Genomic DNA, 70,717 nt, shown 5'->3' on the forward strand with positions numbered 1-70,717 from the left:
GAACTAAAGAGGTACTTAGAAGAAAATGTATAGTCTTACACACTTAAAGAACTTAAAAGTCTCAAAGAAAAGAATTAAGCATCCAACTTGAGAAGTTCAAGAAATAACAGCATAATAAACCTATAGCAAGTAGGAGGAAAGGGGCACCTGGGTGGCTCTGTCAGCTGAGTGACCAATTCTTGATTTCAGCTCATATCATGATCTTATGGGTTTGTGGGATCAAGCCACGCATCAGCTGTGCTGACAGTGCAGAGCCTGCTTGGATTCTCTCTCTCCCTCTTTCTCTCTCTCAGAATAAACATTTAAAAAAAAGTAAGAGGCAATAAAAAGCAAACATTAATGAAATAAAAAAATACAACAGAGAAGATCAAGTAAACCAAAAGCTGGTGTTTCAGAAGGCTGATAAAGCTCTGGGGAAAATATTCAAAAAAGGAAAAAAGGGGAGGAGCTATTAAATACTTTTAGGAATGGAAAAAGGGACATGACTATAGTTGCTACAGAGATTAAATAGAGGGTACTTTGAACAAATTTAGTTTATGCCAAGAAACTTTTAAACCTAAATGAAATGGATAGAGGTTGGAGGCGGAGGTGAGAGAACCTTCCCAAACTTGACTTCAGAAAAAATGGAAAATCTCATCAATCCATAGCTTTAAAAAGACTGAATCAGAGATGTAACACCTCCCCGACAAAGTACCAGATGGCTCTACAGATGAGGTCTTCCAAACACTCAAAGAACGATTAATTCAATCTTACAAAAACCACTCCAGAATATAAAAAAAAGAGCAATACCCAATCCATTTATAAACCCAGATGTAAAAATGCCCCTCCCAAGAATTAGCAAACAGGATCCAGTAATGTATAAAAAAGATAACATATTATACTAACTTGCATTTAACCTGGAAAATGCACCACTGGTTTAGTATTATAATACTAGAAGTTATCCCATTAAGAGATTAAAGGAGAAAAAATATTATCTGAATCTGATGCAGAAAAACCACTCTCCATACTTCAACAGCTATTCCTTGAAAATCAGATAGAAGAAAACTTCTTCAATTTGAAAAAGGTTATCTACAAATAAACAAAACACCAAACCAAAGATCAAACTTAATGGCTAATAATAGAAAACTATCCTTCTGGGGCGCCTGGGTGGCTTAGTCGGTTAAGCGTCCGACTTTCGCTTAGGTCATGATCTCGCGGTTCGTGGGTTCGAGCCCCGCGTCGGGCTCTGTGCTGACTATCAGCTCAGAGCCTGGAGCCTGTTTCAGAGTCTGTGTCTCCCTCTCTCTCTGTCTCCCTCTCTCTCTGACCCTTCCCTGCTCACACTGTCTGTCTCTCTCTCTCTCTCCTAGAAATAAATTAAAAATATTAAAAAAAAAAAAAAGAAAGAAAACTATCCTTCTGAGATTAGGAACAAGAGAAAAAGGCTTCTATTTAATATTGTACTTTGGGTCACCAGTGCAGTAAAGAAAAGAAAAGAAATAAAAATTAGGATGGAAGAAACAAAACTGTCATGACTTGCAGATTATATGACTATCTATACAGAAAATAAGAAAATTAACAGATGAATTATGAGAATATAAATTAAGAACCCTTGCCAGAATCAAAAGTATTCAGAAACTGTATTTCAAAATGTCAGAGACAATCAGGAAATTTAGTTTGTAAAACATTAGCAATAGAAATTTAAAAATACAAAGAAACTAAGAACACAACAAAAGATGTGTAAGATCCCTATGAAGACACTGTAAAACTTGAACAAAAGACATTTTTAAAAACCCTCCTATATAATTGGATGAGAAGATTCAATTTCATAACATGTCTATCACCCTCAAATGATCTGAAGATTGAATACAGTAATATAAAATCCCAATAGAAACTCTGACAACCTGATTCTAAAATTTATATAAATGAGGAAGCATGGTGGAAAAACAATTACACAGTTCCTCTAAAATTTAAATGTAGAATAACCGTATGACCCAGCATTTCAACTCCTAAGTACTCAAAAGAATTGAAAATAGGGGCTCAGATATTTGTTTGCCAATTTCATAGCAATATTATTCACAATACACAAGATGGCCACAACCTCAGTAACCCATCACAGATTATAGATAAGCAAAATATAGTATTTACATACAATGTCATATCTTTCAGCAATAAAATGGAATGAGGTTCTGATAGACACTATGACATAGATGAATCTTGAAAACATTGTGGTAAGTAAAATAAACCAGACTCAAAAAGACAAACATTGTATGATTTCAATTGTACAGAATATCTAGAAAAAGGCAAATTCATCAAGATAAAAAGATTAGAAGTTACCAGTGACTGAGGAAAGGAGTAAGAGAGAGCTTTTGTGTAATGGGTATAGAGTTTCCGTTTTGGAGAAACAGAGTTTTGGAACTAAGTAGTGGTAACATTGTAGAATACTGCCAATGTAATTAATGCCACCGAATTATACACTAAACTATGGTTAAAATGGCCAATTATAAGTTTTACATATTTTACTACAAAATAAAAATAGAGAGATTTATACAAAAGTACAAAAGGCTCTTAAAAAAAAACAAAATATTCCTGAAGAAAAGCAAAATAGTGGGGATTTAAACTTAAAGTTAACATTCAAACTTCTACTAAAGCAGTTGCAATTTACATAATGTGGCTGTCAAAACAGACCAACTGAACCTAATAAAGAACCTAGAAACAGATCACACATACATGAAACCTTGATGTGTGACAGACTGAGTTTGCATGTTCACAAGGAAAGTAGGGACTATTAAATACATGACACAAGGACAATTGGTTATCCATATCAAAAAAATAATGAAATAGGATCCCTATTCTAAACCAATTAAACAAAAAATTCACATAACAAAAGATTTAAACATGGAAGGCAAAACGGAAAACTATTTCAAAGATAATACAGGACATTTTATCATCTCCACATTGAGAAAGACTAAAGATGTAGAAAGCACAAAGCATTAAGGAAAAGACTGAAATTACATTAAAATGAAGAACTACTGTTGAACAAGACAATCATCAAGAAAGCACAAAGACAAGCTATAAACTGAGAAGACATAATCAATTCACACAACTATATACTTGAAGAATTTGTATAATCAGTTAGAAAAAACCAAATAACTCAATAGATAATCAATAGATAAATGAGCAAAAGACATGAACCAGCATTTTTACAGATAGTTCATAATAGCTCATAATAGTTCAAATGAAAAGGCACTTAACTTTATTAGTAATCATGGAAAAGCAAACAAAACCACAATGAAATATCATGTCACACTGACTGGATTGGGAAAATATTTAAGGCCAAATGGTACTGAATATTGTTAAGGATGTGCAGCAAGGAGGAGGCTGGTGGGAGTGTAAACTGATACAAATATGTTGGGAGCAGTGACCTTTCCAAGTAAATTTGGAGATGTGTATACTAAGTGACCCAGCAGTTCACTCCTTGGTGTGTGCCCTAGAGAGAGTACATGCACTTATCCAGGTATAATAGGAGATGCGTTATAAGAATGCTCCATGTAGCAGTGCTTAATGATAGCAGAAAAAAGAAAAAAAAAGAAGAAAGAAAAAGAAAAACATTCAAACATTCAACAACATCAGAATAGATAAATAAATTGTAGTAAATTCACACACCAGAATATTAGAGGACACACATCCATCGAATGAATCCAGGGATGATTTTCAAAATATTTAATAACCAGATAGCACTGAAACTGACTAATCAGAAAGGACATCAAGTAAAAACAGGTACAGCCACGCAAGGGCATACTAGCTGAATAAAAGCAATGTGTGAATCTAAATAACATACATTTACTAAAAGAATTAAGTCACAAAAGAAAACATATGCTATGATTCCAAAACCAAATAATATATTGCTTAGAGATAGATGCACATGTGGTAAAACTATAATGAAAAGAATGATTAACAGGAAATCGAGATCCTGGTACCCTGTGGGGGTGAGAGGAGCACTGTAATCAGTTAAAGACAAAAACTGCTAATGTACTGGTTCTAGTTGATTTCTTAAGCTGGAGGTTAAACATGTTTACCTTTAAATGATACTTATTTTACATATTCTTTTTGTAAATACATTTCAAATGTTAAAATTAAGAAAATAAAATTTTCAGAAATGACTATTTAGTTACTCACAAAATCATCAAAGCTGGAGAACCAGCCTCTGATCCACACGTTAGGACAAGATCTGTAAGCATGTCATAGGTCAGGTCCGGTGAGCTAATTGCCACTGTCACTGGGGAGGGACACCACAGCTGTAGCACCACCTTTCATGCCAGGGACCTTGATCTTCCTACAGATTCTATTGCTGGCTGAGAATCCTCTTCAGGTCCTCATTTTTATATCTTAGTATGTATTACTTAGTATTACTATGAGTCCAAATCTAGCACAGATTCATCTAACTGAGTCCAAGCCAACTGGCCACAATCTAGCTGCAAGGCAGGCTGGAAAAGTGAGTACAGTACACAGCACTCAGGTTCTTTTTACTGGTCACCTACCATAAGCTATGCCCTATTCTAGATACTGGGGATACAACAGGGAACAAAATTTCAACCTTTATAGAATTTACATTCTATGTAGCTAGGTAGAAGGTAGTCAGACAACTACAATAAATACCCCAACAAGACTCATTTGGTGGGCGATATTACAATAAAAGAAGGAGGTTCAAATGTGGGGCATCTAAAAAGAATAAATGTCTTCCATGTGACATGGATCACCTATGTAACCATCTATGAATATGTAAAGCAGAGAATACACACTTAAGGCTTTTGATACACATCACTAAATTTTTCCTTAGAAAGGTTACACAGATTTGTACTCCCATTATCAGACTAATTCATTTCCCCATGCTCTTCCCCAAAATTCTTTTTAATGTGTGCAAAAAAGGAGAAGAAAAATTTCATTATTATTTTCAGTTGGGTTTTTCTTATGATTCATATTATATTCCTCTTTTTGTAAATTTCTTGTACATATTCACTGCTCATTTTTCAATGGAGATACTTTTACAGATATTAGTCTTTATTTTTGCCTATATGTTGCAAATATTTCCCCCATTCTGTCATCTGCCTTCTCACTTTATGGTATTTAAAAAGCACAGTTTTTAATTTTTAAAAAAGCTTTATCTACCTATCTTTTCCTTCATTTTACCCGATTCATTTTTCTTTTCCTAACTCAAGATTTTAAAAGTGTCACTATTTTTCTCTTGGTATGATAGAGCTTAATTTTTCTACATTTAACTGTTCAATCCTAAGGCTCCACTATCGTTTTCCTCTAGCTATCCCAGACCATTTATTGAATAACTGTTTTTCCAGAATTAAAATGCTATCTTTTGAATATAATATAGGCTGGTATGCTTGGCTGTTTATGTAACTTCTTTTCCATTCCATCATGCTGTCTCCTGTTGCATCAGGAGCACTGACTTATTATAGTATTGTGATATCTTTTAATATCTGGTACTGTAAGTCTCCCACCTTGTTTCTTTTAAAATATATTCTAAATTGATCCTTCATCCCTTTAAGTCCATATCCAAAACAGAAATACGTAGTTATGCATATACTTGTGCAGATATTTTCTATAAGGAAAAGTTTAGGGCAAAATGAATTAACGTCAATTGTGTTATGAAAATAAAACTGTTTGTATGAGTAAGCCCTAAGAGGAAAGCATACCAGCTGCAACCATGTTGAAACACTGTGGTTTTCCTCCAAAATTTGGGGAAACTGCTCATAATTTTTCAATGTTCCTAGTAGCAGCACTAAAGACTGCATGAAGTTCAATAACACAGAAAGGATATGGAAGAAGGGGCAAAAGAATATTCTGGCATTGGGGCACCTGGGTGGCTCCGTTGGTTGAGTATCTGACTTCAGCTCAGGTCATGATCTCACAGTTTGGTTCGTGGGTTCAAAGCCTCACATCAGGCTCTACTGTCAGTGCACAGCCCACTTCTGTCCCCTCTCTCTCTGACCCTTCCCAATTCGTGCTCTCTCTCTCTCTCTCTCTCTTTCAAAACTAGATAAACATAAAAAAAGAATATTCTGGCACCAATTAAAATTTCCCACTTAATTTTTCAGCATTGCCACTCTCACCTCTAGATAGAGACAGAGTTGTTTTCAGATGCAATGTTCTATAGAATACGTTGGATAATAATGAATTAATTTAGACAGTTATCTGTGGGCCACTCAAGCTTTAGGGTATATGTTCATGAATTTTAACACATTGTTTTTTGGCAATAAGGAAGAAAACTGGGGCACCTGTGTGGCTCAGTTGGTTAAGCATCTGACTTCGGCTCAGGTCATGATCTCGTGGTTCCTAACTTCGAGCCTCGCGTTGGGCTCTGTGCTGTCAGTGTGGAGCATGCTTGGGATTTTTCTCTTTCCCTTTCTCTCTGCCCCTTCCCCACTTGTGCTCGGTCTCTTTCTCTCAAAATAAATAAATAAACTTTAAAAAAAAGGAAAAATAAGGAAGAAAACTGTGATTAGAACAAACAATCTGAAATTATTTGATCATTATTCTTAACTACTGACTACTGGATTACCTCCAGATTCCAAGGGCGTTCAGCTATCTTCTCTTCGGAAGGATCTGAATAAAACAATTGTTGGAAGGACTCTACTTTTTCTCATGATATGCTAGGTCTTCTTTTCTGCCTCCCACTCTCTTTCCTTCCACTCATGCCTTAGACATTCGTTAGCTGCTGATAATTCCTGGAATTTAAAAAGTACAGGCATACCTTGTTTTATTGCACTTTGCTTTACTGCGCTTCACAGATACTGTGTTTTTTACAAACTGAAGGTTCGATCAAGACTTCACTGGAGGAGGTAACTGCACATGTGGTGGAAATAGCAAGAGAACTAGAATTAGAAGAGGAGCCTAAAGATGTGACTGAATTGCTGCAGTCTCATGATCAAACTTGAAAAGATGGAGGAGTTGTTTCTTACGCATGAACAAAGAAAGTGGTTTCTTGAGATGGAATCTACTCCTGGTGAAGATGCTGTGAAGATTGTGGAAATGACAACAAAGGATTTAGAATGTGACATTTTCTATTCTTGATAAGGCAGCAGGAGGGTCTGAATATTGACTCAAGTTGTGAAAGAAGTTCTACTGTGGTTAAAATGCTATCAAACAGCATCGCATGCTACAAAGAAATCATCAATGAAAGCAAGAGTCAAAATCGATGATGCAAACTTCATCACCTTCTTTTATGAAATTGCCACAGCCACTCAACCTTCAGCAACCACCACCCTGATCAGTCAGTAACCATCAACATCAAGGCAAGACCCTCCATCAGCAAAAAGATTATGACCCGCTGAAAGCTCAGATGATTAGCACTTTTTAGCAATAAAGTATTTTTAAATTAGGGTACGTACATTTTTAGACATAATGCCATCGCACACGTAAGGGACTACAATATAGCACAGACCTAACTTTCATATACACTGGGAAACCAAAAACTCCATTTGATTTGCTTTATTGCGGTGTTCTGGAACCAAATCTACAATATCCATGGTATGCCTGTAGCAAACTCTATCTAAATCTTTGTGGCACTTTTTAGAGTGGTTCTTACAGCACTGTACTCATTGAATCAATAAGCAGTAGAAAACAAAGTGATTCTATTCACTGATTGCCACCTAAACACCTGGAATCTAATCAATTACATGAGTTTTCAAGATTAAAATGAGATAAAAAATATTCAGACACTCCATTTATAGTTCCAAAAAGAAATGTATACTGTCACCAGATACGATACTGCAGATTACTATTTTAAATTGGATTTTTTTCACTTAATTTTTACAGTATTAGGAATCAACATAGTAGATGAAGGTTGACACCTCTACGTCTTCAAAAGGCAGAGCTCAAAAGCAATCAAAATATTTCCTCTGCACAGAACCATCATTATATCTAGGCTCCTTTTTCGTAAAGAACAAATGGTGGAAAGATTAGACATTAAAAAAACATAGTCATTGTAATTTATGTTAGTTTATCACAGAAAAAACAGCCTTTGGAAATTCAATATACCTAGGCTGGAATCTCCTATCCCTGAGGTCAAATGGCCATCATTCATTCCCATCGACTCACCATCCTTCTTTTAACGGGGATACTACTTACCTTACAAGGTACGATAAAGATTATGTAAGATTAGGGATATGGAAGTTCCTAGCACATGCCAGGTATAGTAGGCACTCAAAGGTCAGTTCTAATTTTCCCGTCCTGATACTGCACCCAATTAAAAATAAACACACAAATAAAACAACAAAAACCAACTTGGATCTGAGAATCATTAAACATAGACAGTATGTACTTTATTTCAGTGAGTGATTCAGTCATGTTACATCTGTCACATAATAGTATCGAGACAGAAAATGTAGGTTCTCCTTCCAAAAGAACTTCCAGATGACTGGCTTTTAAAACAAACAAACAAAAAAACCTGTAAACTAATGGGGTTCGCATATATTCCTGAACTGTTTTCCGACGTTAGAATCTTTGGTTCTATAATCCTATGATTAGAGACAAACAAACACACACATTCAAACCTCTATTGGAATAAGCACATTTAAGCAACTCTTACCATATTGTTGCTAAGACGAGTCTATTTTGAGACTCGAAAAAAACTTCGTATTACCCACTGACAAAGGAACGCCACTAAAAATCGCTTAGAAATATTCAAATGCTTCAGTGATTTCAATATTCCTAATCGTTCCCTAGCAGTAAGGCGCTATGTACAGAACAAAACAGCTCGGCGTCCACGTTGTGCCTTTAAGTCTGCGCAAGCGTTTAAAGATAATTAACTGCGGAGGCTTAGTGTCGGTCAGCCCGGGGGTTACTGGACGGCTGCGGGGGTGGGGTGGGGTTGAGGGAGCGGACAGCGGGAAGAGCCCCGGAACGCGGGTTTGAAGGCTTTCAAAGTGGAAGCAACGGCGGGGCGGCGTCAAGCCCTGGCTGGGCTGGGAGANGCGCTGTCGCCCGGTCCAGCCGCTGGGCGCGCCGCAGCCCCTGCCCACGGAGCGGCCTCTCCTCCCGCCGGGCTCCTCCACGCACGAACGGAACGCGTCGAGGGCCGAGATTGGTGGGAAGGCGGAACGAGTGCGTCTGCGCCGTCCCGCAGCTCGCCCGGGAATCCTGGCCCAGGGTGGCGTCGCCCGTTAGGGATGCTCTGGTCTGAGCTGTGAGGGAGGTGCCTTGGCTTCGGAACCCTGCCACCTGCTGACTTCTTCCCACTCGGGATCGCGTGGTTTGGTACAACCCAACTCGGTCTCTTCTTCGCTGGGTAAATAGGCTTCTGGTCCGTAGGATTGATGCTGCTGTGACATTAATCAATATATTAATGCTTCGTGTGGGTTTCCTTTTCTATTCAACCTCCAGCAAAGATGGTTATCCACGTGTGTGTGTGTGTGTGTGTGTGTGTGTGTGTGTGTGTAATATATTGTTTTAATTAAGGATTTTCTAAAACGTATTCCAGCGAACCGCCGCCTGGGGACCAACGTAAGTCTGCGCCTGTTTTTATACAACCCACAAACCAATAATTTTTTTTACATGTTTAAATGGTTGGAGAAAAAGGGGGTGCCTAGGTGGCCCACTGGGTTATGCGTGGGACCCTTGATTTGGGCCCAGGTCATGATTTCCCGGTTGGTGAGTTTGAGCCTGGCCTTGGGCTCTTCATTGACAGCACGGAGCCTGCTTGCGAATCTTGCTACCTTTTTCTCTCTCTCTGTCCCCTCCTGGCTCTCATGCGCTCTCTCTCAAAATAAATTAAATAAATAAATGGTTGAAAAAAATCAAAAGAAGAATGCAATTTTGTGACTTGTGAAAATGATAATTCAAATTTCATCATCTGTACATAAAGTTTTATTGGTACACAGACACCCTAATTCATTGAAGTGTTGACTATGGATGGCTGCTTTTATACTACAATTGCAGGGTTGAGTAGCCTGAGTTGAGCAGTTGCAACAAAGAGCATATAGCCCATGCTACTGAAAATATTTACTGTCTGGCCTCCTACAGACAAAGCTGGCTAACCCTTGCTATTAAATGATGCTACTGAAGTAAAACTACAGTCAGGAGGGAAGATAGTAATTCTACCAGTGTCTGTAAATGCAGCTGAAGAACTTGTGAATGCCCATTACTCAGAACAAGTTCCATTCATTCATTTATTCAGTACACATTTATTAAGTACCTGCTTAATGTAGCTAGTTCATTCTCAGGTTCTATTAGATGGGAAACTCTGAAGGAATCAAGTATTACTGACTCCCCAGAACCTAATACCACGTAGGTACTAAATAAATATTTGTTGATTAAATGAGCAAAAAGACAACATGAATTTTAAGATGAATAGGATATAGTTCTACCTCAGGGGCTTCAAAATCCAGTCAGAGGGAAAGATACATAAAGAAATACATGCATTGTGGGATGAGAAGTGGTATAGTAGAAATGTGGATAAAATATAGCAGAAAAATGGGAAGGAAATTTGTGATCTGTTGATGAAGAGAGTGTACAAAGAGAGACACTTGAGTTTTCTTACAAGTTGAGTGAATAGTTGAATACAACTAGGGGCGCCTGGGTGGCTCAGTCAATGAAGCATCCGACTTCAGCTCAGGTCATGATCTCATGGTTCATGGGTTCGAGCTCCCCATCAGGCTCTGTGCTGACAGCTAGCTCAGAGCCTGGAGCCTGCTTCAGATTCTGTGTCTCCCTCTCTCTCTGCCCTTCCCCACTGCCCCTCCACAGCTCGTTCTCTGTCTCAAAAATAAATAAACGTTAAAAATTTTTAAAAAAATAGTTGAGTACGACTAGAATACTTCTAGAGAGCAGCCAAGGATAAAGTTGGGACAGGCAATCACACAGGCTTGTTCCTTACACTAAGGAATCTCGACTTTAAAGGCAAAAGGGTCTTCAGCAGGGATCCTTTAATTAAAAACTTTATTATTAGAACATTTACTTTGGCTTGTGGGGCAAGCAGGGGAATCAGAACCGAAAACAGAAAGATGGAGAGCACATAGAACAGGTCTGGTGTAAAGGAGGTCCTCAGTAAGTGGTGGTAGCAGTAGTAGTATGTTGTTATTACTATATTACCCACTCGTGATCTTAGTCCCAGGAACTCATGTTATTACATGACCACTCGTGGTCTTTGTCCCAGGAACCCTCTTTCTACCCGCAGTGGAATTCCAAAGCCCTCTCGAGGATTTTTGTGAGTTCTTATGAGGATTCTAATCTCATAGACACTTCTGGCTTCAAACTCCTACTGCTACTGAAATAATTCCACTCACAGATAGGTGGATCTTCTACCTCTGGAGCATGCTACATCTCTTCTCTTCTCCAGACATGAAAATCAAAATAATAGCATATTTTCTTTAAAAACCTACTCTTAAAAAAATAAGAACATGTATAAACATATCTCCTTCAAAAAAATCTAAATAGGATAAAAGCCCACTCTTAAAAGTCATTTTAAGAGCCATACAAAGTCACTTGTATTTCTACTAAATTTTACTGAAATAAAAGACACAAGTAAAAAGATGATGGAGAAGGGGTTTATACCATAGCAAGGAATAATTTTAAATAGAACACTGTATACATTTGTTCCTAAAACTCCAGTAGCCACGCCATCATTATAGCCTTTATGAAAGATAAAGTCAGGGGCGCCTGGGTGGCTCAGTCAGTTAAGCTTCTGACTTAGGCTCAGGTCATGATCTCACAGTTCGTGGGTTTGAGCCCTCAGAGCCTAGAGCCTGCCGCGGATTCTGTGTCTCCCTCTCTCTCTGTCCCTCCCCTGCTCATTCTCTGTCACTCTGTCTCTCAAAAATAAATAAATGTTTTTAAAAATCTTTTTTAAATAGATAAAGTCAGACACTAGTTAAAGAGGTGAAGATAGATTTTCACCCCAGTAGTAGACAACTGCAATAAGAAGGTCCAGTGCAACCTGAAATCAACTTTGTGGAAACAGAAGGCAGGAGACTTTCAGAAGGCTGGGGAGTGCCAAGGGAAGGCACTGAAGAGTGCTAAGTGCTAAGCCATGTGACTAAGCCATCTGGGTTTGTTAATTGGAACCTATCCAGAGAAGAAACAAACTTCTATCTTGGTGCAAGTTAAAGCAAGACACCCACCAAAGATAAGCCTTTATTTTCCCACTCAGGAACTGGGATTGAGAGGGATAGTTATCTCCCTGAATGTTTGCATTTCAAAAAGAAAGGTTTTGGGGTGGTAGATTCACATCTCAAAGGCAGAGAAAATATTTATAATTGCAAACTTTCCAAGGTAACTGTTCTAAGAAGGGGCTCTGGGATCTATCTCCCTATCACCAGATTTGGATGTGGCACAAACAGAATCCTCCTGACAGCCTTGAGCACCCCCCACAAGCACTCTAAGGGGTCCTGGGGTCATTCTAGCTGGTATGGCTTGAGCTATTAGAAACTATGCTTAGTGTTCAAGTCTCTAACTGTGTGTATGTGGAGGGTGTGGGGGATGAAATCCTTTCTGCAGAGAGTATGCAGTTTTTATAGGACAAGGTTGAGGACTAGCTGAGAATAGTGCTCAGGAGAATTTGACTAAAGTTTGGTCAAGAAGAGGGTCTTGGAGGAAAGAGTATCCAGTAGAATAAAGACAGTCTCTTCATCAAGTGGTGTTGGGAAAACTGGACAGCAACATGCAGAAGAATGAAGCTGGACCACTTTCTTACACCATACACAAAAATAAACTCAAAATGGATGAGAGACCTAAATGTAAGACAGGGAAGCCATCAAAATCCTAGAGGAGAAAGCAGGTGAAAGCCTCTTTGATCTTGCCCATAGCAACTTCTTACTTGATCTGTCTCCAGAGGCAAGAGACACAAAAGCAAACATTAGCTATTGAGACCTCATCAAGATAAAAAGCTTCTGCACAGAGAAGGAAACAATCAGCAAAATTAAAAGGTAACTGACAGAATAGGAGAAGACATTTGCAAATGACATATCAGATAAAGGGTTAGTATCCAAAAATCTGTAAAGAACTTACCAAACCTAACACCCAAAAAACAATCCAGCGAAGAAATGAGCAAAAGACATGAATAGACACTTTTCCAAAGAAGACATCCAGATGGCTAAAAGACACATGAAAAAGTGCTCAATATCACTCATCATCAGAGAAATGCAAATCAAAACCACAGTGAGATACCACCTCACACCAGTCAGAATGGCTAAAATTAACAGTTCGGGCAACAACAGATGTTGGTAAGGATGCAGAGAAAGAGGAACCCTGTTGCACTGCTGGTGGAAATGCAAACTGGTGCAGCCACCCTGGAAAGCAGTATGGAGGTTCCTCAAAAAATTAAAAATAGAACTACCCTACAACCCAGCAATTGCACTACTAGGTATTTGTCCAAGTGATGCAGATGTGCTGTTTCAAAGGGGCATGTGCAGCCCAATGTTTATATAAGTGCTATCGACAATAGCCAAAGTATGAAAGAGCCCAAATGTCCATCAATGGATGAATGGATAAAGATGTGGTATATATATACAATGAAGTATTACTCGGCAATCAGAAAGAATGAAATCTTGCCATTTGAAACAATGAGGATGGAACCAGAGGGTATTATGCTAAGTGAAATTAGTCAGAGAAAGACAAATATCATATGACTTCACTTACATATGGAAATTAAGGCATAAAATAGATGAACATAAGGGAAGGGAAGCAAAAATAATATAGAAACAGGGAGGGGGACAAAACATAAAAGGCTTAAATATAGAGAACAAACTGAGGGTTGCTGGAGGGGTTGTGGGTGGGAGATGAGCTAAATGGGCCAGGGGCATTAAGGAAGACACTTGTTGAGATGAGCAGTGGGTGTTATACAATAAGGAATGTATCACTGGAATCTACTCCTGAAATCATTACTATATGCTAACTAATTTGGATATATATTTAAAAATATAAATAAATAAATAAATTTTTAAAAATAATGAACTTTGTTTCTTCCCAAATTTTGATAATTCATTCGAGATAATGTTGCTTTTTTTGGGGGGGGGGTTATTTTGAGAATCTATGAAATAAAATAATTTAAATAAATATTTCAAATTTAAAAAAAAAGAGAGTCTTGGGTGCCTAGGTGGCTTAGTCAATTAAGTGACTGACTCCTGATTTCGGTTCAGGTCATGATCTCACAGTTTGTGGGTTTGAGCCCACCATCTCTCTCCCTCTGCTCCTCCCCCACCTTCAAAAAATAAGAAAATAAAAAAAGAAGAGAGTCTTATTATCTTTACGCTGACCTTCTCTTAGTCCCCAGCCTCAGAACCTTTCACTGACTCCTCTCTACATTCTTTCTCTCCAAGATTGTCCCCAAGGAATGCTAAATTTTTCCATATTATTTAGAGGAATTCAGTTTACCAAACTCCTTCTCAAACTCCCAAACTCCGGTCTAAGGGCATCTTTTCTTGTCTAACTAACCCCATCAATACTAGACAACAAAAAGGCATGAACAAAACCCAACTTCCCTTCAGAGCAGTTGCAGTTTTTAACAGCTTTTATTTAATAATGAGGAAACACAAATCATATTTTAAAGCAAAAAAACCAGTAATGACAAAATGAGCATCTCTGCATTCACCACTTTCTTTAAAAAAAAAAAAAAAAGAACTCCTTTGCTCTCTCTTCATCTCCACCCCTCGCCCCCACCACCCTAGCCTAATCACTAGGCTGAATTTTACAGTACTTATTCCCTAGCTTTTCTTTATAGTTTTACCACATAGATCATTTTTTGAAATTTGTATAAATGGAATCATGCTGTATATATTCTTCTGTGATTTGCTTTTATTCACTCAACATATGCCTGAGGTTACTTCATAACACTGCGTAGGGGTGTAAATCTGTTTTTCCATTGCTATCACATTTTATGGTATGAACATTTCAGAATATATTTATTCTTTTAACTGTTGAAGGTCACTTAGGTTCTTCCTAGTTTTTACTATAACAACAAGGCTACTAGTAAATATTTTAGGGTTTGTGCACCACAAAATATCTGTCAGAACTACTCAACTCTTTCTTTGTAACACAAAAAGAGCCATAGATGATACATAAACAAAAAAGTTTGGCTATGTTCCAATAAAACTTTATTTATGGACACTGAAATTTGAACTTCATATAATTTTTATGTGTCACAAAACATTCCTCTGATTTTTTTAAACCACTTTTAAAAACATAACAACAGGGGTGCCTGGATAGCTTAGTCAGTTAAGTGTCTGACTCTTGATTTGGGCTCAGATCATGATCTCACAGTTCATGGGTTTGAGCCCTGCATCAGGCTCTGTGCTGACATCACCTGAGCAGGCCTGGAATTCTCTGTCTCTCCCTCTCTCTCTACCCCACCTGACTTGTGCTCTCTCTCTCTCTCTCCCTCTCTCAAAATAAATAAATTAACTTTTAAAAAATGTAAAAAAGAAAAAGAAAAACCTTTTTAAAAATGTAACAACAGTTCTTTGCTCTTGAGCTGTACAAAAACAGGTGGTGGGCCATATTTTTCCCAAAACTATAATTTGCTGATCCTTAATCTAAAAAATATACCTAGAATTGAACTTGTTGGATTATAAGGTATGAACATCTTCAGCTTTACTGGTTAATACTAATTTGCTTTCCGTAGTAATTGTAACATTCTATGTGCCCATCAGCAGTGGATAATAAGTCCAATTGCTTTTTATCCTTGATATTATCTACCTTTCTAATTTTGTCAATCTGATGACTGTAAAATAGTACATCTTCCTTAATTCAAACTATATTACAAAGCTATAGTAATCAAAACAATATGATATTAGCATAAAATAGATATATAAATCAATGGAACAGAATAGAGAGCTTGGAAATAAACCCATGCATATATGGCCAATTAATTTATGACAAAGGAGCCATAGATATACAATGGGGAAAGTATATCTCCTCAATAAACAATGCTGGGAAAACTGAACAGCACATATGAAAGAATCAAAGTAGATTCTTAACTTACACCATATACAAAAATCAACTCAAAATGGATTAAACTGAAACACACAACCCCAAACTCTGTAACATCTAGGGAAAGAAAATAGAGGAAAAAACTCTCTGACATTGGTCTTGGCAGTGATTTTTTGGAGGTGACACCAGAAGCACAGGCAACGAAAGCAAAAATAAACAAGTAGGACTGTATCAAACTAAAAAGGTTGTGCACAACAAAGAAAACAATCAGCAAGATGAAAAGGCAACCTATAGAGTAGGAGAAAATATTTGCAAATTATATACCCAATAAAGGTTAATATGCAAAATGTGTGAGGAGTTCATACAACTTAAGAGCAAAAACAACAAACAAATAACCTATTATAAAGTGGCAAAGGATCTTAATAGACATTTTTCCAAAAAATACATACAAGTAGCCATCAGGTATATGAAAAAGTGCTCAATATCACAAATCAGGGAAATACAGACCAAAATGGCAACGAGACATCACCTCACACTTAGTAGGATGGCTGTGTTCAAAACATCAAAAGATAAGTGCTGGCAAGTATGTGGAGAAAAGGAAACCCTTGTGCACTGTTGTTAGGAATGCAAATTGGTAGAGCTATAATAGAAAACAGTATATGGATGTGCTTCAGAAAATTAAAAATAGAACTACCTTATGATCCAACAGTCTCACTTCTAGGTATATATATTTCAAAAGGAAATGAAATCACTATCTTGAAGAGCTGTATCTGCTCTCCTATGCTCATTGCAGCAGTATCAGACAATAGCTGAGATATGTGAACAGTGTGTCTGTCAATGGGTGAATGGATAAAGAAAACGTGATATATAAATATATACAATGGAATATTATTCACCTTTTTTTTAAAAAAGAAGGAAATCCTGCCACTGTGACAGTAAGGGTGAACCTGGAGTACATTATGCTAATTTAAATAAGCCAGACACAGAAAGACAAGGATTGCATGATCTCACTGAGATGTGGAACCTAAAAATATCTCATTTATAGAGACCAAGAGTAGAATGGTGGTCACCAGTGGCTAAGGGGTGTGGGAAAAGAGGAGATATTGGTCAAAGGTTCAAACTCAGTTATAAGATCAATAGACCCTGGAGACCTAATGTATAGCATCGTGAGTAGAGATTATAATAATGTAATACATACTTGAAATCTGCTAAGACAGTAGATCTTAAGCATCCTCACCACACACATACAAAATGGTAACTATGTGAGGTGAATGATATTTTAATTAACTTGATTGTGGTAGTCATTTCACAACGTATGCATATATCAAAACATAATGTTGTACACTTTAAATATGTAAAATTTTGGTCAATAATTCCTCATAAAGCTGGAGGAAAAAAAAGAAACCAGAAACGAAAGAATATCTGCTATGTGATTTCATCTCCATGAAATTTAAGATATACAAAATTAATCTATGGCAGTAGAAAGCTGGAAAGTGGGTGTTGGGGGTAGGGAGAGGGGATTTGTAAAAAGGAGTATAAGGAAACATTCTGGGGTGATGGAAATGTTCTATATCTTGGCTGGGTCATGGTTACATGGGTTTATACATTTATCAAAATTCATTGAACAGCACTCTTCTAATATGTGCAATGTAAAGTATATATCAATAAAAATATTTTTTAAAGGTCCTCACTCTATCATTTTCTTATTACTAGTAATATTGATTTTGTATTTTTGAAATGGCCCACTTGTCTTCCTGGAGCTTAAAGTCCAGCGGGGGCTATAGAGCAGCTAACAGACAACCATCATACTATGTAGAAACTGTGATGATAGCCAAAGTTAAGCGCACCTTGGAGCTGCATAGGAAAGCCCCTAACTCAGGTTTGGAAGAGTCAGGGAAGACTCCTGAGAGAAGATAAAGTCTAAGCTAGGAACTGAAGGATGAGCAGAATTTGTTCAGGCAAATGGAGGGGAAGAGGGAGGGAAGTTTTCCTGGCAGATGGAAGAAGAAGGGAGGAAAAGAGATGACCTGCTCACTTTAATCCTAATGTCAGCGAGAGTTTGATGTGTTTTAACTCAGGAAGTAAAATAATTATTTTTTGGACATTCATTCTGATAGCAAGATTGGAGACAAAGAGACCAGTTGGCAGGTCAGGCACTGCTGGCTAGAGAGGCTGGTGTCCTGAATGACAGAGACATTGTCAAGGAGACAGAGAGAAGTGGACAGGTTTGAGAAATACTTTAAAAGTAGAACCTGGGGTGCCTGGGTGGATGTCGGCAGAGCCTACAACTGTTGATCTCAGAATGAGATCTGTGAGTTCAAGCCCCATGTTGGGTGTAGAGATTACTTTAAAAATTTTATATATTAAAAAAAAGGAACTCAAGGGATTTGGTGGCTGATTGGTTTATGGGAGGTGAAGAGAGGGACGAGTAAAGGATGCTGCCTAATTTACGAGCTTGTTCAGTGCATGAAAAGGTAATGAGTTTGGATAGTAAACAAGAGAAGAGGAGCAGATTTGGGAGGGATTATGGTGAGTTCATGTGGGGGCATACTGAGTTGGATTTGAAGAAGAGAGAAATAAGGGCTAGAAATATGGATTTTGGAGTCACCAGCATAGAATTGTTCACTGAAGTATTAGGACTTTATGAGGTAGCCACGTGAAGGAGATACGTGTTGCGGACGAAATGACACAAAGGACAAGACACACACAAAAGACACACACAGACACAACTCCGGCCGGAGGAACAATTCCACGCAAGCCCCTCTTGCGGTTTATTTTATACCCCGGTAACTGGATGCAAACCGAAATTTACAAAATACCTTCTTTTACAAAACAAGGGCAAGTAGCCAAACACATTCCAAGGACAGGGGGGAGCAAAGGGAGGAAGTGACCACAACATGTTTACTAAGAGGCCTGCTCACAATTCCAGCCTTCTCCTTATTTCTAAGGAGGGCATGTTCCCTCGTTTGCAAGCGGACCATTAAACTTGGATACTGTGTGCAGGCCTCCTGGCAGACAATCCTGTTTGCAGGAATGCCTTGCCCAGGCAGGGAGCCCCGTGTGCAGGCACATCCCTGCGTCCCTAACCACGCTTTCTTGTGGTCACTGTCGGGCTCCCACAATACGGTTGGCAAGTTGGTGCTGGTTGTTGGCAGGAGACCTTGTATCTTCACACGTGGACCTTTCATAAAGGTTCTTGAGGGCACCTGGCTTCCCCCAAGAACTAGTGACCCAAGAAAGAGCCAGATGAAAATAGCAATATCTTTAATGACCTGGTTTTGGAAGCTAGAATCTGTCCTTTCTATAATATCCTATTGGTTTTATGGGTCAGTTCTCTTCAGTGTGGGAGGGGAGTACACAAGTTATGAATACCAGGAAGCAAAAATCACTGGGGTCTATCCACAATCTGGATGGCTGCTCTCATCTGTTTTCCTCCAATGACACTAACTTTGTGAAGAGAACAGGCCAGTTGGGTTTTAGATTGTCCCACATTCTGGATTTGTCTGATTGTCCTCATGGTGTAATTTGGCTTAGTTCCNCACACACAGACACAACTCCGGCCGGAGGAACAATTCCACGCAAGCCCCTCTTGCGGTTTATTTTATACCCCGGTAACTGGATGCAAACCGAAATTTACAAAATACCTTCTTTTACAAAACAAGGGCAAGTAGCCAAACACATTCCAAGGACAGGGGGGAGCAAAGGGAGGAAGTGACCACAACATGTTTACTAAGAGGCCTGCTCACAATTCCAGCCTTCTCCTTATTTCTAAGGAGGGCATGTTCCCTCGTTTGCAAGCGGACCATTAAACTTGGATACTGTGTGCAGGCCTCCTGGCAGACAATCCTGTTTGCAGGAATGCCTTGCCCAGGCAGGGAGCCCCGTGTGCAGGCACATCCCTGCGTCCCTAACCACGCTTTCTTGTGGTCACTGTCGGGCTCCCACAATACGGTTGGCAAGTTGGTGCTGGTTGTTGGCAGGAGACCTTGTATCTTCACACGTGGACCTTTCATAAAGGTTCTTGAGGGCACCTGGCTTCCCCCAAGAACTAGTGACCCAAGAAAGAGCCAGATGAAAATAGCAATATCTTTAATGACCTGGTTTTGGAAGCTAGAATCTGTCCTTTCTATAATATCCTATTGGTTTTATGGGTCAGTTCTCTTCAGTGTGGGAGGGGAGTACACAAGTTATGAATACCAGGAAGCAAAAATCACTGGGGTCTATCCACAATCTGGATGGCTGCTCTCATCTGTTTTCCTCCAATGACACTAACTTTGTGAAGAGAACAGGCCAGTTGGGTTTTAGATTGTCCCACATTCTGGATTTGTCTGATTGTCCTCATGGTGTAATTTGGCTTAGTTCCCTCTTGTCTATTATTTCCATAAGCCAGAAGTTAGATCTGGGTTTGATTAAATTTGGCTTAACATTTTTGGCAAGCACGCTTCATAGGTGACACTGCATATGTCATATTGCATTGTAACAGTAACAAAACTTCAAATTGGCCCACTACTAGTGATGCTAAGCGTGATACTTGTTAAAGTGGTAACCTCTGAATGATCTGTTGTAAAAGGTAAGTTCTCTCCTTTGTATTATTGGCTAATAACCTGTAGGGTAAATAACACTTTGGGACTGCACAAAGAGCCGTTACCTAAAACTCTTACCTGATGTTTTTAACATTTTATATTACTATTCCCTCCACTTTACTACCCATAAATAACCATTTGATTCCTATTTATCTATCTAGCGGTTAAGCAAATACAATCATTATTTGTACATTTCATATTTGTGAATTTGCCTACTTGATAAAATTTATTTGTAACTCCCAAATCATGTTGGGCACTTTCATAGTCATTCAAAGGCATATATGGAGCAGTAAATAATTTTCGTTGCCCATCACACACGTCTGTGGCTGAGACTGAACAAGATGACACTTTGCTTTCTTTTTTCATCTCTCATACTATAAACAGATATCTTTTTCAAGGAATATTTAGTGCTACATTTTCTGCACTTTTATGATTTTTTTTTTGGGTGATTTTCCTATTTAAAATGGCCTCCAAGAATACTGCTAAAGTACTTTCTAGTGTTCCAAGGCCCAACATGTGCTGTGGGGAGAAAATATATGTGTTAGATAAGCTTCTTTCAGGCATGAATAGTAGTGCTATTGGTCTTGAGTTCAATGTCAATGTATCAGTGATATATATTAAAGGTGTCTTGAAACGGAAGCATCCATCAAACAAGGCTATGTATCTATCCATTGATGAAAATATTGTGACCAGAAGCTCACAGGAACCTAGCTCTATATTCCCTCTCGTAGAAATGATTAAGTATTTGCTAATTCAGTATTGGTGGTTATTTTATGCAACACAACTACCTCAAATAATGAGAATCAGACTGTATGTTTACCTATTTTTGTTTCCTTTCCCTTCTTACATAAAAGTTCAATTTTTCTTTGCAATTTTTTGTCTTCAGAATATATTTTACTGAAAATATACAGGAAACTGTGCTTCATAACGGTTTTCTCCCTGATGTTATATTTCCAATTTAATGCACAGTTAAGTGTATTGATTTGGGTGTGCTTTCAATTTTAAGTTTACTCGTTTCCTTTGTATCTTTTTAATATGTAAGACATATAAATGGGTCTACAGTTGAAAGTCTTACTAAAAAGAAAATTTCATTCTATCCTTACACCCTCCTGTCCTTTACAGTTAACCATTTTTTTTCAGTGTCTAGTGTAACATTCAAGATTTTTAAAATACAAAACCAAGTAAACACATATACATGTATATAATCTTATTTCCTCTCCTTTATCATACTTTTTTAAAAAATTGTTTTAATGTTTTTTATTTCTGAGAGAGAGAGAGAGAGAGAGAGAGCAGGGGAGGGTCAGAGAGAGAGGGAGATACAGAATCTGAAACAAGCTCCAGGCTCTGAGCTAGCTGTCAGCACAGAGCTGGGCGCGGGGCTGGAACCCACTACCCATGAGATCATGATCGAAGTTGGATGCTTAACCGACTGAGCCACCCAGGCGCCCCCCGCCCATCATATTTTTAAAAAAGTAAATCCCGTACGTTAGAAGTCACTGTATATCAGTACTCAAATTGTCCTCGTGTTTTATAAGATTGCATGTTCACTTATAAGCACTCTATGATTTTGTTCAACTCACTGGAACAAGCGTTTTTAAAATGTGGCAGATTCGGGAAAAAAAAAATGTGGCAGATTCCGGGCGCCTGGTTGGCTTAGTCGGTTAAGCGTCCGACTTCCGCTTAGGTCATGATCTCGCGGTTCGNTTTAAAAAAAATAAAATAAAATGTGGCAGATTCGCTTGCTGGAATCAGACTAAGTTCACATCCTGGCACCACCACTTAGTGAAGGTTTCACCTTGAGGGAAGCATCTCCCGTCTTTGCGTCTCAGTTTTCGCATCTGTAAAATGAGGGTGTTGAAAAAAATAGCACACAGCTCATTCGGTTATGATCAATATGACAGGTAATATATTTCAAGCGTTTATGACATTGCATTGAACAAAGTAAGTTCTCAACTTAAGTAGAAAGCGGGGTGGATGGGAATGGTGGTGATTTTCATAGCAGCTTCGAGCGAATGCTGGGGAAAACCTTGTGGCGACACAGAACGTTTCCAGAGCCTGTGTGAAGTAGAGACTACACAGGGGCTCCCGGGTCCTGGATGAGCTGGATGGGAGTCCATCCCGGAAGATGACAGACGCGCTTGGGGTAGGGAAGCACATTCCCAACCAGACACCAGGAAAGGATGCTTTCGCCTTTCAGTCTCGGGGCTACAAAGGAGTGTGATGTTGTCTCCTCTTTAAGGCTACAGGGTCACGGGGTGCAGCGCGCCAGGCACGCGGAGTCGCTGAGCTCTCGGCTTGGGGCATGGGGCCCAAGCTGAGCTCGCGGCTCCCAGGCCTGAGCTGGGGCAGAGGGCGGGGCTGTCCCGGNTCCGCCTTCAAGCTGCGTGGCTTGCTGCTCCGGAGGTGAGTCTTCCTGGGGGAGTTTACGGGAAGGGATAGGAGAGCCAGGTCGTCGGCTTGACCTTAAATTACAGAGACCCTTGCAAAGGTCTAGAGTGAAATCGATCTGGCAAGGTCTAAAGGCTTCAAGGACTTAGATTTCCCCGACGTTCGCGTGGAGTCGGAACGTTTCTCCCAGGTAGGACATGGTCTCCTCCTGCAAGTGCCACACTGAGCTGGAGAAGCCGCTATCTGTGTCGCAGCCCCGGTTGTTTGGCATGGGACTTGAGCAATCTCAGCTATCCGTCCCCCTGACTCCTCCCCCTCGACCCCCGCTCCCCACCTAGTCTCTGCCACCGCAAAATGGGAATAATAGAACGTCTTACACGTAGGTACAGAGTCATCAGTTGAGCGACCTGGGAAAGCCCACGTTTGTGTCCGTAGTTATCAACCTGCAGTTTTGTGAAAATTGTGAGCCCTCCCCTTTCTCGACTTTGCATTAGGCATTACTCTTGAGTGACAATTCCTAGAGAGTTAAAAAGGGGCTAAGTTTGAATCATGTTAGTAGGTCTCCTCCTAGGTCTTCCTCCTCTTCCCCCGCCTTGAACAGTTCCTTTAGAACTTCTCCGATAGTTAGGTTTCCTGGCCAGAATCATGTTTTCTAGTCCTTACAGAATGCACTTTTCTAAGATTTTTTTCTCACTAAATCTGTTTTGTTTTTTAGAATACACTATTTTTTTACATACATATTTAAATACCTGCTGGATAGAATGTACTTTTTGTACTAGGCTTTGATTGCTCTTGCTATATGTGGAAAGTTTTGGGTTTTGGAATAATGAGTTTTATGAAACTTAAAAAAATGTTTTAATGTGTATTCATTTTTGAGAGGTAGAGAAAGAAAGAGCAGGGGAGGGGCAGAGAGAGAGGGGGCAGAGGATCCAAAGGCTCCGTGCTGACATCAGAGAGCCCAGTGTGGGGCTCGAATTTACAAACGTGAGATTGCGACCTGAGAGCGAAGTCCAACACTTAACCTACTGAGCCATCCATGCACCCCTTATGAGACTTTTTCTTAAATTAATTAATTTTTTTAAAGTGGGCTCTATGCCCAACATGGAGCTTCAACTTCAAGACTGAAGGATAAGAGTCACATGCTCTACAAACTGAGGCACGCAGGCACTTTGCCTTTTATGAGACTTTACCTTTGATTTTGGATTAGTGGTGAACAAGGGCATGGGAGGAGAGAAAATAATGACCTGGGAGAAAATAATGAATTCTGTTCACTTCATCCCTGACATTTTGAAAATATGAGCAATTGATCAAATTAACTGTTCTCTTTTCCCTTAGAATTTGACCTAATATTAAGCTGTCATTCATTAATTAATTGAATCAGAAATACACTGCAATGCTATCGATACAGGATCTGGGCCAGATCTATATAGCTTTACACGCTTTAGTCTATTACAAGATCACTGTGCTGGAGCAAGGAGTACAAGAGAGAATAAGACACTGTGGAACTTGGGGGATAGATAGTGTATTAGTTATTTATTGCTGTGTAACAAATTACCCCAAAACTTAGAGGTTTAAAACAGTGCATACTTACTATCTCATGTTTTCTGTGCATCAGGAATTCAGGTAGGCTTAGCTGGGTCCTCAGCCTCAGGGTCTCTCAATCTCTCATCTAAAATATCATTTGGGCGAGATTTGCTTCCAAGCTCATACAGTAGCAAGATTCAGTTCCTCAGAACTGTTAGACTTGGGGCCTCAGTCCTTGCTGGCGGTTGGCTGAAGGCCACCCTCAGTTCCTTGCCATGTGGTCCTCTAATATGGCAGCTTACTTCATCAAAGCCAGCAAGAGAGTTTTGCTAGAAAGACAGAAGTCACAGTCTTTTGTAATCAACGAAGTGACATATTGTTGCTTTAAAAATTTTTCTTTTGGGGCGCCTGGGTGGCTCAGTTGGTTAAGCATCCGACTTTGGCTCAGGTCATGATCTCACTGTTCTTTGGTTGGAGCCCCATGTCGGACCCTGTGCTGACAGCTTCTTGGAGCCTAGAGCCTGCTTCAGATTCTATGTGTCCCTCTCTCTGCCTCTCTTTCTTGTTCTCTCTCAAAAATAAATAAACATTAAAAAAAAACTTAAAAATTTTTTTTTCTTTTAAAATTGCCATACAGTAAAATGTTCCATTAGTTTTACTATAGTCTGTTGTTAGAGCAAGTTACTAGTTCCAACCCACACTCAAGGGGAAGGGTTACACATGGATGTGAATACCAGGAGGCCTGGATTATTAGGGGTTTTCTTATAAGTCTTTCTATCATGGATATTAAATAATTCAGTTGTTTAATTTCAACTGTGAAAAGGATCCCAGGAAAGTGGTAATATATAACAAGGTGACTACTCTAAAGAAGTCCTTCATTAAGGAGGGGGTTTGAGCTGACTGTTCAAGATGAATAGGACTTGACTAGATGAAGAAAAGAGTGGGGAGAAATGACCATATAAAGTCTCTGAGGCAGGAGAGCACTGGGGGAGCCTAACAAGATTTGGCAGGAGCCAGGTCCTGTATAGGTCTACAGGCTTTGAGCGATCCTAAGAGCTGTCCCAATTCACACAGAATGTGTGCGCTTTTAGGGACTTAGTCATTCAATATATATGGATCACCCTCAGATTTGTTTGGCATGGTTCCAGTTTTCAAGGGCCATCATCTATGATAAATTGGAGATGTAATACCCACACATGACACAATCAATAAGCAACCCAAGATAAGAACAATTAGTGGGATGACTCTAATGATAACATTGATGAAAAGTGTGAAGTTGTGTGCTACAAACAGAATGGCATGCAGTTAGCTAATTGTTTAGACAGCGTTCATTCTGAGGCCTATTGCTATTTAAATCAGGGATTCATGCAGATTTTTTTTCTTTTTAAAGTTCAGAATTATTGAGTTCTTTTGGAGTGGCAGGGGGTGGGGGAGAAATTCATGTGATTTCAATATGAGCATTGCTTCTATGACTTTGTATGTCATAGTTTTTTTCTGGTCTAATTTTTTAATTTAAAAATTGAAAACTGATGAAATTACTAGAATTTAATCAAATGCATTAGCAAATTAATGAATATATACTTACGTGTCTGCTGTGTTCAGGACATTGAAGCAAATGAAGTCCTGCCTTAAATTTAAGGAGATTAAAAAACTATAAGGTGATAAATAGTACAAGACTAATGTGACGTATCAGATCTGAGATGTGTAGGAATTTTAACAATTTAGGAGGAAGGGGAGATTGCAGCAGAGAAGGTTGACCTAGGAAGTCTTCTTCTTCTTTTTTTTTTTTTTAACATTTTATTATTTATTTTTGAGAGAGAGAGAGAGCAGGGAAGGAGCAGAGAGAGGGAGAGAGAAAATTCCAAGCAGGCTCCGCGCTGTCAGCACAGAGCCTAATGTGGGCTCGATCTCACGAATCGAATTGTGAGATAATGACCTGAGACACAAGAGCTGGATGCTTAACCACTGAGCCACCCAGGCACCTCAAGCCTAGGAAGCCTTCTTAAAAGATGGATGTGATTTGGGGCTTATATCGTTAGGGTACAGAAGTAAGAATTTATTTAGAAAGGGCAGGAGAGATTAACACTGCTTGCAGAGAGGAGTGAGTAGATTAATTTCAGTGCTAGATTGATGAGTGCCAGTTTTTGGCATCAAACTTTTTTTTTTATTTTTTTTATTTTTTATTTATTTCTAGGAGAGAGAGAGAGAGAGCGTGAGCAGAGGAGGGTCAGAGAGAGAGGGAGTCACAGACTGAAACAGGCTCCAGGCTCTGAGCTGGCAGTCAGCACAGAGCCCGATGCGGGGCTCGAACCCACGAACCGCGAGATCATGACCTAAGCGAAAGTCGGACGCTTAACCGACTAAGCCACCCAGGCGCCCCTTGGCATCAAACTTTTAACCTCAATTACCTGCCTCATCTCTTCTTTCCTTCTCAGTGAAGCTGTTAAATACCTCACAGAAGCCCTTACGCCTATCAGTGAAGTAGAGCTTGAAGATGCGCTGGAAAAGATCATTGATGCTGTTGAAAAGCAACCCTGTAAGTAACAGTTTCCAATAGCTCTTAAATCGTTACTAGAGTTCTACGTTCTCAATTAGATTTGTGGATTTAAGTGGAAGTTGAAGATTCCATATTAAGATTTTCCAGCATTATGAGACACATGCGAGGAAGCACTTCTTCCAAGGGGTAACTTCTAGTTCTGTTGGAACTCAGGACATTCCCCACAGGCTCTTACAGTTCTTCCCCCTCCTGGAGCTGTCACTGCCAGCTTTCCTGCACTTGACTTCTTTTTTTTTATTGTTTATTATTTTATTTACTTATAATTTTTTTAATGTTTATTTTTGAGAGAGAGAGACAGAGTGTGAGCGATGGAGAGGCAGAGAGAGAAAGAGACACAGAATCCGAAGCAGGCTCCAGGCTCTGAGCTGTCAGCACAGAGCCCAACATGAGGCTCAAACTCATGAACCATGAGATCATGGCCTGAGCCAGAGTCAGATGCTTAGCCGAATGAGCCTCCCAGGCACCTCAATGTTTATTTATTTTTGAGGAGGAGAGAGACAAGAGTGTGAGTGGGGGAGGGGTAGAGAGAGAGAAACAGAATCCGAAGCAGGCTCCAGGCTCTGAGCTGTCAGCACAGAGCCCAACGGTCGGGCTCAAACTCACGAAGTGCGAGATCATGACCTGAGCCGAAGTCGGACACTCAACCGACTAAGCCACCCAGGCGCCCCTATGGACTTGACTTCTGATTAAGATCTAGTTTTTACGGTCACATTTGTCTCTCTGTGTACCTTCTACTTTGTCTTACATAGGTTTGGTACTCCTAAAAGTTTGGGGGAAATAAAGTTGATGCTGAAGTTGGACACTTAACCAACTGAGCCACCTAGGCACCCATCCCCCCCGTTAAGATATGAACATATGAACAACAATCTATGCATAAGGACATCTAATCTACTGAAATAATGCTTGTAAAGTCCTGAGCATAGTGTCACACTTTTACTAAGGGCTTAATAAGTGGTAGCTATTATAATTGTTACTATCACGCCTATGGAAACATAGCAATTGTGATAGAAAGTTATACTAATGTAACCTTCTTAGTATATGTGCTGCAGAAGTGAGCACCTAAGGTAACCTCTTAATCCTAGGAGTTTACAGAAGTGTTTGCATAACTGAATTTATGTTATTAAACAGTATTTAGAAAAGTAAGGCATTTGACTTCTATTATAATATTACAAGTGTCTTTGAGTGTAGAAGATTAAGGTTTTTGAGATACAGCTTTTGTTATTGTTCTGACCTAACCCATTTTTTGTCATAAAAACGATGTAATGAGAGTCTCAGGGTTAGTGTTTGCAGATTATTTTAAGGGAAAAAGCCACCNGGAATTGTGATAGAAAGTTATACTAATGTAACCTTCTTAGTATATGTGCTGCAGAAGTGAGCACCTAAGGTAACCTCTTAATCCTAGGAGTTTACAGAAGTGTTTGCATAACTGAATTTATGTTATTAAACAGTATTTAGAAAAGTAAGGCATTTGACTTCTATTATAATATTACAAGTGTCTTTGAGTGTAGAAGATTAAGGTTTTTGAGATACAGCTTTTGTTATTGTTCTGACCTAACCCATTTTTTGTCATAAAAACGATGTAATGAGAGTCTCAGGGTTAGTGTTTGCAGATTATTTTAAGGGAAAAAGCCACCTGTGGAAATAAGTAACTTTTATGCCTGTTTCTAAAATTTGACTTTGAAATTCTCTTTTCAGTGTCATCAAACATGATTGAACGACCTATAGTGGAAGCAGCAGTCCAGGAATGCAGTCAGTCTGTAGATGAAACTATGTATGTGGATAAAATGAACTCTTCCCCCCTGCTGGAGATGTCATTAAGTGCTTATTTTAAATTATTTTCTTGGGAAATAATTAGTGGTCAGCATTTCTACAGTGGTTATTTCTTTAGTATTTCTTTTTAACTCATAGTTTGTATTATAAACCTCATTAAATGACTCATCTTTACTATTTTTTCCCTGAGACTTGAGATTACAGTATTGTTTATGCCACTACCAACTTTTGCCACTACCCATCTGATCTGACTTTATATTCTGTATGGTATTTGTGGATTGAATTGAATATTTAGACATATACTTTGCTTTTGCTCTTAGGATTGAATATTTAGACATATACTTTGCTTTTGCTCTTAGGAAAGCATTCAGCGACGTATGTTGGGTCACATGGTGAATGGCAAAGAGGGTGGAACCTTAGTCCACTAAGTCATGCCATTACAGCTTACAAATTTATATGGCAATAATTTTTCTGAGTTTTATTTCCATCTTTCCTCTTTTGATGTCTATTTATTTTTGAGAGAGAGAAAGAGAGAGCAGGGTAGGGGAGAAGGGAGGAGGGGACAGAGTTTCTAAAGTGGGCTCTGCATAGACAGCAGAGAACCCTTTACAGGGCTCGAACTCACAAACTTCAAGATTACAACCTCAGCCTAAGTCCGACACTTAACTGACTGAGCCACCGAGGAGCCCTTCCTTTGTTCCTTTGAATATAATATGGCTTTCTAAATTCGACAGGGTTTAACTGGGAGGAAAACAACTGGGGAAATGGACAGAGTATTAACTTTTTAACAGTTTTTTCCTCTTTGAGGCAATGGAGATCATTGACAGGAGTCGTTACCTTATTAGTATTGCTAAGGCAACAAAGAAATTGAAGAATTTTAATTTTAACTTTGCAAATTCATTATTTAAGATATTAGAGTACAGTGACGTGCCCCTAAAGCCATCAAGAGAAATTCAAAATGATTGTATGGAAGTGTAAGGATTATAATCAAAATAAGCATTGAGTTAACTTTTTTTCTGTCTAGATGCCACAGTTAGCCAATGTAGAGGCAGGCTAAAAGGTAAATAGTCTTTGCAACATTAGTTGTTAGAAAGTTACAATATTATCACATAAGAGAGGCTTTCATTTTTATAGATGAAGAGGTGGAGTGACACTAGATCTATCCACTAGAAAATGGCAGACTATTCTTGGAACCTAGGTTTTCTTCATAAGTCCACCAGTTCTCGGCTATTCCACGCTAAGTGCCACCATCAGTGCAGCAAGAACGTTTTTGACCATATTCAGTCTGGGAGATAAATAACATTTTAGGGAAGATTTTTTTTAGGTTGGAATATTTATACAATAGTGCTGTGAGTTTTTTAAAAACCTCTTTCAAATGTGGTTATGTTGTTAACACTATCTGAAAATAAGTTATTTTGTTGAATTTCCTTCTCTAACACTGTGTCAAGGATATGGCCAGTATTTGGGGGGTTCTTTTTCTATTTTATGCCTGGTTCCTGGGACTTTTGTATAATATTTTGGATTAGAAAATTGTTGGAAATGAATCGTATTCTTTAATAATATTATAACTCATAAAAGTAGTACCCATAGGGAGAGACTTCTTTTAAGGCATAACTAGTATACATACATGTTCCTTGTCAACAGATGACATTCTTAATTAGAAGTTAACTTGATTAGGGGCACCTGGTTGGCTCAGTCAGTTGAGCATTCTGACTCTTGATTTTGGCTCAGGTCATGGTCCCAGGGTCGTGGGATTGAGCCCTGCATGGGGCTCTGCACTGAGCTTGGAGCCTGCTTAAGATTCTCTCTCTCTCTTCCTCTGTATCCTTCCTCCACTCGTGTGTGCTCTCTCTCTCAAAATTAAAAAAAAGTTAGCCTGATTTTTTTTTTTCTGGAGATATTGGCAACACTTTCTTGTATCTGAGAAGATAATTTTACCCCCATATTATGACACTATAAGAAATTGTGGGGCGCCTGGGTGACTCAGTTGGTTGAGCTTCCAACCCTTGGTGTCGGCTTGGGTCATGATCTCATGGTTCGTGGGATCAAGTCCCCTGTTGGGCTCTGTGCTGACAGTGGAGTCCGCTTGGGATTCTCTCTCTACCTCTCTGCTCCTCCTCTACTCTCTCGCTCTCTCTCAAAATAAATAAACTTAAAAAAATGTGTGTATGACCTGTGGAAAGTACATTTGTATGCCATAAGATTATAATGCAAGTTTTTATGCTCACCTAGAATTGTTATGTCTTAGTAAATCAGATCTGTGTTTTTGTGGGATGTTTTTCAGGGAACATATTTTCAATATCATAGGAGCATTTGATATTCCACGCTTTGTGTACAGTTCAGAAAGAAAAAAATTTCTTCCGTAAGTATATCATCTATTGATTTTAAGCTAATTTCATTAAAAAAAATTTTTTTAAATATTTTATTTATTTTGAGAGAGAGATAGAGACAGCGTGAGCAGGGGAGGGTCAGAGAGAGAGGGAGTCACAGAATCCGAAGATAGGCTCCAGGCTTTGAGCTGGCTGTCAGCACAGAGCTCGACACAGGGCTCGAAACCACGAACCATGAGATCATGACCTGAGCCGAAGTTGGCTGCTTAACCGACTGAGCCACTCAGGCGCTCTGATTTTAAGCTAATTTCACATAGACATTTCTTGCAAAAGGTGTACAGCCCATGATCCATTTTTAGCCTATCTTTGTGTATGTACTGTGATAGTTATAAATAGGCATTCCTTTTTTTTCTAGTCTATTAATGACCAACCACCCTGCACCAAATGTATTTGGAACAGCAAGAGATAAAGCAGAGTTGTTTCGTGAACGATATACCATTTTGCACCAGGTAAGCTGAGGGTAGAAAACGAGACTCCTTAAGTTTAGGTAAGATTCAGAGTTAATTAAAGGATGAAATTTTGTGACCCAAAGTTTGTCATTTGATAGACTGTTATTGGCCTGTGTTTGAGACCGGATGGAGGATATAGTCAGCAATTAACAATTGTGATGATAAAAATAGAGCTAACATTCATTACCTGCTTTTAACATGCTGAGCACTGTTCAGCACGTTACAGACATTACTCACCTCATTTAATCATCACAACATCAGTGTGAGACCTAGATAAATTTAGGAAGTTGACCAAAGATCATATAAAGTTAAGTACAGACAGAATTTGAATCCAGTTTATCTGACTCTGGAGCCTGGCTTTTGCCTTCTACACTGTACTAGCTTCTCGCAGTTTACAGTCTATGAAGTTAAAGATGTTTGCACAAACAAGATATAAAGTAGAATTTTATGTGCTGTAAAAGAGATATAAACAGAATGTATTCATTGGGAAAATCAGGGCCTTGGGCTGATTTTTAAAAAAATCAAATCAGGGCTTTGATTTTTAAAAAAATTTTTTTAATGTTTATTTTTGAGAGAGAGAGAGAGAGAGAGACAGACAGACAGCGTGAGTGGGGAAGAGGCAGAGTGGAAGACACAGAATCCGAAGCAGGCTCCAGGCTCTGAGCACAGACAGGGCGACCGCACTGGAGCAGCGGAAGCCATCATTCACGATGACAGAGTGGATGTGAAGGGGAAGGCAGAGAGTAAAGACTCAAAGATGATTAAGGTTTTGAGTCTGAGAGAGTAGGACAGTAGACTAATATGGTAAGAGATAAGAAAAAGAGAATGTTTGGGGAAGATGACTCAGATTAAAACAGCCGGTACTGTTTTACACATTTTTGAATTAAGGTTGCCAGCAGGAAATCAGGTGAAAAGTACATATATTGCTCAAGAAAGAGATGTAGGCAGACAGATTTAGGGGACAACTGCCCAGAGGAGGAACTGCAGGGATGGGTGAGACCCTATGAGAAGGAGAGAAGCCAGTGGGGAGAGAAGGGAAGAGAGGAGAATTGGGGGGCCAGGGTAGTGGTATACAGCAGAAGCTTAAGAAGGTTTTAAGGACAGGATGGTCAGCGTGAGTAAGCTCTGCAAAAGGATGAAGAGAGCGAGCCCTGAGGATGCCTGTCCTCTCCTGCTTCCATCTACATAATGTTGCCAGATCAGTCTTCCTTGATGTGTAGCTCTGGTATCGTCATGATTTTGCACAGAAGTCTTTCAAGGAGGTTGCTGCCTTTTGAATTAAATACAAATTTTACTTAGTGTTTGAGATCTTCCACCGCACCTTTTTGGCCCAAATCTCTACTTTTCCTCTAATCATACCGTGCTGGAGCCAAAAATGAAATACATAATTCTTCTTTCTTCTCCTTCTTCTGTAACTTTGCTTATACTGTTCACTCTCTGGACTGCTCTTCTGTCTTTTCTCTGCTATTGAAACCCTCCTAACCTTCTCAAATTCCTCCTCTTTTCTGAAACTCTTCTTTTTTTTTTTTAAATTTTTTTTTTTTTNCGCCCCTGAAACTCTTCTTGATGAGTCGGATGCAGTCTCTTCCTACTTTAAAGCACTGACCATGTCGGTCTGTCTTCTACCTTATTTACTGGAGTTGGACCTGCCTTGTGTTCAGGGTGCTTATTCCCATTATCAGACACTCCTTGTGTATTTTGTCTGCCATGTTTGCTTGGCACAATGCTTTTCATAGAGAAGATGCTCAAGGAAATACCACATTTCTTTTTTCTTTCTTTCTAAAAATTAGATTTTAAAGCCAATCATATTATTTTGAGTGTGTCACTTAACCCTTCTGAGCCTCATTTTTTCTTACCTGTGAAATAAAAGGGTTGCATTTTAGTCCATTCACATTTTTATTACAAGTTAGCTTCTGAAAGCAAATATGATGTTACTATTATCCTACTTCAATATCTTTGTTTTCCATCGTCTATCAGATATACTTCCAGGCTTAGCATATAAAGTCAGTATTGTCAGGGCTCTTCAATTGGAAGTTACAGAAACTGTAACCGACTAAAACAGAAAGAGACATTTATTGGCTTGTGGTGAGGTCTAGAGGTCCACCAGTTTCAAGCATGGCTGGATCCAGGATTTCCCACGTCTTGAGGCATCCAGCTGTCTCCATCTCTTAGCAGTTTTATAAAAATTGATTTTACTTTCAAACACATTCTCCCTATGAGATGACAGAGGCCCCTTGTAGCCTCAGCAGCACTTGGAAAGAGAGTTCCTTTTTTCTGGTAGTTGTAGCAAAAGACTCTTAGTGGCTCTTAGCTTGAGCCTGGACCATTCACTGGCCAAGAGATGGGGTACTTTTTCACTGGGCCTATTTACAGAAGGGGGAAGAGACACCAGCCTCGCCTAAACCACATGGACCACAGTGGGGCAGGGGACATGGTTCCCTAAATAGAGGCTCTGGCTAATCACCTGGCTTATCTGACATTCTGCTTTGTGTACCTCAGAAGCCAACTATCCTCAACTTTGCATCACTTCTCAAATACTCCTTTACTCTTGTCTTTCTTGTGACACATCCTTCCCTCTGCCTGAAATGTCTCATCTCAGCCTCATTCGATTTCTTACCAGCAAAGTCTTATTTATCACTTAGGATTGGATTAAATGCCCCCTTTTGCCTGGGGTCTCTTGTTGTATGGTGGCCCTTTTCTTTCTCACAAACCCCTGTGCTTTCAGGATAACATGTGGTTTATTGTGTTCATATCCTCATCCCAGAGTGTAGTGCTGGCAGCTATACAATAGAGCTTTTTCTTTAAAAAACCTTCTTTGAAATAATTTTCTTATTTTCAAAATTACATTTCTAGGTATTTGTATATTAAAATATGTGGGCTTTCAAATTTGCCGAGAATAGGCAATAGTAACATTAGTTTAAGGACAGGGTTTTGACAGAGTACTATTTTAATGAATTTTCGTTTAAAATGTCTGATTCAGTAATTCATGACTCTTTCTGTTTTATAGAGGACCCACAGACATGAATTATTTACTCCTCCAGTGATAGGTTCTCATCCTGATGAAACCGGAAGCAAATTCCAGGTTAGTTATCTAAGGGGTGTAAGTGTACAAGTTAAATATTTGTTGCTTAATTCTTACTTATTGAAATTTAAATGAGAATGGCTCATTGGTAACTTAAGTTTAGTCGGCTCATTGACCTGTGCATTCTCACTGTTGAGAAAGACCAGCCTCCATGTCCTGGGTCCTGCAAATCTCTACTAGAAGGTACCACTTCCTTCTTTTGGACAGGCCCTGGGACACCTAGCTGGCTTGGTTGGTTAAGTGCTTGACTCTTGATCTCAGCTCAGGTCTTGATCTCAGGGTCATGAGTTCAAGGCCTGCATTGGGCTCTGCACTGGGCGTGAAGCCTCCTTAAAAAAAAAAAGCAGCGGGGAGGGCAGGTCCTGAGACTGTGGTAGCCCCCAGACAGTCTCTGGCCACCAGCGCAGGTCCCTAGTTCCTCTGGTCCATTTGCTGGATATGACACTGGCTTTCTAACCAACTCTCAACATTACCCTTCCTGCTCTCACTCAAACTCCAAAATCCTGGTCCCTGTCCAGCCCATCTCTGTAGTGACCACCCCACACTTAACGCATCTAAAATGTGCTCTGTCTGTTGGAGTAAAAAATTTACTTAAGGCACTAAGGAAATACCGTTTATAGGATAAATGAGATAGCACAAACAGGCCACAGGGCTGCTGGGGCCTGAGGAAGAGGAGGGAGGGAGAATGTTTTCTGTCACACGTGCTCCTTCCACTCTTGTACTCCTGTGCCCTTTGTTCACTTGTTCCAGCAACACACCTAGTCACTGTCGCCCGTCTGTGGCTTTATTCTCTCTCAGCACACAGAGCCCTGCCGGGGGACAGTCCTTTGCTACTGCCAGGCCCTGCCATTTCTCTGAGGTTCCTTATAGATTGTGAAGAGGCCCAGCCTCTATAAGGTTCATTACATTCTCTGCCATGACAGATCAGAAGTCATGATGATGAGTAGGCTGATAGACACTAAAACAGTAATACTGCATAATGCGCAAATAATGTTTGATGGTAGCACCATAGGGAGAAAACACTTATAGTGTTTGACAGTTTCTGCTTTTGACTTTTATTATTTTTTAATGTTTTCTTTCTTTCTGAGAGAGAGAAATAAAACGTCTGACTTTGGCTCAGGTCATGATCTCACAGCTTGTGAGTTCGAGCCCTGCGTCAGGCTCTGTGCTGACAGCTCAGAGCCCGGAGCCTGCTTCAGATTCTGTGTCTCCCTCTCTCTCTCTGCCCCTCCCTCGCTCACACTCAGTCTCTCTCTCAAAAATAAATAAAGATTAAAAAAATTTTAAAAAACAAACAAACAGGGGCGCTTGGGTGGCTCAGTCAGTTGAATGTCCGACTTCAGCTCCAGTCATGATCTTGCCGTTCCAAGTTTGAGCCCCACATCAGGCTCTGTGCTGACAGCTCAGAGCCGGGAGCCTATTTCAGATTCTATGTCTTCTTCGCCCCTCCCCCACTCATGCTCTGTCTCTCTCTCTCTCTCTCTCTCTCTCAAAAATAAGTAAACATTAAAAAACAATGAAAAAACAAATGTTAGTAGTAATCACTACTACTATTATGGGTTGATTATATATGACTGTTTCTTCCTTTTCTATAGTTTTAAATTTTTTGAATAGTAAACAGGCATTATTTGTAACAAAGAACATATTTTACAGATGAAAGAAGCTTCACTTGGTAATTCCTATAAAAATGAAAAATTATACACTGTTTCATTCAGCAATTCTCTTTCTGGAATTTGTAGAAGTATGTCCAACAGGCATACCCACGCACTAGGCCAAGAGAGGTGCAAGAAACATTAAGCACTGTTTTTACTATCAGAAAACTGAGCAACATGTCCTTTAATAGTAATTTGGTGACATAAATTATAGTATATAAACTATAGATATCTATATCCATTAAAAAGAATGAAACATATCTGTACAGAGTTAAATAGAATGATCTCTAAGAGATAATAAATTTAAAAAGTTAAGTTGTATAAAACACAAAAAATGTGGCTTAATCTTTGCAAACAAGACAAAAACTGTGTTTATAAATTATATATGTGTGTATTAACATATATGTAGGATTATGTCTAGTGAAGCATCAGAAAGGGTTTTTTTAAATGGTGCCCCAATTGTTACTACCTTTAACTTAATGATAAAAATATAGTGGTCAGATTGAGAATGTAAATAATAATGACAGCCCTTTGAAATGCTGGTATAACTTTTTAAATAGCTCACTAATTTTAAGATATATTGACCAAATAAATAAATAAAATGTATATTATTTTCTGTATTTTAAAGGTGAATGTACTTATCATTATTCAGAATATAGTAGTCCCTCTTTATCCAAGGGGGTATGTTCCAGTGATGCTTTAAAGCACAGATAGCACCAAAACCTCTATATCCTATGTTTATTCCTCTACATATATATCCGTGATAAAGCTTAATTTATAAATTAGGCACAATAAGAGATTAACAACAACAATAATAAAATAAAACAATTATAACAATATACTATAATAAAGGTTATGTGAATGTGGTGTCTCTGTCAAAATATCTTGCTGTACTATACTCACTTTACGATGATGTGAGATGATGAAATGGCTACATAATGAGATGGGAAGGATGTAAACTTGACATAGCTTTAGACTACTATGGACCATCTGCTTCCAGATCACGGTTGACAGAGGGCAACTGAAATTATGAAAAGCAAAACTGGATAAGGTGGAACCTCCTGTGATATGGGATGAAACTTCATTGCCAAGAGCCTGAGTTGGTATTTTAGCTTTTTATAGGATAAATTATATTTTGAGTTTTATTTGATTTTCTACTCTAAAGTAGGTATAAATACTGAAATGCGCACCCACAGTTCACTTGTTTTTTTTTAATGTTTTATTTATTTTTGAGAGAGAGAGAGACAGCGTGAGCAGGGAAGTGTCAGAGAGAGAGACACACACAGACTCTCAAGCAGGCTCCAGGCTCCAAGCTAGCTGCCAGCACAGAGCCCGATGCAGGGCTCGAACCCTTGAACTGCGAGATCATGACCTGAGCCGAAGTCAGATGCTCAACCAACTGAGCCACCCAGGCGCCCCAGAGTTCACTTATTTATAAAGAGTAGTTTCTTCAAAGGACGAATTTTCAGACTTTAAGAATTTATTTTGTCTCATTTTAAGCTTAAAACGGTAGAAACCCTATTGGGCAGTACAACCAAAATTGGAGACGTGATTGTTCTTGGAATGATAACCCAGTTAAAAGAGGTAAGTTAAACTTAATAACCATCATACTGTTTCAGCCTTTAGACTGATGAAATGTCAGTTCCGTATAGCATTTCTGCAGAAGGTATAGGGATGTAGTCTTCACTGAAGGCTCCTGCCTCAGTTACCAAGTAGCCTTTGCATCTGCATTTGGTTTCCTGAGTAGACATCAGGAAGGAGTATCTTCGACAGGCCACCAGTTTGCATAGCCTGAAATTAGTGTGACCTGTGCTTGAACTGAGAGTACTGAGTTTCTGAACAACCAAGGTTGCAGACCACATCCTACTCCCTCAAAGAAGGACACTGTTGACTCTCTTAGGTATAGGCACCTGGTGAGGCCCATATGGCCGCCACCAAGCGTCCCTCTTTATCTGCAGAGATCATTCTCCACGTACCTGTGAGGAGTCTCAGTCTCCATTAAGTGACTAATCTGAGGCTACCAGACTAGCAAATGGAAAGGCCTGGACCAGGAATTGCTAGTTTTGAAAAATCCACTGTACTTTACTATATTCTGTTGTCAAAGTTGTCAGTATTTTAATTATTTTGTCAGAGTATCCATTATTACATAAATGTGGACATATTTCTTTTAACTTTTTTAGGGAAAATTTTTTCTGGAAGATCCTACGGGAACAGTACAACTGGATCTTAGTAAAGCTATATCCTTTATTCTTAAAAATTTTTTAAATTATGTTATATGAGTTGGGGATATTGATTGATTATATATCATTCTCAAGTTAATCTACTTGGTTTTCTATTGTATCTTACATATGGTAATGATGCAGGAACCAGACATTATCCTAGCCAGAGATAAAAAACAAAACAAAACATTAATTCTCCCTTATTTGGAGAATCCAAGCAAATCAGTGAGGAAGTTTATAACATGCTAAGAATGATCTGAACAGACATTATTACCAAGCTACATCTTAGAATCAGACATGGCAAAATTTAAACCTAAAATTTTTTAAGCTATGATCTATTCACAGTTTCAGATGTGCAGCCTTTGAATTTATTAGTTAGAAGTCCTTTGGGCCCAGAATGTATGTTGACTTTATCACCACCTCAAGCATAGAAATAGAATTATTTTTCTCAACCGTTGTGTACCAGTTCCACAGTGGTTTATACACAGAGTCATGCTTTGTCTTAGCAGAAGGTAAGTCAGTATACTTTTTTGCTGTCCTCCTCATCATTCTATAATAAAACCATTTCTACATTGGCTAAAATGTAGTAACATGATATAATTTGGGAGAACATTGTTTACAAAAGCATACTTTTGACAACATTAACTGAGACTGGTGATGGGCCTGGGGTTTCTTTTTGGGGTGATAAAAATATTCTGAAATTAGTGGTGACGGTTGTACAACTTGTGAATATACTAAAAATTACTGAATGCTATACTTTAAAGGGTGAAATGTAATGATGTGTGAATTACGTCTTAGCAAAATTGACAAAAAAACACAAAACATTTTACATAGAGTCATAAAATGAAACATTTCCCAATCTTTGTACCTTGTCTCTGTACTCTAACATGTATTGTGATATTAAAAAGTGAAAAGTTTTACTTCTGAATCTGTTTCTATTTCATGACTTTTTTTAAAATAGAGAACTGAGATTGCCTTTGGATCTGAAGCTGTTATGTAGCTCAGTGGGACTGGCAACCTCTGTAGTTAGTTGAAAGAAGATGAGACAGTAACTTAGCGTTACTGCTTTGTGTTCAGTGCTTCCTTCCTTTCAAACAAGGAGAAATGGACAAATGAAAGTGATTTGTTACTTATCTTTTTTCAGGTTGGTTTGAAGATCAGGTGTTCCATGTCAATGCCTTCGGATTTCCACCCACTGAACCCTCTAGTACTACTAGGTATAAAATGTTTGGCTAGGGGCGCCTGGGTGGCTTAGTCGGTTAAGCGTCCGACTTTCGCTTAGGTCATGATCTCGCGGTTTGTGGGTTCGAGCCCCGCGTCGGGCTCTGTGCTGACTGCCAGCTCAGAGCCTGGAGCCTGTTTCAGTCTGTGACTCCCTCTCTCTCTGACCCTCCCCTGCTCACGCTGTCTCTCTCTCTCTCTCTCCCTCTCTCCTAGAAATAAATAAAACATTAAAAAATAAATAAATAAATAACATAAAATGTTTGGCTAAGGCCCTACAGAAATTTTGTAATACTGGCTGTAGTGACTGTAAGAGTGTGTATCATATGTCAGTTATTCAGGCTTTGTGTCAGAATGTAAGAGTAATAGAAAGTTAGAGCTGGAAGACTGGGCTGTATGTGAATCAGAAAACTAACACATTGATTATTCTCATCTCCCTACCTTGGCTTTCATGGGAAAGATTTCCAGTCTTCCTGCCTAGCTTATCTATGGGGTTGATTAGAAGTTCAACTGAGATAAGAGATAGGAAAACACTTAATATAAAGCCTTATTTTTCTATTAATGATTAAAAGTTACAAGAGGCAGATTAAAAAGCTCTTTAATGTAAACAAAAGCATCATAATGTTAGAGCTATTCCCAAGGGACCTTCTGTGAGACGAGAGAGTTCCCTGTCATCAGGGTTTTTAAAAATTTTTTAAATTTTTAATGTTTATTTTTGAAGGAGAGAGGGACAGAGCATGAGCAGGGGAGTGTGGCAGAGAGAAAGGGAGACACTGCATCCAAAGCTGGCTCCAGGCTCTGAGCTGTCAGCACAGAGGCTGACGTGGGGTTCGAACTCATGAGCTGTGAGATCATGACCTGAGCTGAATCCGGACGCTTAATGACCAAGCCACCCAGGTGCCCATCACTCTGGTTTTTGAGCAGAGGCTAAATGATGGTGTAAAAGTTGTAGCTGGTGGCCTGTGGGTTGAATGTAGTCTAAAGAGCGTTCTTTCTTTTTTTCCCCTTTGAGGTATTAAAACACATTTTGTTTCATTGTTTAAAAATTAAGAGATTTCTCATAAAAGTCTAGATTTCTGTTTCCTCTTGAACACCCAGATCTGGCAACATGGTTCTGAATTCTCCCCCAGCTACCACTCTACTGCAGTGATCGCCTTCTTTGGGCAGGGTATGTCGGTGCACCCTAGCTCCTATCTAGGAGGCCTCAGCTGGTCGCTGCTTTGTTATTTACTATTCCCTTCCTGAAGCCTGTGAGCATTTGAGTTTGCTACCTCTGGGGGAATTAAATCTTCTAATCTTGAGATTCTGTCTACAGTAATAGAGATTTCAAGAAGCATAAGAATTAAGATTTTAGTCCTAGTATACCTGTATAAAATCAAGGTCCACAGGCCACATTTGCTGGCTGGGAGTTACTGTCAGGGCCACTTCTCTTCCTGTTGAAGTAATCTATGGGAAAGTGCTGGTCATGCAAATGAGGACACAGCCCTCATCAAACCAGCTCACTTTTAAGTGAATGCCTTAAGTGCCAGTTTGTGGCTTTTTACAACATGGTAGGTTTTCTTTGGGATATATTTAAAGCAAAATTGCTGTTGTTTTTGACATTTTCTTTTCATGTAGGCTTCAAAATTACTGTTTTGGAATGAGAGGTATAATCAAGAAAGCTGGCCATGAGCAGTAACCATTCTGTTGCAGCCTCACGCAGAGCCTGCCAGAGGGTGGAGACGATAGGGGGCAGTGCAGAGTAGCGCACGAAACTCCGATCCTGGTTCTTGGACAGGGTCTGAAACTGAGCACTTGCACCTGTTAACTGGGACGAGCAGCAGACAAATCACTTAACCCTCCTGAACCTCATTTCTTTCTCTTTTGTAAAATACAGAAAATAGAATCTCCCAAGATGAAGTTTTTTTTTTTTTTTTAAGGATTTAGGATTATAATGTGAGATATGTTTATATATGTACATAATTTACTTAGGAACCACATAATATATCCATCCCTCCATCCATCCACCCAAGGAGAGTGTTTCTTTTTATGCATGACTTACACATGTTTATATCTTTTTTTTTTGACGTTAATAATGGACACATAGGTTGCTTTCTAACCTCCAGATTTTCATAATTCTGCCATGTAGGTGAGTCTTTATAGACCTCAGAACAAATTTCTAAATGTGGAATTCTTTGGTTAAATGGTTAGTACTTACTTGGGGCACTAGATATTGTTTAAATCAAATGCCCATTCCTCCTACTTTTAATTACATAAGAAGCTACAATTTATTTTAATGCTTGCTTTAGTCAGTTTTAAAAGACACGGAAACAGCCAATTAAGTATTTATTCACTGCTTCTATATTTCTTTCTTATTTTAGGACATTTAAATAAACTTGTTTGCGTTTTAAGTGCTACAAATAATACATTTTCATGGTACTATTTACACTGATGGGAAAATAACCTCAGGTGGAAGGAAACTAAATTTGTAAAATTATTAGAAAAACATCTCCAACATGGGGTGCCTGGCTGGCTCTGTCTGGAGCGTTTGGCTCTTGATCTTGGGGTTGTGGGTTTGAGCTCCATGTTGGGCATAGAGATTACTTAAAAATAAAATCTTTAAGAAAAAAAAAGAGAAAGGAAAGCATCTCCAACAGAATATACAATAGCAACTAATAATTATGTCATAATTACCTAGGGCATACTATGGAAATGTTAATTTTTTTGGAGGACCTTCTAATACATCTGTGAAGACTTCTGCAAAACTAAAACAACTAGAAGAAGAGAATAAAGATGCTATGTTTGTGTTTGTATCTGACGTTTGGTTAGACCAAGGAGAAGTGTTGGCAAAACTTCACACCATGTTTTCTGGTGGGTGCCATTCTTTTCTATCCTTTTAAACTCGTATGAGGGGTCATGTCCTAAAACTAAATTGTTAAAAATGTATCTTTTTGAGTAGTCCATTTTCTTGTAAATGTTGATTCAGCAGTGAGATATTTTCAATGAGTCCATCTTAAAAACGTAAATTTTTACATTTGAAAAATAACTGTGTGTGCATGCGTGTATTTATGAGAAATAAGAATTAGTCCTAAGTATAGCATGGATAAGTAAGAATGGACAAGAGCTTGGGGTTGGAGTCTGACAGAACTGGGTTTATTTATTTATTTTTTAAAATGTTTATTTATTTATTTTGAGGATGGTAGGGAGAGAGAATGCTTAGCAGGCTCTACGCTGTCAGGGCAGAGCCCATGTCAGGGCTGGATCTCATGAACCTGGTGATCATGACCTGAGCTGAAACCAAGAAATCATATGCTCAACTGACTGAGCCACTCAGGTGCCCCAGAACTGGGTTTAAATTGCAGCTTGATACCTTGGGCAGGTTACTTAATCTCTCTCTCAGTTTATAGGGATGTTATGAGAATCAGTCTATTACAGGGACTGGCATATAGTAAGTGTTCAATAAATGGGCAGTATTGTTACTATTATTTAAAAGTAATGGTTATTAAAATAAATTATTATTAAACTAGTAAGTTATTAAAAACTCATGGTTAGGGGCTCCTGGCAGGCTCAGTGAAGCATGTGACTCTTGATCCTCAGGGTCATAAATTCAAGCCCCATGTTGGGCCTAAAGTTTATTTAGGAAACAAAGTAAATGAAAGAAAAACCTCATGGCTAAAGGGTTTTTAATCTGATTTCTAGACTAGAAAAGTGATATTCATCTTATTTTCTTATTTTTAGGTTATTCACCAGCACCTCCAACCTGCTTTATTCTGTGTGGTAATTTTTCATCTGCACCATATGGAAAAAATCAAGTTCAAGCTTTGAAAGGTATTGAAGGTCTATTGAATAGATGTTTCTACATTTATATAAATGAAATTGATAAGAAATGATCTATAATATTTTAATTTTATTTAAAAGATAGAGTTATATCTAATCAAATATAATTTGACTTTTATGTGCATTACATGCAAGTGAAATTTAATGTCCCTTTAAAATTTTAGATTCCTTAAAAACTTTGGCAGACATAATATGTGAATATCCAAATATCCACCAAAGGTAATGATTTCTACTGCTATATTTTTAAACTTTTTTTTAGAAAAACGAGATGAATTCTGTTTGATTTCCATGATTATTAAATGAACGGAATTAAAATTTGAGAAAATTAGTATGCTAAGATAAAATTATCCTGACATCATGATAATGTATGTTATACTGTGCTAGAGATTTATAGTGAAAAATATTGAAAAGGAAGAGTGATACTTTCAACTATATTTTTAATATCTTGGTGACAGTACTTTTTTAGAGCTATGCTTTCCAATAGGATAGTCACTAGCCACATGTGTCTCTTTAAATTAAAAAAAATTTTTAACGTTTATTTATTATTGAGAGACAGAGAGAGACAGAGCTTGAGCAGGGGAGGGGCAGAGAGAGAGGGAGACATAGAATCTGAAGCAGGCTCCCGGCTCTGAGCTGTTAGCATAGAGCTTGACAAGGAGCTCAAACCCACAAACTGCAAGATCATGACCCTAGCCAAAGTCGGACACTTAACCGACTGAGCCACCCAGCCGCCCCAAAATTTAAAGTTAAATTATTTAGAGGTGCTTGGGTGGCTCAGCCAGTGTCCAGACTCTTGTGTCCAGACTCTTGATTTCGGCTGAGGTCATGATCTCACCATTGTGAGACTGAGCCCTGGGGCTCTGTGCTGGTGGTGGAGCTTGCTTAAGATTTTTTTTCCCTCTACCCCCACCCCTTTCTTCTCAAGCTCACATGAGCACCCTGCCTCCTTCTCTCTCTCTTTCAAAAAGTTAAAGTTTAATAGGGGCGCCTGAGTGGCTCAGTCGGTTAAGGTCTGACTTCGGCTCAGGTCATGATCTCTTGGTTTGTGGGTTGGAGCCCCACTTTGGGCTCTGTGCTGATAGCTCAGGGCCTAGAGGCTGCTTCAGATTCTGTGTCTCCCTCTCTCTCTGCCCGTCCCCCACTGATGCTCTGTCTCCCTCTCAAAAATAAATAAATACTAAAACAATTTTTTTAGGTTAAATATAATTTAAACACTAGCCACAGTTCAAGTACTCAATAACTGGACAGTACAGATAAAGACGTTTCCATCACTGTAAAAAAATCTGTTGGACAGTGGTAGCCTGGAGACTTTTATTAGTTCATTTATTAAAATGCGTGGAATTTAAAAAATATTAAAAATGTATCATTTAGTTCAAGGTAGTAATTTGTCTTTAGACTACTGGATAGTATTGCAATAATTTTTTTTAATGAATTATATTGAATTTTGCTACAGTAGTCGTTTTGTGTTTGTTCCTGGTCCAGAGGATCCTGGATTTGGTTCCATTTTACCAAGGTAAGTTGTGTTTAGATTCTTCTAACAGTTAAAAGTATTTTGTCAAATTTGAAAATATATTCTGTACCACATAAATTATTTTTATAGGCCACCACTTGCTGAAAGCATCACTGACGAATTCAGACAAAGAGTACCATTTTCAGTTTTTACTACTAATCCTTGCAGGTAAATATTACCATCTTGTGTTAACGCTTTTCTTCCTTTCATTTCAAAATTAACTTGCTTCTTTTTTTTAAATCTTTTTTTTTTTTAACTTTTTTTAATGTTTTATTTATTTCTAGGAGAGAGAGAGAGAGACAGCTTGAGCAGGGGAGGGTCAGAGAGAGAGGGAGTCACAGACTGAAACAGGCTCCAGGCTCTGAGCTGGCAGTCAGCACAGAGCCCGACGCGGGGCCCGAACTCACGAACCGCGAGATCATGACCTAAGCGAAAGTCGGACGCTTAACCGACTAAGCCACCCAGGCGCCCCAAAATTAACTTGCTTCTTAAACTTTGTCTCTGAACTTTCACTATTCTGAGGTAAACATAAAGAGAAAATTTGTCATTATTTTAGGTTTCTCAAAACTTTAAAAATATTTTATCACTGGGCAACTGGGTGGCTCAGTTGGTTAAACGTCCGACTTCAGCTCAGGTCATGATCTCACGGTTTGTGGTTTGAGCCCCATGTCAGGCTCTCTGCTGTCAGGGAAGAGCCTGCCTTGGGATTCTCTCTCCCTTTCTCTCTGACCCTCCCTGACTTGTGCTTTCTCTCTCAAAATAAATAAATTAATTAAATTAAAAATTTTTTATCACTATTGAATTCACTAATAATGAATTTAGAAGCTGAAAAACAGATGGAGATTTAAAAATCAATATTCTCATTACACATGGAAGAATGAAACAGATTATGTATTTACTGCACATGCCGCTCACCGTAATCAGAGGCTTTTACCCCGAGTCCTTGGGTCTCCTCTCTTTTCTGCCTATATTTACTCCTTTGGTGACCTTAGTCACTCCCAAAGCTTTCAGTACCATCTGTGTATTGACAACTCACACATTCATTTATAGCTTCAACTCCAGCCTTTCTCCCAGACTGCGGGCTCGTACATCCAGACACCTGCTCACCATCCCCCTGTGGGCATCTGTAGACAACCTCACACTGACCTTCTTCCCACCCATGTCAGCTCCCAACCTGTTCTGTACCCTTCCTCATCAGAGTTCACGGCACCTCTGTCCTTCCAGTCGCTCAGGCCAAAACCGTTTGGGTTTCTCTCACATGCAGTGTTACAGGAAGTCCTTCAAAAATGTGAAGGAAGACCAAACTATACGCAGAATCTGGCCCCCTCTCACCACGTCCGCCTCTGTGACCCTCTACCATCTGCTCTCGCCTGGATTACTGTAATAGCCTCCTCGTTGGTCTCGAGCTTCTACCCCTGCCCATCTGTAGTCTGTTCTTAACGCTGTGTCACAGTGATCCTTTGACACCTACGCATGTCACGTCCTCCTTATTGATCCTGAAAGATGGGACCGCCTCATGCCATTCAGTGACAGCCCGTATCCTTGCAGAGGTAGTCAGGGCCCTGCACGATCTCGCCTCCTATTCCGCTCCTCTCTTCCTCATTTATTCCAGTCACTACAGCCTCCTTTCTGTTCCTAGACGCGCCAGGCATGCGCCGTCTCGGGGCCTCGGCTGTGGCGGCTCCCTCTGCCTGTCCTGCCTTCCTCCTTTGCCTGCAGTGTTCTTCCTCTGCGTATCTGCTTGACTGTCTCACCTCCTGCACGTCTCTGCTCAAATCAGACTCCATTATCAGCCCTACCTGTTTTCATCATCCTATTTAATACTCCGGCCATCTGGCCCTGCTTTCCTCACAAATGATCCCTGATAGCCTCTTTTTCTTTTCCGCATACACTTAGTCCTCTCCCAGCATCCCATATAATTATCATGCTTATTGATTATTTTCTTTGACTGTCCTCCTCCCATTAGAATATAAACTGCATCAGGGCTGGGATCTTTTTGTTTTGTTCACTCATCCTTATGACAGTGCTGGACACATACGGAGAGCTCAGTAAATCACTATCAAACAGATGGAAGGATAGATTCTAGCCGGATTTTTGCTGTGGTAAACGATGGGAAGTGGGAACGGCTTTGTATCATAAAACATTTTGCCTTTTAAACTGTCTCCTATTTTTTGTTCAACTACTGTTTTCATTTCAGAATTCAGTACTGTACACAAGAAATTATTGTCTTCCGTGAGGACTTAGTGAATAAAATGTGCAGAAACTGTGTCCGCTTTCCTAGTAGCAATTTGGATATTCCTAATCATGTAAGTTAAGAGTCTTCTTTATTGGGGCGCCTGGGTGGCTCAGTCTGTTAAGCATCCGACTACGGCTCAGGTCATGATCTCACAGTTCGTGGGTTCGAGCCCTGCGTCGGGCTCTGTGCTGACAGCTAGCTCAGAGCCCGAAGTCTGCTTCAGATTCTGTGTCTCCCTCTCTCTCTGACCCTCCCTGCTCACACTGTCTCTCTCGCTCTCTCAGAAATAAATAAAACATTTAAAAAAATTTTTTTAAAAGTCTTCTTTATTAAGCTATCTTAAGTGTTTCGTTATATAAAGTCCTGTTAAGCCACTTAACGATTTGCCCTTTTATGTTTGTTTATGGTTCAAAATACTTTTGCCAGTAAGTTAATTTTTGTTACTCCGTCAGTGTTTCTCAACTTTCTCACTGAGGTATGCACTAATGGGCAGAGGGAACCCCAGAATGAACCGGAAATGCCTTTGAGTCTTCCTGTTTTGCCTTAAAACTCCTACATCTTACATTGTACTTCAAAATATATGTGTATTTGTTTTAAAAAATGTTCACCCCGGGGCACTTGGGTGGCTCAGTTGGTTAAGCATCCAACTTCAGGTCAGGTCATGATCTCACGGTTCATGAGTTTGAGCCCCACGTCGGGTTCTGTGCTGACAGCTCAGAGGCTGGAGCTGAGGGCCTGCTTCAGATTCTGTGTCTCCTCTCTCTGACCCTGTCTCGCTCCTTCTGTCTCTCAAAAATAAAGTAAACGTGGGGCGCCTGGGTGGCTTAGTCGGTTAAGCGTCCGACTTTCGCCTAGGTCATGATCTCACGGTTCGTGGGTTCAAGCCCCGCATCGGGCTCTGTCCTGACTGCTGGCTCAGAGCCTGGAGCCTGTTTCAGTCTGTGACTCCCTCTCTCTCTGACCCTCCCCTGCTCACGCTGTCTCTCTCTCTCTCCTAGAAATAAATAAAACATTAAAAAAAAAAAGTAAACATTAAAAAAATTTTTTTAATGTTCACCTCATCACGTTTATTATTTTATATGATCTGTCCACATCAGGTGGGTGTGTAATGTTTACTTATAGCTTCAGAGTTCCCTCCTCCCTGTACCATGTGCCACTCTCATGCACCACTTTGGGAAATGTGGAACTACATCTTATAGAGCATTTTTAGTATTTATTATTTAGAATTTATTATTTAGTATTTAGAAATTATTTTTAGACGAACATAATTATAATAACTGAGCTGATTATACAGTTAAAAGTACAATTGTTCCAATATGACTACTTTGGGGGAGTAGCTTTTATGATAACTTACACATTTTTTTCTAAAACCCAGGAGAGCTAATTTCATTTCGTATCAGTGTTTCCCACAGTTCTGTGATTTAAACTTCTCCTAATTGTTTCTCAAGTTTTCTGAGTCCTTCTGGTGATTGATATTTAATCTAAAATTATTTGTTAGCAATTTTAACTCGAACAAATGAGCTGAAGCTTGTTTTATATCATTCTTTTGTAGTTTGTAAAGACGATCTTATCCCAAGGACACCTGGCCCCTCTACCCCTGTACGTCTGCCCAGTATACTGGGCATATGACTACGCCCTGAGAGTGTACCCTGTGCCTGATCTCCTGGTCATTGCAGACAAATACGATCCTTTCACTGTGACCAATACAGAATGCCTCTGCATGAACCCGGTAAGAATATCATCAACGTTATATGGGTGTAGTTTGTCAAGACTGGAGTGTTATTTCTTTAAAGTAAAAAATTTAGTAAAATCACTGTTGGGAGTAAAAATATGCTAGTAATGAAACACTGAATCAATTTGGTACACACAGAAAGTTCTTCCAAGTTTCAGGATAGCATGTGACTATAAGGTAATGTGACTTAAAAAAAATACACCGAAGCTAATAAATCCAAATGAGTATTTTTCCCCTTCAAACTAACTTACCTTACAATTCCTTTCTGGGAATTGCTTTCAGAGCCTGCATCTCATTCTTTTTAAATATATTAATGTCCTTTGTGGATGATTTTAAACTGTTGGAAATGTGTGCAGGTCCCAGAAGCCTAAGCTGGATGAATGTGGGAATTCTTACCGCAATACAGTTTCTACAGAAGTAGAATTGCCTTTTCAAATCTGGGGAATTACATATATGGAAACCAACTTGACAATAAACTATTTAAGAAAACAAACAGACAAAAAACAAATTTGGGGAATTACTGAATAAACATTGTTGATGTGATACAGACTATCTTCAATAGTGATTTTTAATCTATATGCTTCTTTGATTCTTGTCAATTTTAGACCTTAATACTTTTTTGTTTCATCCAGGCCATTTCTAGAAACATCATGACTTACTATTGGTTACCGCTTTCCTCACTCATTTATTTTTTCCAGCTTCCTCTAAGACAGGGTTTCTTACCCCTGGAACTGTTGACATTTTGAACCAAAGAATTTTTTGTCGGGGAGCACTGTCCTGTGCGTTGGAAGGCTACTTAGCAGCATCCTTGGCCCCTCCCCACTAGGTGCCAGTAGCAACCCCCCGTTTTAACAGTGGGAAATGCGTCGGGATGTTTGCCAAATGTCCCCTGGGGGACAAAATTTTCTGTGGTTGAGAACTGCTCTGAGGAGGGGCACAGTCAATGAATTTGGTTTCACTGTTGGAAATTTGTGGCCTGATTTTGTTTAGAATCTTTATTCACTTTTCCAATATTCTTTCACAAAGGAGACTATTTCTTTACTTAAATTCTACTCTTTGGGTGTTCTCGTAGTTAATGCTTTGTTTGATAACACCTTATTTCTTAATTTTTCCACTTTCTCATCTGGTAGGCCAGTAAACAGCCCCCTTCTACACCATCATTATGTCTTTTTTTTTTTTTTTAACCTTATTTATATCTTTTGGGCAAGCCCAAAACTTGCCTTTGACATTGCTTCATCCCTTCTTGATACTTACTCATACTAATGAATGCCTGCAGTGGGCCAGACATTGAGTTGGTGCCAGGGACACAGACATTCAAACAAAAAGACCGTTTCTGCCCTAGAGTTTAGTAGTGGACAAGTTGTGGGATTACTGCTCAGTTGCTTTGGGAGCACCTGAGAGGGGAATGAACACAGATTTTTCACTGGAGAGAGAGAGGCAGGAAAGCTTACTTCAACATGATGTTTTAAGTGTCTTATATGCGAATGTAGCATCACACACTACAGTCTTTCTTACACTGAGTAGAGTTACTCCTAAGCATTTCCAGATACTGTTAGTAGAAGACTAAGCAACTTGACTTTTGCTTCAAGTGGAGCCATTTTATAGTAATACCTTCTCTCAACAAAGATCAGGGGGAAAAAATCTGTCTCATGACTTTATAGTCACATCTTATAACTTTATTTTTAAGTCATGAGCAAGGAAATTGATTTTAAAACTTGGATTTTTTTTTTTTTTTTTTTTAAATAAAAGTTGAGTGTTCACTTAAGGACTTTTTTTCTCCCAAAGGGCTCTTTTCCAAGAAGTGGATTTTCATTCAAAGTTTTTTATCCATCCAGTAAGATAGTAGAAGACAGGTAAGTGTGCCCCCAGAAACAGCAAGGAGCAGCTGTCATTTGGCATCGTACTGCTGAAAATCAGATGTCCTGTAGGTGTGCTGAGGTTTTCAAAAGTGTCTGTAATGGTCCTTTGGAATGTTCTAGGCTGGACTTCTGGCCATGCTGTGGGACATAGAATTGTATGTACTTGATGGCACGTTTGTGGTAAAATAGATTCAGAACTGTTTGCTGAGGGATATCTCAGACCAGCTATGTAGGTGGGTTAGTTCTTTTATAGGCTGACTCCTGGTGACATCATTCTTCTGAGAGGTCAGCCCTGCCCTCCACTGGGTTGATTTTCAAAACCTAGGTAATCTGTCTTAAATTGGCAGCAAAGAGGTGGGGTGGGGGAGAACTGGATGTGTGTGTGGTGATGGTGAGGGGTTGGGAGGTTGTCTTGGGAAAAATGAATAATCACCTGGGGCGGGGGCGTGGTTTTCAAAGGGTGATCTATAGACCACCCTCATCCAAATCTTCTGGGATCCTTGTTGAAAATGGTAAGTTTCTGGGTTGTATGGGTGGCTCAGTTGATTTAAGCAACCGACTCTTGATCTCAGTTCAGGTCATGATTTCAGGGTTTGTGAGTTTGAGCCTCTCATCAGGCTCTGTGCTGACCCTGCAGAGCCTGCTTCGGATTATCTGTCTCCCAAAACAAATTAACATTTAAAAACAAAGCAAAACAAAAAAGTTGTGTCTTAACTCACCCTGGCTGAGGACACATACCCTGGTCATGAAGGTGGTTTTCCCAGGCCCAGACTTATCCATTGCACTCCAGATGTGCCAACCCCTGCGATATCCCCGAATGTGGGAAGCCTGGCTGCACAATTTGTGGCAGTGGGAGAATGGGTTTGTGCTCTCCCCGAGGGGTCTAAGATCCTACTCCAGACCTATCAAATGACTCTCTAGTTGTAGAGCCCAGAAATATGAATTATTGACCCTATTTCTCTTGGACTCAGGCATCCTAACATGCGATTTCTCAGTTAATCATATTTTGAAAATGCTCCCACCTTCAGATAAGAACAAGTGACCAAGTAATTGCCTTCCAGGTTCTTGTCAGAAAAAGTAATCTTAAACACACAGCCCAGTTGTCTTTCATTTTCTGGGGGTAATTAACATCTTTATTCAAATAAAAACAAACATGAGTACATGATAAAAATTTCAAACAATGTTTAAAAGTATAAAATTGGAAAGGAAAAATACATATGCTTCCTAACCCTGAAACTGTGATTAACATTAATTCTTACATACTTCTTGAAAACAAAAAGTGCATTGTTTTTGCTGCTCAATACTAATGGAGGATTTAAGTCCATTTGCTTAATGAGATATTGTAAATTTTATTCTTGGATTCATTCATTTGACATATATTTGACTCTTACTGCATTCGAGACACTGCTTAGGTTTTGGAATGAATACAGCCAGACAGATAACTCCCATTAAGGTCTCAGATATTCCAGTCTATTCTATAAGCCCAACAAATGTTTGACTTTACCTAGCCCACACTGAATTCTAAAAAAACCAAAGTGATCTGGAATGCCCTTAGGTAAGAGTAAGCACTTGTCTCTAGTCTCAAGGCTCCCTATTACCTGGATGCCCCTGAGGGCATTTGATTTTGCCATCCCAGGATTAAGTCATCTCTGAGGCATGTCTGCCCGGAGCATATTTTGTTCACTTTCAGAGTGACACTTACTGAACTGAGGTTTGATATGAAAACTTGCTCTGCTGTAAAAACCAGTACTGGGAACTTTCAGCAGATCTCGGGACAAGAGAATTCTGTCTGTCCCAAGTGACTGTTTATGTTTACCTTAGGGGAGACTGAGTCTTTAATCAACTCCCTTTGCTTTAGCTGCTAGGAAGTACAGCCAGATGTGTAGCCCACTTCCATAGCGGCAGAGGAATTACTAGCATTGGCCGCAGCTCTGGCTTCATCTTCTTCTCTGACCTGTATTTCACCCTTGAATTTCCTCATATACTTTTATCTTTTTATTATATCTATCTGTGCAAGCCATTTTATATTCTTTTCTTTAAAAAAAAATGAGTCAGGATATAAGTAAGTAAATCACAATAGGAAACTAACTGATTTATTAATTATGATAGCACAAGACACTTCAGCTACGTTTCTGGTAACGTTGCCTGATTGCCACGCAGAATTGTTTGTGTTCTAAGCACTTTGTACAGAACTCTGTGACAGTTCCTGACATTATTGTATTAGAAGTCACGTGTGCACCCGTCTCCTTAAAAGCTTCTAGCATAGCCTTTGACTTGCAGTTGACGCTCACGGTTAGTTGAGTTGAAATAGTTGGTTCCTTTATTTTCTATGGACTCAGATGCTGAAAAGCTTTGACATGATTTCCAAACTGTAATTTAGTAGTGATAATCGAAGAAATCTTTGCAGTGCTGAATCAAACAGGTTGATGTACATTTATTTTCAAGAGAACAGAAAATAATTTGAAGATATAGTAGAATAATTTGGTCTTCCTGCTAAGTTTCTCTTAAGAAGGAATCATTTGGTAGATTATTTGTGAAATCATATTATAGAGTTAATCACAGAAACTATCGTCAATGTAAATAAGATTAACCCTGTTTCAGCATGTACTCTCACATACAGTTGTTTATTATAACACACAGTATTGACTGGGGCGCCTGGGTGCCTTAGTCGGTTAAGCATCTGACTTCAGCTCAGGTCATGACCTTGCAGTCTGTGGATTCAAGCCCCATATTGGGCTCTATGCTGACAGCTGGGAGCCTGGAGGAGGCTGGGAGCCTGGAGCCTCCTCCAGATTTCCGTGTCTCCCTTTCTCTCTCTCTCTGCCCCTCTCCCGTTCATGGTCGGTCACTTTCTCTCTGACTCTCAAAAATAAATAAACATTAAAAAATTTTAAAAATAAAACACAGTATTGGTGCTGTAGTAGAAAAATAAACATCCATTTTCACACATACTTGGTCAGAAGAAAAAGTGGTGAAAATCTTTATGGAAGGCAATTTGGCAGGATTTCTTAAGACCTAGACTGTATATACCAGCGACTGCATTTTTAGGAATTTACCCTCCAGGTACACTTAGGCTTATGCTTAAAAGCAGGTATTGGTGTTTTTATTGTACGTTCTGTAATAGCAAAACAAACAGTTTAAACGTGTACCCATTTAAATGTGTGTACTTCTTCAGAACTTTTTGAATTTAATTCCAAAGCCTTAAAGGAAGGATTAGTTTAAAAAATCATAAATACACTTATTACTAATTGAAAAAAGGTGGAGAATAGTGTTCATTGTATTCTACCACTTATGCATTTTTAAAGCATATGCCCCAACAATACATGCTTACATATAATGAGACTATCTTTACAAAGACAAATTGCTTCCGGGAGCAGAGATAGACCGTGAGACTGACTGATTTTTCACTGTGTCCTCTTCTAAATTTGGAACAATGTGCATGTAATGACCTATTTTTAAAATTAACTACAACTAAATATTAAAAATGTATAATAAAGTTTCCAAACTATTTAATTTTATGAATTTCTATTTTCAGCAAACTTCAAGGTTTCTGAGATTCTAAGACCATCCGAAGACAGAAAATTCATCAGTTTCTCCTTAATTTTATATTTATGTAATTTTGATAAGTTACAATAAAATTATGATAAACTCTAGAATGTTCTTAAATTTGTATTTTATGAAATTTCGGTATTGTTATAATAAACACTGTACACTTTACAAAGTTTTAGAACAAAAATATTTTCTGCATAGTCTTAACAATGTGAAAATATGTATGAAGATACCGGTTATACATAAACTTATGGTTAAAAAAGGAAGTTTTAGGGTGCCTGGGTAGCTCAGTCTGTTGAGTGTCTGAGTTCGGCTCAGGTCATCATCTCGTGGTTCATGAGTTCAAGCCCCACTTTAGGCTCTGTGATGACAGCTCAGAGCCTGGAGCCTGCTTTGGATTCTGTGTGTCCCTCTCTCTGCCTCTTCCCTGCTCCCACTCTGTCTTTCTCCCTCTCTCTCTCTCGAAAATAAAATAAACAAAAAAAAAAAAAAAGAAAGAAAGAAAAGAAAAGAAACATTAAAAAATTTTAAGAGACAGAGCATGAGTGGAGAAGGCGCAGAGAGAGGAGACACAGGATCGGAAACAGGCTCCAGGCTCTGAGCTTCTGAGCTGTAAGCACAGAGCCTGATGTGGGGCTCGAACTCATGAACTGTGAGCTCATGACCTGAGCTGAATTTGGCGCTTAACCAACTGAGCCTCCCAGGTGGCCCCCCAAAAAAATTTTTCTAAGTTTCATTATTTCTTGTCTAGCCATATGCTAATATTCATTTTAATAAAAAACAAATATTTAAAATTTTCTGAACCTTTGTGTTAGTCTAACTTAGGTTTTTATCATCGTAAGAGTCCAAATAGTATATTCAACAATTTTCAAACTTTAAATTTCAAGTCGCAGAATTTATTCTGATGATAGTGAAAACCTTATGTCATGATATTACTATGATAATCATTTCATAATTATCTTTTGGCACAGGAAATTTAAAAACACCTAGTTCCCCTAGATTTTACATTTAGAAGACACAGCATATATTTTAACACCTCTCCCTCATGTACCTTTTAGTTTATGGCATTGTAACAATAGCCTAGAAATTAATGTGAATGACAGACAGGAAGTTGTTAGAGGTACACAGAATTTTTCAAATGTAGGAGTACCTTAATATTACAAAGAGCCTGGAACGGAAGATACTTCTTTGAAAGAAAATTAGCTTGTGGGGGAAGAGAGACTTCTAAAAAACAAAAATGACATATTGAAGAGAAAATTCCTCAAGGAAATTTAATTTGAATGTAGTGATAAGTGAATTGGTAGTTAAGAGTGAAGTAGCAATTTAAGAAGTGGGTTGAGGATAGAAAATTTGGGGAGAGCATTAGTAGAGGCTTGATGTTAGAAGAGCAAGATTTAGCTTTAATTTCAGGAATAACCTAGAAAGGGGTGCGTAGGTGGCTGTCAGTTAAGCGTCCAGCTTTGGCTGGGGTCATGATCTCATGGTCCTTGAGTTTGAGCCCAGCGTGAGCCTCTCTGCTATCAGCACGGAGCTCTCTTCAGATCCTCTATCTCCCTCTCTGCCCCTCCCCCACTTTCTCTCTCTCTCTCTCAAATAAACAAACATTAAAAAAAGAGGAACCTAGAAAAAGTTAAAGGTGCAATCAAGGCATAGGGTCAAAAGCTATATATATTGCTTGGAAAATTTACAATTTGGGCCTTAAAAGTGGTAGTGAAATAAACACCGTAAGGTTGTTGGTTCAGTTATAAGAACCAGAGCTAACTATGAAAGACAATGGGTGGAAAGTTATAAATGGAAATTGATACAAAGTTCTCTCATTCATTAACTCCTTCATTTAACAAATAGTTGTTTCTATAAAAAGAACTTTTTAAGATCTTTTTACATTTAATGGCTAGAAAGACAGGGTGCATTTAGGAGTTAGCAAGGTGAAGTGAAATGAAGCAGGGTAGTTAACTATGGAGCAGAGAAGTCGCCAGAACCAGGCAAAAAGTATTAGAACAAAGTATTATTGTGCCCAAATCGTGAGTCCCCAGAGACCTCCAAGGAGCTGACACTGATGCAAGTACAAAAGGGTCTTTATTACAAGGTCGAACAGGGGCTCACCCGTCTACCGACACAGCAGGGTGAAGCGACGAACAATAGCGAGCAGGGTTTTTAAGGGGTAAGGGATGGGGACGTTACAGTACGTATAGCATCATCATCTAAGCACCAATCATAATTGTATAGCACCCATGGCAACAGCTTTGACCATTCTGTATCTGTGAGGTGTCCGTTACTTTTGGCGGAACCCAGTCATGACCTTTTGAGACTCTTTTGAAAGTGACCGCTCATGAAGTGAGTTAGGCAACAGGGAGTAGCCCTTGTCTCATGCCGCGGGAATGTTTTTAACCTTCCTGATTGGCTGATCCAAGGGTAGTTTCGGCTGAAGCTTTTCCTGGGACTGGGGCTATGTGCAGCCCGAGGTTGCTTTTAATGGAGGTCTTAATTTTAAAATGGCGTTACTTAGGCTCTTCAGTATTAGAATAAGTTCTGGTTCTAGGAACTAAAACTGGGTGGGAATCAGCATTGTCCTGAAATGAAAAACAGATGTCTGAAAAGATGGAGTAAAGGAACAGCACTGAAAGGCTATCCTGGGCTGCTTTGGGGAAAATCAGAGGGGTGGTGTGCTTCCTGACTTGGTACTGGAGTGTGGCCGACCTCACTGACCTCACTGCAGAAATGTGGGTACAGGGCACTGTCATAGGAAGGCGTGCCTTAGAGCAGGAGCCAGGTAATTCACAAGACGGGAGTGGCTAAGACTTCTCTTCTATGGGAAAAGCGAACACAGTCTCCCGTGGGGAAACCACAGGAGATGCAGACCGGAGCGTGCAGGTCCACCTAAGGGTGGCACCTGCTGCCATTCAGCATCAGCCAGTCTAGCCACCCAGGAAGCCTTGCCCAGTTGGTCATTTTGGAGAAACCTGCATTGTCAGGGAAAGCATCCTGACTTTTCAAGCACTGGTGACTAATTTAAATCACAGTTTGCACCAAAGACATGATTACAGACTGGACTGTGCCCATGAATTGCTTTCTCTGCCTTACAAGCACAGGAATTATAATCTTGTGGTCTATAAAATACACCTAGTATTTAGGATGATTTGGGTCCCCATCATTCACTAAAATCTATTGTGGAATTGACTGTCTTCTTATAGTGAGGAGGCCGCAGGCAGGGTAAAATTAAAATGGAATGTTTCAGTTCTGACCTTGTGCACATTCATGTGTTTTCTGTGGAGCGTAGGCCCCCTTCCACCATAGTCAACCACTAAATCTCCATTGTTATTGTTCTTATACTTTGGGCTTTATTTTTAGACAAGCCTTCTGAATAAAAAGGGGGGTTGGGTTTGAAAAGGGTTGGGAAACTACCACTCTAATTTAATACACTCTTAAATGTTTACCATGATAGGCACTGAGCTAAGGGCTTATTCACTGTACAATTTAATCTCCATTAGGTCACCGTCACCTTTAATTTATACACAAAGAAGACAGGCACTGAGAGGTTAAATAAGTTGCCACGCTCACACAGCTGGTAAAGATCAGAGACAAGTTGACTCCATATTGTATTATTTCCCTTCCACTCTCTTACTGAACAGTAATTCTTTTTTTTTTTTAAGGTTTTTTTTTTTTTTTTTTTTTTTTTGAGAGCCAGAGAAAGAGCCAGAGTGTAAGTATGGGAGGGGCAGAGAGAGAGGGAGGGAGATATCCAGAATCCGAAGCAGGCTCCAGGCTCCGAGCTGTTAGCAAAGAGCCCAATGCGGGGCTCANTTTTTTATTTCAAGAGAGAGAGAGAGCGTGAGCAGGGGAGGGTCAGAGAGAGAGGGAGTCACAGACTGAAACAGGCTCCAGGCTCTGAGCTGGCAGTCAGCACAGAGCCCGACGCGGGGCTCGAACCCACGAACCGTGAGATCATGACCTAAGCGAAAGTCGGACGCTTAACCGACTAAGCCACCCAGGCGCCCCGTGAACAGTAATTCTTACTCCAAACTACAAACATTATACAGGATCTTCTGTCTAGAGCTTGTCAGTAGGTTAAAATAAATAGGTCACATCAGAATGGAAAATTCTAAAGTGTTAAGTATTGTTTCATGATTCTATTGTTTCAAGCTTGTGCCAGTCAGGAGTTGGCATGTTGTCAAAGCTGTCTCACTTGCTTTAGTGGATGTCAGGCCATCTACTTTGGACTTCTACTTCCCAAAAGAATGTTCCTGCTGGTCTCTAAAGAGATCTCAATTGTGGGGCACCTGACTGGCTCAGTCAGTAGAACATGCAATTCTTCATCTAGGGGTTGTGAGTTTGAGCACCATTTTACTTACAAGAGTTTACTTACAAAAAAAAAAAAAAAAGACTGCAACTGCAGTATTTTTGGAAAAATAAGATAAAGCTGTTTCCACTAAGGGGTAAAAATTGATAATGGCATAATGGCATAATCACATCCTTCTCATCCAAAAGGCATTCATATTTTAATAAGGAGAGCCTTTCCTCAATGGATGACTTTTAGGCCAGAGATCATTTGTTTTGAACACCAGAGCTTTCCCACAACTCCACATTGTCTTTTATCAAATAACTTCTTTCGGGAAAGGGACTGTCATGAAGAAATTTGGCAAGGGGGGGGGCTTGGACCATTCTTAGAGATTTTAATGAAAGCTTAAGGGAGGGACCTCTACTCAGAAAAATTCTATGTATGAGCCTATCAACACATATAATTTCACATTATAATTTCAGAGGGTTCAGGAACTCTGAAGGCCATTCCCATTTCTCAACAGTCAGGTGTGGTGTGTTGTCATTTCTGTACTATGATGTGTTCACGTTTGGAAATGACTTTAAGATGAAACTAGTCCAGAATTTTGAAGTTACAAAGGTAACTTAAAATAAGTTGAAACTAATCACTGGTATGTTCACTGACCAATACGGTTAATAGAGAAGGGTATAATTTTATGCATCTATTACATGCCTTGAAGATCTAGAATTCATCTTTATGCCTCAAAGCCATTTCAAATATAAATCTTTAAGACCTAAATGACAGGTTATTTTTAAACTTTTTACTGAACAAGTTCAGAGTAGAAAAATTAAGAGATACAAGTAATCATAAAAAATAGTTTTAATGATCCACAATTTCAGCACCAAAGATAATGTTACTGTTTTGGTAGATTCCTTCTAGAGTTTTCTCTATGCATACATTTTTTTCCCCTAAAAGTATTTTGGGATCATACTATACATGCCAAACTAGCTTTTTTATTTACTGTACTATATTTATTCATTAAATATAGGAGTGCCTCACATGTTCTAGGTAGAGAGGAATCCAGCAGTAATTCAGAAAGGCAAGATCCTCACTTTCATGATGCTTATGTTCAAATGGGGTGAGTCATACCCTAAAATAGGAAAACAACAAATGTGAACCATGATGGAAATAAAAACAATGTAGCAATTTTAGATGGAGAGTTGGAGATGGGGGAGTGATGTCACAGTCTGACACTTAAGTTCTTGAGATTCAAGGGCCCGTGCACAGGTACAAAGGAGCAATGGGTGTTCTCCCATGGAGGCTGAGGCATAATGATGGGGTGGGGGGGAGTATGGAGAGGGGTAAGGATTAAGGCATGATGGCCTTGTAGACACAAGGAAGGAATTAGGATGTGAGGCGACTCAAAAGAGTTCAGCATATCTGGTTTTCAAGATCACTAAGATTACACTATGTGGAGGAGAGATTGTAAAAAGGGAACAGCTGAAGAGACCAGTCAGGAAAGTACTGCAGAAGTCTGTGCAGAGATGATTCAATGGCTCAGACTAGAGATAGAAAGAAGTGAAGGGGCACCTGGGTGGCTCAGTGCTGACAGCTCAGAGCCTGGAGCCTGCTTCGGATTCTGTGTTTCCCTCTCCCTGTCCCTCCCCTGCTCCCATTCTCTCTCTCAAAAATAAATAACCATTAAAAAAAAAAGAAAGAAAGAAGTGGACGTATGGGGGTGTATAAGAAGAAACCACAGGACTTGGTAACTGAATAGCAGGGCAGGGTGAGGGCAAGGGGAATCAAGGATTTTTTTAAAAAAATTTTTAATGTTTTATTTATTTTTGAGAGAGAGATAGAGACAGCATGAGCAGGGGAGGGTCAGAGGGAGAGGGAGACACAGAATCTGAAGACAGGCTCCAAGCTCTGAGTTAGCTGTCAGCACAGAGCCCAACATGGGGCTCGAACCCACGAACAGTGAGGAACCTGAGCCAAAGTCGGATGCTTAACTGACTGAGCCACCCAGGTGCCCCAAGAGGAAGCAAATATTACACTTAGATTTTAGGCTTAGCAGCTGGGTGGATGGTACTATTTGATGAGACTGGGGAAAATAAGAGGTTTGAGAGGGGAAAATTAAGATTTCTATTTGCAGGGGCACCTGGCTGGCTCAGTCAGTGGAGCATGCAACTCTTGATCTCCGGGGTTGTGAGTTCAAGCCCCACACTGGGTGTAGAGATTACTTAAAAATAAGATCTTAAAAAATTTTATTTGGAGATACCTATCACACATCCTAGTAGGCAGTAGCATAAGCCTAGAGCTCAGAGGTCAGGTGTGACTGGAGATACAATTTTGGAGTCATTAGTCTCATTCCACATGAGATCCACGAAGGCCAAGATTTTTTTTTACAAGTACATTAAACTCTGAAGGGCGCCCGGGTGGCTCAGTCGGTTGGGCGTCTGACCATTGGTCTCAGCTCAGGTCATGATCTCATGATTCCTGAGTTTGAGCCCTGTATCAGGCTCTGCGCTGACATGTGGAGCTGCTTGGGATTCTGTCTCTCTGCCCCTCACTTGCTGTGCTCTTTCCAAAAAACCAAACAAACAAAACAAAAATTTTTAAAAAGTATAAGAGGGGCACCTGGGTGGCTCAGCCGTTAAGGATCCAACTTCAGCTCAGGTCATGATCTCAAAATTTGTGAGTTCAAGCACTGCATAGGGCTCTGTGCTGACAACTCAGAGCCTGGATCCTGTTTCCAATTCTGTGTCTCCCTCTCTCTGCCCCTCCCCTGCTCATGTTGTGTGTCTCTCTCTCAAAAACAAATAAAACATTTTAAAAATTAAAAAAAAAATAAAGTGAAGTATAAGGTACATACATACAAGTCCCCTATCATCAGCGTACAGCTCAGTGAATTTTCATAAACTGCACACCCTGTTAGCAATACTAAGATTAAAAATTGGAACATTACCCTCCCCCCAGAAGCTCACTCCTGCTCCACTCTAATCACAACACCCACTCCCCCTCAAAAGGACAATCACTAGCTTGATTTCTAACAGTAAGATTTATTTTGCCAAGTTTTGCCTATTATACAATAGAATCATATGATATGTATTTTGCATCTCGTTTCTTTCCCATAACCTCGTGAAAAACATTTACCCACATTATTCATTCAAGTCCACTGTGTGGATATCCACATTTTATTTGTCCATTCAATTACTGATGGGAATTTGGGTAGTTTCTACTGTTTTGTCTATTACAAATAATGCTATTATAAATAATGCAAATTCTAGTGTATGTCTTTTGATAGAGATGTGTGTTTCTGTTGGATATGTGTATTGGAGTAGAATTTCATAGTCATGAGATATACATTACAGTCAACAGAAAATTTCCAAAGTAATTAACCCAATAGATACTTCCCGCATACTAGAATGTCAGCTGCTTCACATCCTTGGAGCACAATGATTTTGTTTTGTTCCAGTGCCTAGAACAGTGCCTTAGCTATCTAAACAGTAGGGGCAGGAGGCGTGCAATACATATCTGTTCAAAGAATGAATGTGAACTTAGATGGCACTTAAAACTGTTGGCTTGATTAAGATCATCTGGGAGGGGCGCCAGAGTGGCTCAGTCAGTTGAGCGTCTGACTTCAGCTCAGGTTATGATCTCACGAGCCCTGTGTCAGGCTCTGTGCTGAATGCTTGCTCAGAGCCTGGAGCCTGTTTTGGATTCTGTGTCTCCTTCTCTCTCTGCCCCTCCCCCGCTCACGCTCTGTCTCACTCTGTCTCTCAAAAATAAATAAATGTAAAAAAATTTTTTTAAGAAGTCTCCTATGTTTAAAAAAAAAAAGATCATCTGTGAAGAGGGGCACCTGGGTAGCTCAGTTAAGTGACCAACTCCTGGTGTCAGTTCAGGTCATGATGTCACAGTTAATGAGTTCGAGTCCTGCATTGGGCTCCATGCTGACAGTGCAGAGCCTGCTTGGGATTCTCTCTCTCTNTCGGGGATCGATCTCACAAACCACAATACCATGACCTGAGCTGAGACCAAAAGTCAGACATTTAACTGACTGAGCCGCCTAGGCACTCCTAAGAAATACAATTAGATAAGAGGGCTGATGAACAACTTTGGGTGGCTCCTACATTTACAGACCGGGCAGGAAAGAACAAGCAGAGAAGGAAAATGGGAGAGCATGGAGTTCTTCAAGAGTAAAGTAGGTTTCAAGGAGGGGACACTCAACTGTTTTGAATGCTGCCAAGAGATGGTAAGATAAGAGCAGAGGCTGGGAAAGGAGTTAGATTTTTGGTCATTTCAAACCTGAGGGACTTAGGCATTAAATCATTCACATGGAAGGGCACCTGGGTCGCTCAGTTGGTTGGGCGTCTGACTTCGGCTCAGGTCATGATCACACGGTTCGTGGGTTCAAGCCCCGCGTCGGGCTCTGTGCTGACGGCTAGCTCAGAGCCTGGAGCCTGCTTCAAATTCTGTATCTCCCTCTCTCTCTGATCCTCCCTTGCTCATGCTGTTTGTCTCTCTCTATCTCAGAAATAAAATATATATAAAAATAAAATTTAAAAAATAAAACATTAAAAAAAAGTCATTCACATGGAGACCTCATGTGAATAACTGGATATGGGAGTCTGGCATTTAGAACTTGAAATATAAGCCTTGTATTTGTGAGTGTAAATATATTTGTGAAGGAGAGAATGTTAAATGGAGAAGAGACAGGGTCCCAGCCCGGAGGCATTTCCACTGAGAAGTGGAACAGAGGCAAACACGTACAAAACAGACTATACAGTGTCAAGTGTCTTATGAGGTAGGAGAGAAACCTGGAAAGTGTGCTGTGACTGAGGTAATGTCAACATCAACTGTGTTAAATGTTGAGGACAGTTTCAACAAAATGAGAATAGAAACTAACAATCACTGGATTTAATAACTACCAATTAATAAATACCTTAGTCAATAAATATTCTTCCATAACATCACTTTGAATGACTGCATAGAATCCCATTGTATGGCAGTAGCTAAATCTGCTCACCCTGTCCCATTGTTGGAATTCTTCCCGAACCTTTAGAGTTATGGGTAATGTTGCCCTGACCACACTCTTATATTTAGAATTGCTAGATGAAAAAGAGTATGTACCTTCTAAAAGCTTTTGATACAGTTACCAAAGTACTCTCTAGAAAGGTTTTACTAAATTTTATTTTATTTTATTTTTTAATTTTTTTTTTAATGTTTTATTTATTTCCAGCAGAGAGAGACAGCGTGAGCAGGGGAGGGTCAGAGAGAGAGGGAGTCACAGACTGAAACAGGCTCCAGGCTCTGAGCTGGCAGTCAGCACAGAGACCGACGCGGGGCTCGAACCCACGAACCGCGAGATCATGACCTAAGCGAAAGTCGGACGCTTAACCGACTAAGCCACCCAGGCGCCCCAAGGTTTTACTAAATTTTAGTACCACCCCAAGGAAACACAGTGATTGCAAAACCTGCCTGAGCCATTTTGATAGGTGATATGTGAGATCTTACAGGTGCATTTTTGTTATTAAAGTCCTGAGCCACCTGGCTGGCTCACTTGAAGAAGCACGCAACTCTTGATCTTGGGGCTGTGAGTTCAAGCCCCATCTTGGGTGTAGAGATTACAAATAAATAAACTTAAAAGAGTCCTGCATATTTATTGCTCAATGGTCATTTACGAATAGCCTGCACATATCTCTTGCCCCAAATGTGACGTGTTTATAGAGCTAACTCGTGACATATCCAGAAATCTGAAATGTTGGTTTGGTAAAATGGAAAAAAAAAATGTAGATAAGCCTAGGGGCAGCTGAGTGCCTCAGTCCCTTAGAGTGGGACTCTTGATTTCTGCTCAAATTAGTGATCTCAGGGTTGGCAGGTTCCAGCCTCCAAATGGGGTCCACGCTGACAGCAGAGACTGCTGGGGATTCTCTCCCTCCCTGCACCTCCCCCACTTGCTCTCTCTGTCTGTCTCTCAAAATAAATAAACTTAAAAAACTGTAGATAAGCTTAAACTGAATTACAGTTTGTGAATACACTGGTTAAGTGACCTTGGTCAGATAACTTCTCAGGTCCCATAGTCTTTGTGAAATGGTGATCAGGTCTACCTTGAAGTGTTGAGAACAATAACTTACATAAATGCTGGAAATTACAATTATTATGACAGTTATTCTGCATAAGTAATTGCACCATGACACAGGAATCTAAAAAGGCAGTATTAGAGTAAGTGATCTGAAGAAACTAAGTCTATTTGCATCATTTCCACCATCCCACTCCAAAGTCTGCGCCTCCTTCCGGGTGTTGGTGGTGTCACTATGGCAACACCACGCGCTGCCCGAGGCTCCATTCTCTTCGGTTACAGAACTCCGCGGCCGCCCCACTCTCCGCAGACCAGCTACTCCACGGCGCGTCCCAACTACCTGGTCTCGGATTAATCTCCCCTAGGCCTGAGGGCCAGGAGCCACGGGGCAGGATGGCCAAGGCGGGGGCCTCTTCGGCGCTGGAGGACTTGGACCTGAGCGGAGAGGAGGTCCAGCGGCTCACCTCCGCCTTCAAGGACCCGGAGTTCCGGCGAATGTTCTCCGAGTACGCAGAGGAGCTCACGGACCCCGAGAACCGGCGGCGCTACGAGGAGGAGATCACGGCGTTAGAGCGTGAACGCGGAGTGGACGTGCGGTTCGTACACCCGCAGCCGGGCTACGTGCTGCGCACCAGTCTCAACGGGGCCCAGCGCTGCTTCGTGAACGTGTGCAGCAACGCACTGGTGGGCGCGCCCAGCAGCCGCCCCGGCCCTGCGGGCGCGGCGACCGGCAGCCAGTGGTCCCTGCCCTACAGCCTGGCTCCCGGCCGCGACTACGCTGGGGGCCGAGGCACCCGCTACACGGTCTACGACGTGGTCTTCCACCCAGACGCGCTCGCGCTGGCTCGGCGCCACGAGCGCTTCCGCCAGATGCTGGATGCCACGGCCCTGGAGGCCATCGAGAAGCAGTTTAGCGTGAAGTTAGACCGCAGGAATGCCAAGACCCTGAAGATCAAGTACAAGGGGACTCCGGAGGCCGCCGTGCTGCGCACACCCCTGCCCGGGGGGGTCCCGGCCCGGCCCGGAGGGGAGCCGGAGAGTCCTCTCCCCGATTTCCCCTACCCCTACCGGTTCCCGGCAGTGGCCGGGAACTCCGTGGTCCCCCGGCCCCAGGCACCCTCCCCTCCAGAGGCGGTCCTGCAGCCCGCCCCCACCGAGCCTCGCTACAGCGTGGTGCAGCGCCACCACGTGGACCTCCAGGATTACCGCTGCTCCCGGGACTCGGCCCCTAGTCCGGTGCCCCGGGAGCTGGTGGTCACCATCGAGCTGCCGCTGTTGCGCTCGGCCGAGCAGGCGGCGCTGGAGGTGACGGGAAAGCAGCTGTGCCTTGATTCAAGGAAACCCGACTACCAGCTGCGGCTATCGCTCCCGTACCCGGTGGACGACAGCCGCGGTAAGGCGCAGTTCAACAAGGCCCGGCGACAGCTGGTGGTCACACTTCCCGTAGCACTACCCGCCGCGCGCCGAAAACCTACAGCGGAGCCGGAAGAGCCCGTCTACCCGTCCGGAACTGACGGCGCGGCCTGCGCTTCCGCTCGCGAGGGGGAGGCGGGCCCCGTAGAGTCTTGTGCGGAGATTAGCGGCGTGGAACCCGGGTTACCCGGGGCTGCGGACCTGGAGATCGCCAGCCCAGCCGCCGCTGCAGAGGAGCTTGTCTCTAAGCCCGAGGAGCAGGACTTGGACGAGCAAGCGGTGTGGACAACGGGCATCGAGGAGGAGCCGCCTTGCGTAGCAGGGAACTCAGCTGGGGACAGTGGAGGAGGGTCCTCTTGTGCTTCATCTGGGGACCTTGACAGAGGGTCTTCTGCAGGAAGAGGGAGTGCGCAGGGAGATCTCACTGCTGAGACGCACGTGATCGGGAAAGGTGCTACATCTGATCGAGCCATGGGTGGTCCGAGGACGGGCAGCAGGGAACCATTGTGTCCTCCTCTGCGGTGTAATCAGGATGAAGGATCCCTGACTCTGCTAATCCAAGTGCCCCGGATCCAACCGCAAAGCCTTCAAGGGGATGTGAGCCCCTTCCGGTACAAATTGTGCTTCTCCACCCAAGACTTAGTTTATTATTCTTTCTTTTTGCAATTCGCTCCAGAGAATAAATTGAGTACCAAAGAACCTGTGGTTAGTATTTCTTCAAACAATGCAGTGATAGAACTGGCCAAATCTCCAGAGTGCCATGGACATTGGAGAGAGTGGTATTATGGTTTAAACAACGATTCTTTGGAGGTAACAGTTCTTTCTAGACTCTTAATATTTGAAATATTCTATCCCAGTTTTAAAATTTACCATTAAATTGACCCTTGAACAACACAAGGTGGAACTCCCTGGATCCACTTATAAGCAGATCTTTTTTGATACAGTAGAAAGCTGTAAGTATATTTTTAAAAGATTTTATTTTTAAGTGATCTCTACATCCCACCGGAGATCAAGAGTTGCAGGCTCCACTGACTGAGCCAGACAGGTGCTCCCGTTTTCTCTTCTGATTTTATTAACATTTTGTTTCTCTAGTTTGCATTGTAAGGAAAATGCAAAATATGTGTTAATGCTGTTTATGTTATCAGTAAGGCTTCCAGTCCGTAGTAGGCTATTAGTTAAGCTTTAGGGCAGTTAAAAGTTGTAGGTGAATGTTTGAACTGTCGGGTGGGGTACGCCACAACCCCCGTTGTTGAAGAGTAACTGTATAAATATTGTTAAGCAACATCACGATCAGCTACACCTCTTACGGGCAGGGCAGGTACTCTAGAACTTAGGGCTGAGCTAGACCTAGTTTACTTAGGATACTGTTTTCATGAACAGTATGTTGTACTGTAGTTGCTACTACACTTTCAAGGTTATTGAGATTCTTGAATTTCATATTCAGTACTTCAGTACTAGTAACGATTTTTTAAAACAAATTTTAAATTTGAAGTTCTAAGGAACTTTTTAAACTCATAAATTAACAGTTGGTGGTTTTCACTGAGGTATATATCTGTGTTAACATGTAATTTTTTTTTTTTTTTAGCTTTTAACAAATGCAAGGGTTGAATTCCCAGAAATAAAACTTGTTGCAGATTATATATTGAAAATTAACTTTTTAGTCTTGGGCTTTAACTTGCCAGAAATTTTCACTTCTTTCTATACTCTTCCTGGATATTTGCTAATAAGTTATATTTTATGAGGGGTATCTTCTAGGAGAAGTGGTTAATTTGAAACTATCCCCAAATGGTAAATAAGCCAGGTCTAGGTAAGATGCTTTGTGAGACTATAATATGAAATTGACTATCTGCTTATATCATCATAAGGAGGAAACTTAGGAAAGGGCAGTCGTTTCTTGTAATTGTTTTATTTATTTTTAAAGTTTACTGAAGTAATATCTGCACCCAACGTAGCCTTCAAACTCACAATCTGAGTTGAAGAGTCACATGCTCCTCTGAATGAGGCAGCCAGGTACCCCTGTAATTGTTTCTTTTTTTTACATATTAATAAATGTAAAAATAAAACTGGGAAGAAGGCTTTATGGATAAGCAGTTGAGAGAATACTAAAGAACATATTTTAATCTAATTTTCTAGAAAGCTAATGTTTTAGCAGGTAAACCAGACCAAAATGGGATTAGGGCAACTGTGTGTTAGATCTTTGATGCCTGAAATAGATTTAGAATTACTTCGTTCATCATCACATTTGCTAAGGCTAATGGAACCATAATAGTCAATTATTTTTCTTTACATTTCACTGGACTAGGCTCTAAGTATTAAAATTATTTGGGGCTCCTGGGTGGCTCAGTCGGTTAAGTGTCAAACTTTGGCTCAGGTCATGATCTCACAGTTCGTGGATTCGAGCTCCGCGTCAGCCTCTGTGCTGACAGCTAGCTCAGAGCCTGGAGCCTGTCTTTGGATTCTATATCTCCCTCTCTCTGACCCTCCCCTGCTCACGCTGTCTCTCTCTGACTCTCAAAAACAAACAAATAAATAAATAATAAAGTAACATTATTTTAAAATCACGAGTGATGAGTGACTAGACATATATAATGATTAAATTACTGCATTATATGGAAATATAAAGAGACTGGATTGTGATGGTCAGAAATTTTACTTTACACATAAACAAGTGCAAAATTATATATAAAAGCCTTAAATATTCACTGGAAATTTTCCTACAGCTATAGGACCACTAAACTGAATAACTTTTAGAGTAAAATCAGCCATTAGAATAAGGCAAGTTTATGCAAATCCTCTATATTTTAATCATAACCATTTCCATTACAAATATTACTTTTCCTTGGGTTTACTGAGGACTAAAGTATTTGGTGTATTTTTGTGCAACTAATGTGTTTTTCCAGAGACAGGAACCTTAGAAATGCTTTTAATTGGGGAATGTTTCTATCATCCGTTATTCTGGAACTTAAAATAAAGCCAAGGAAATTACCCCAAATTAAGGTTTTTCTGTATCCAGGGTTCACTTTGGTAGGCATTCACCAAGTGTAAATACTGTATAAAATAAGAGAACTTGAAACTTGTCTCTGATTTTGCCCTCCTATTTGAACCACATAATAAACTGTGTTTATTTGGAAATTTGTTTTTATGAAAGTATTTTATTTTGGGCAACAAGAAACTGATTTTATGAATTTTAAATATGGTTATCCCATCAACATCCTAACTATATACCTATGTTCATTTGACATGAATATGCACAAATTGCTTTGTGTTTGAGATTCTGGTAGAAGTGATTTATACATTTCCTAATAGTAGTTTGGAGATCTTTCCCAGGTCAGCCTCTTGAAATCTGCCTAATTCTTATAAATAGCTATATGCTAGTGTCATGCTGGATTCTATCAATATGTAAAAATAGAATATACTTCTCAAATAAAAGATTATATTCGGGCTTACCTGGCCAAGAACTAAAAGGCAAACTGGCCACACAAAATTGGAATTAACCCCGTCATGTATATTTCTTAGCTGACTCATTAGGAAGTATTCTAAAATTAAATTACATTTTATAGCTGTGACTGCATTTATAGACCTAGAGGTGATGTTATTCTTATAAAATATTAAGAGAAAAAAGAAAGAAAAATATTATTTATAAGATTATCTCAGGTTGTTAACAGAGACTTAGAAAAGGAACTAGGATTTTTTAAAGACTTTACTTTTAGGGCCTTTGCCGACATATGTACTCTTGCTACTCTTAACTGCTATGTACAATAGTTTTCTTCTGCCAAAACACAGGAGTAACATTAAACATTTTAAAGTATAATCCTGAACTGTGTAAGAAGTTTTATGAGCTGTTCTTAGATCAACTGTGTCAAGAATGACTTATAAGGCCGAATATTTTTTCTCTTATTTTAGGAAAAGCTGTTTGTCAATGAAGAAAATGTTAATGAGGTACTTGAAGAGGTCCTGAGCTCTCCATGTAAACAGACAATGTCCTTAACCCCACCATTAATTCAAGTTCTTCAGGTTACTGATAGTAAGATTCAAATTCATGCAAAGGTAAGGATTCAGTGGCCTTTGTAGAGTAGTGATTTAGGACGAGATTAAAGCCTAACCAATATCTTAATTTTTGATTTTTTGATTACTTTAAAGTAAATGTACATAGTATCTGGGAAGACTTAAGAGGAGTAAACATTTTTTTGTATGTATTTTACAATGTGCCAAACACTCTGCAATTTTCACACAGACCTTATTTAATCCCAAAATAACTCTCCGTTGAGGAATAGAGTAAAACTAACTTGGGAAGTTTGAGTACCAGTCCAGGAACAAGCAAGTCTTTTTGACTCTCAGTCCATGGGAAGGAGCTGGGTCATTCAGGTTGTTCATTCTTTCTAGTTAAACCATAAGTTTGGTTATTTTGTAAAATTATGTATTTATTTTTATTTTAGAAAGGGAGAGCGAGCGAGCATGGGGGAGAGGGGCAGAGGGAGAAATAAACTTTTTTTTTTTTTTTTAAGTTTATTTTGA

General features: G+C 39.9%; 3 protein-coding genes, 1 long non-coding RNA gene and 1 other non-coding gene across 6 annotated transcripts in view; 3 read left to right on the forward strand and 2 right to left on the reverse strand.

The window, feature by feature from the left end:
• KLHDC1 (kelch domain containing 1) overlaps window positions 1–8,083 on the reverse strand; it is a 51,987-nt gene extending 43,904 nt beyond the window's left edge. The window contains exons 1-2 of the mRNA XM_077761230.1: window positions 8,032–8,083; window positions 6,554–6,597 (exon numbers count right to left, since the gene is read on the reverse strand). Coding sequence (XP_077617356.1) covers window positions 6,554–6,597; window positions 8,032–8,083 — 96 coding nt within the window. The remainder of the gene's footprint in view (window positions 1–6,553; window positions 6,598–8,031) is intronic.
• An 18,778-nt stretch (window positions 8,084–26,861) lies between these two features.
• POLE2 (DNA polymerase epsilon 2, accessory subunit) lies at window positions 26,862–54,551 on the forward strand. Of its 2 annotated transcripts, none has more exons than XM_077761272.1 (18): window positions 26,862–26,946; window positions 28,663–28,738; window positions 31,022–31,099; window positions 31,483–31,576; window positions 34,584–34,658; window positions 37,811–37,894; window positions 38,491–38,547; window positions 38,993–39,041; window positions 39,674–39,742; window positions 42,424–42,600; window positions 43,468–43,557; window positions 43,731–43,785; window positions 45,020–45,079; window positions 45,167–45,244; window positions 47,274–47,382; window positions 48,865–49,041; window positions 50,830–50,897; window positions 54,439–54,551. In XM_077761272.1, the coding sequence occupies exons 2-18, from the start codon at window positions 28,674–28,676 to the stop codon at window positions 54,455–54,457; spliced, it is 1,404 nt and encodes a 467-aa protein (XP_077617398.1). In that variant the 5' UTR covers window positions 26,862–26,946; window positions 28,663–28,673; the 3' UTR covers window positions 54,458–54,551. The 2 variants fall into 2 exon arrangements, with proteins under 2 accessions (XP_077617398.1, XP_077617399.1); XM_077761273.1 differs by having other exon boundaries at window positions 45,023–45,079.
• Window positions 51,615–51,781, forward strand: LOC144229295 (U1 spliceosomal RNA). The gene has a single exon (XR_013334441.1). It is a non-coding gene; the product is annotated as a U1 spliceosomal RNA (small nuclear RNA).
• A 9,794-nt stretch (window positions 54,552–64,345) lies between the features above and the next one.
• Window positions 64,346–66,254, reverse strand: LOC144229278 (uncharacterized). The gene is made up of 2 exons (XR_013334435.1): window positions 66,164–66,254; window positions 64,346–65,334 (listed from the first exon to the last, which is right to left on the reverse strand). It is a non-coding gene; the product is annotated as an uncharacterized LOC144229278 (long non-coding RNA).
• The window catches only part of DNAAF2 (dynein axonemal assembly factor 2), a 7,332-nt gene continuing 1,763 nt past the window's right edge, over window positions 65,149–70,717 (forward strand). Inside the window, exons 1-2 of the mRNA XM_077761274.1 lie at window positions 65,149–67,012; window positions 70,106–70,249. Coding sequence (XP_077617400.1) covers window positions 65,183–67,012; window positions 70,106–70,249 — 1,974 coding nt within the window. The 5' untranslated portion in view covers window positions 65,149–65,182. The remainder of the gene's footprint in view (window positions 67,013–70,105; window positions 70,250–70,717) is intronic.

Source organism: Crocuta crocuta, unplaced genomic scaffold (genome assembly GCF_008692635.1).
Source record: "Crocuta crocuta isolate KB4526 unplaced genomic scaffold, BGI_CrCroc_1.0 scaffold163, whole genome shotgun sequence".
NCBI classification, from domain to species: Eukaryota; Metazoa; Chordata; class Mammalia; order Carnivora; family Hyaenidae; genus Crocuta; species Crocuta crocuta.

Coding starts and splice junctions, on each gene's coding strand:
- POLE2 (XM_077761272.1), top strand. CDS start 28,674: ATGATTGAACGACCTATAGTGGAAGCAGCAGTCCAGGAATGCAGTCAG. Junction 34,659..37,810: donor AAACCGGAAGCAAATTCCAG/GTTAGTTATCTA, acceptor TCTCATTTTAAG/CTTAAAACGGTAGAAACCCT. Junction 49,042..50,829: donor AATGCCTCTGCATGAACCCG/GTAAGAATATCA, acceptor TTTCTCCCAAAG/GGCTCTTTTCCAAGAAGTGG.